The sequence below is a fragment of the Clupea harengus genome, chromosome 12 (genome assembly GCF_900700415.2).
Source record: "Clupea harengus chromosome 12, Ch_v2.0.2, whole genome shotgun sequence".
Lineage (NCBI taxonomy): Eukaryota > Metazoa > Chordata > Actinopteri > Clupeiformes > Clupeidae > Clupea > Clupea harengus.
In genome coordinates this window covers 3620251-3691868 of record NC_045163.1, presented here as the reverse complement: position 1 = coordinate 3691868, position 71618 = coordinate 3620251, and the positions used below count along the sequence as shown (strand labels likewise).

The 71618-nt window shown below is 42.4% G+C and overlaps 4 protein-coding genes and 1 long non-coding RNA gene across 6 annotated transcripts; 3 read left to right on the top strand and 2 right to left on the bottom strand.

The window, feature by feature from the left end:
• Nucleotides 1-3306: 3306 nt before the first annotated feature.
• On the bottom strand, nucleotides 3307-9853 carry gpat3 (glycerol-3-phosphate acyltransferase 3). 2 transcript variants are annotated; one of them, XM_012816417.3, is made up of 13 exons: nucleotides 9712-9853; nucleotides 9065-9262; nucleotides 8673-8739; nucleotides 7650-7944; nucleotides 6787-6861; nucleotides 6494-6583; nucleotides 6230-6323; nucleotides 6006-6121; nucleotides 5666-5721; nucleotides 5502-5587; nucleotides 5188-5316; nucleotides 4550-4629; nucleotides 3307-4183 (listed from the first exon to the last, which is right to left on the bottom strand). In XM_012816417.3, the coding sequence occupies exons 2-13, from the start codon at nucleotides 9206-9208 to the stop codon at nucleotides 4099-4101; spliced, it is 1317 nt and encodes a 438-aa protein (XP_012671871.1). In that variant the 5' UTR covers nucleotides 9209-9262; nucleotides 9712-9853; the 3' UTR covers nucleotides 3307-4098. The 2 variants fall into 2 exon arrangements, with proteins under 2 accessions (XP_012671871.1, XP_012671879.1); XM_012816425.3 differs by having other exon boundaries at nucleotides 9065-9259.
• Nucleotides 9854-14892: 5039 nt separating this feature from the next.
• On the top strand, nucleotides 14893-16653 carry LOC105911974 (pancreatic secretory granule membrane major glycoprotein GP2-like; the record flags this gene model as incomplete). The annotated part of the gene is made up of 4 exons (XM_031577892.2): nucleotides 14893-15146; nucleotides 15392-15554; nucleotides 15797-15899; nucleotides 16017-16653. Coding segments are annotated over 4 exons (573 nt in total), but the record flags the coding sequence as incomplete, so codon positions are not given.
• Nucleotides 16654-16794: 141 nt separating this feature from the next.
• si:dkey-30k6.5 (zinc finger protein 260) lies at nucleotides 16795-24412 on the top strand. The gene is made up of 3 exons (XM_031578242.2): nucleotides 16795-17109; nucleotides 17235-17412; nucleotides 22368-24412. Exons 1-3 carry the CDS (start codon nucleotides 16924-16926, stop codon nucleotides 23816-23818), a joined length of 1815 nt encoding a protein of 604 aa, XP_031434102.1. The 5' UTR covers nucleotides 16795-16923; the 3' UTR covers nucleotides 23819-24412.
• A 1194-nt stretch (nucleotides 24413-25606) lies between these two features.
• Nucleotides 25607-27734, bottom strand: LOC116222897. The gene is made up of 4 exons (XR_004164817.2): nucleotides 26383-27734; nucleotides 26142-26301; nucleotides 26022-26054; nucleotides 25607-25665 (listed from the first exon to the last, which is right to left on the bottom strand). It is a non-coding gene; the product is annotated as an uncharacterized LOC116222897 (long non-coding RNA).
• Nucleotides 27735-44576: 16842 nt separating this feature from the next.
• zgc:103482 (uncharacterized protein LOC450001 homolog) lies at nucleotides 44577-48106 on the top strand. Its single transcript, XM_012817116.3, has 8 exons — nucleotides 44577-45023; nucleotides 45453-45546; nucleotides 45716-45886; nucleotides 46001-46072; nucleotides 47032-47112; nucleotides 47207-47372; nucleotides 47544-47771; nucleotides 47878-48106. The coding sequence occupies exons 1-8, from the start codon at nucleotides 44753-44755 to the stop codon at nucleotides 47920-47922; spliced, it is 1128 nt and encodes a 375-aa protein (XP_012672570.2). The 5' UTR covers nucleotides 44577-44752; the 3' UTR covers nucleotides 47923-48106.
• The last annotated feature ends 23512 nt before the right edge of the window (nucleotides 48107-71618 follow it).

Below are 71618 nucleotides of genomic sequence, written 5' to 3'. Positions count from 1 at the left end.
ACAAATCAATCAGCCCTCCGATCTAAGAAGTTCAGACTCCATTGTGGCTCAATCAAAAAAAGAAGGGAAAAAAATCGATGCAGACCAATTATAGTCGGTTTCATTAGGGTATGTAAATGAGCTGAGAGTTTTTTAAATGAGCTGGTCTTATGTTTCCCTCTCCTGGTCCTTTGTGTAACATCACGGAGAAGGGTCTCCACCTGTGACCACAACAAAACCACCAGACGCCACAACAAACACTCTGCCACTACCACCTCAGCATCTGCAAAAAAGTTTGAGGGTTTTGGCTATACGCTTGTATTGTGGCAAGTCCACGGTCATTCAAATGAATCTTTTGAAATATAACGTGTCCACATCTAAACATGCAACTTGTTGACGAACACTTCCTTTATACAACAATATACACAAGTGACCTCCTCATAGTGAATAAAAACACAGCGACATGCAACAACTCAAACACAATTTCCATGATATAATATGTCAAATTCCATTGGGGGTGCAGTACACAGCAACTCCCTGTGTTTGCCCATGGAGCCACTGAGACTAATAGGCCATATCTGTTGAACTTTCAACAAGACCTATTTTTTGCCAGGCCCAGACCGTAGCATGTCACAGCATGATGCTCAGTCTTTGGTTACAGCTATGGGTCTGGATGGAACGTGTCTGACCGGCCCGGCGGCTCAGTCCTCCCGAGGAAACACTCTTCTGACTTTGTATAATCTATCTCCGTTGGCAGACACCCCTTCATCCCTTTCATTTGTGCTGTGTACGCTCTCTATAATCCATTTCCAGACAGGTGACATGTTGCAGACAGCAGGAGCCCAACTGGCCCCATGCACTTCAACACATTGATTTATCTTTTTCTAGAATATTCTCCCATGCCATGTGACTGTAATACTCAGTGTTCGAGTGCATGCGTCACAGCTGACAATAGAGTCCTGTTGATGTCTGACCTATGATTTCAAGAGGTTAAATACTGAGACTTAAATAGATGTAATAATGATATTGTTGTACTTTGTTTAGGTGTATTGCCGTAGAGCAGTATTTAACAGCCATACATTTCAAAAGAACAAGTGAGCTGCACATAAAACATTTAATCTGTAACTAATATTCATTTTCCTTATTCTATTTTGGCAATAACAACACAGATCAAATTAAACTGATGTATCAGATATCTTACATTGTCATTGTAATAATGGAATCATCACTGTACGGTGCTACAACATGAAACCTTTCACACACAAGATAAAATATGACCTCAATTATTAAATTAATTCTTATCCTTGCTCCCAGCAGGGGGATATCTGAAGGTAACTCTTATCAAGCAGCTATTCCAAAAAAGACCCAAGGACATTGTTGACTAAGGTTTCTTATAAAAGTCTCTCCTTAACTGATCACTCTGATGCAGCCCAGCCGGGAACATGGTGTCAGAAATGGGATTTAACAACTGATGACTGCTGAGAGTGCAGAGGCGAGACAGCAGCAGCTGTCCGCAAACCTCCCCTGTCATCGTCTCCGATGACGGCCACCCCCGTATGCAGAGGCAGCTCGGTGTGCGCCCGCTGGTGATGAATTCGATGCAACACTATTAAGGGGAGAAGAAATACTGAAGTTGTGCCGAGGCGCTGATCCTATGGAGTGCACGGGAACTCTGCAGAGATTCCTATTGATTTCTGTCCCGCTCCGGCCGAGTCCAGCTCTGCCTCAAGGCCACATGTATTATGACGGCAGCCCCGCTCCAGCTCCAGCCAGGGAGAGGATTGGGGTCCGACGTATTTAAAAAATCTTCCCTTCCACCTAATGGCAGCTCCTGGACTGAGCTTCAGTCATTTAGTGGCCTGATTGGACGAGCCTGCTCAGTTCAAGCCAGCGGTGATTTAAAATGATGTCCGACTTGAACTACATTCTCCGGGAAGAAAAAAAAATGATTCAATTTAGCAATTTATTCATATTTACTGAGTGTACCAGCATTACATTTGTATAGATCACATCTGGGTAAAAAAGAACACAGATGGAGGAAATCTAATCAAAATACTAAAGACATGCTGGGCAATCACATGGAGTCCACATTCAGGAGCTCAGGTCCAGGGTCAGTTGCATGCTTTTTTATGATGTCTTTTTGAGATCTATCTGAATCACATTAAATTGGATATAAAGATGTGCAGACACATACATCACAGTAAATGGTACGCTGGTGCATTGCTCTCCCAGAGTCCCACCTTAACAATCTGGTTATAGAATAGGCTTCAGATCCGATTAATAATTTACAATCCTGTTAGGGGAGAACAAACATTTCTGTTCGAGCAATTTAAGTTGCAGGATTGATATTGAAGCCCAGAGCCGGGGAGCTGACGGGGGAGGCAGCCGTGATGTCGGCCGCAGGGAGCCTGTGCAGGTTTTTTAAAGCGGGCTCCGGATCTCTGTGGCGGAGAATCGCTCAAGTCCTATTTCACACTCGCTGCTTGCTTTATTAAAGCGCCCTCACAGTACACATGCATTACCAATGCTTATCTGGTTTAAAAAAAAAAGGTTTTTATTTGGGATCATGATCAACACGTCATCCTCCTCAACCCTCTCTCCCTCTGGCCCACATCTCTTTATTTCCTTATATACACCCAAACACACACACACACACACACAAACACAGAAAGTTTCTTCCTTTTTTATGAGAGTTTTATGCTCTGCGAGGTTCATGGTAATGAGTATATAATTGCTGGCGCTTCAATCGAGCTCTAAGCAAAATGAGCTCGTCATATTGCAATCGAGCAGTCAATGATCCTTCACTATTCACCATCACAAGATGACAGAAAGCCCACACGCTTGACTTTCAAAAAGGTGGAAAAGTACAGTATGTTTCATCATAGTGGTTCAAGACAATGATTTCAAGGCCATTTCTGTTACACGTGTGAGAACACATTTTCTGCCTTTCGATTTGTCAGTTATTTTCTTATTACTATATTATCAAATGTTTCAATATATCTAATCTGTGTTTTTATATTTCTCAGCAATTGTACACGGTTTGTGGTGGCATGTTTGGCAAATCCCTCATTTTCACATACCAACTGTGTGAGGTCACACCTGCCTGATGTATTTACCAAAGCATGCCCCTGTGTTTCCCTTAGTGCTGTGGGAATTTAATGAGCAATGTCCGTAAAGGGGTGTGAAGGAATTTTACGTGGATCAAACCGAGCTCGAAGCCGAGATCAAATTATCTTTACTTGGTGAATACTGCCCCCGTGTGGCTGTTAAGAGAATGTTCATTTGAACATGAGAAGCCATGAAACAGAACACTGTTGAATGCATGTATTTGTGGGTCATAATCCTTAAGAGGTTTATTTTTACAACGATCCACAAGAACCTTTGAGTCACACAGAAATGTTGCATGACTGAGAGCACAGAACAAGGCACTGAAGCATTTACATTCTTAATCATATCACTTGAGAGGAGGGGGAACAATCTTGGTTCTCAGAATCAAATTGATCATTCTAAACATTTTGTCCATACATCTATGGAATACAACATGGAATTAGCCAATAACCGGCTTTATAAACAATCATTTATATTTTAAAATTTAGAATTTAGATATCAGGAAACAAAAACTGTTTTCTATACAAATTTGCTTTTCGTGTTAAATAAACAGTGGCTTACCGTACATGGCGTACAGTAGAGTGATATAAAAACACAAGGTCACATGTATCCAGCTTAGAGCAGACTCCACACTGACAGCATAATGGAAGCACCTGATTCTTTGATTCCAGACATTTTAAAAACATTGACAAGTTTTAGGTTGTCGTTATTTCTTGCGGAAATACTAACAATACTGTACATTTCTATGCATATCTTTGCATATGTTGCAGTCTATTAAAAATAACAATTCTAAGATTCCAGAGTGTCTTCATTAGAGTTTGTGCACCCATTAGGGCAGCCACTGAAAACTGAGATGACCTAAGAAACGGATCCGCCGCATCTGATGACTCAAATGGAGTGGAGAACTGAGAAGGATGTTGCCAAGAATCTGAATCTCTGTGGAAGTTTGGTAGCGGAATTGCCTGATTAAGGCCTGGCTAAGTGGCGACTAGGGATGGTAAGACACACCTCCTACCCCACTATCATGCTGCTGTACATCTTCTGCTGTTCCTCTTTGTACGCTTCTTTAACCTTATCTCTCTTCAGGCCTCCATCCCTGAGAAAAAGCAGAATTGCATTCATTAAGACACAATGTGAAGGTGCAAGCCATTACTGCTCAAATGGCAGATGAGACAACACTGTTGTCATCATTACTTTATAATCAGCCTCATGAAGCCAACAGATCACACTATAGGTCTGGAGACAACGGGGTGGGATTTTGGGCTTATATGTATGAAGAAATATTTAAGGCTTTATTTACTGGCATTTAAACTGCCAAACAAATCCATCAAAAAAAAAAAAAAAAAATCTGCAAAGAGGACACTGTCAAGTAAAGGAACGTCTCCATCCACTACCAACATTTCAGCAGGTTATACCCTCATGCCCATTAAGAGACCAGCGGAGAACAGCACTGGATCCTTACCATGAGAGGTCAACTAGGCCTCCCTGATGTGCGATTGCAGATTTGACTCTGTTGGCAAAAGTAACTGCATCCTCCCCTTCCTACCAGAAAGGAATATATAAAGAGAACAGAAGTGAACAAAGGCCTTCTTTACAACTGGCATGAACAGAGACTTCAACAGGAATTAGTAATCAGAAATCAATAATTAGTAAGTAATTCAAGGACAATATATTAGAAGGAGCCAACCAAGACAGTTAGCAAACAGCAGCAGAGAAGGCTGTATTCTTGCATTAGCCATTTTCGGTCAAACTTTGTATTACATCCTTGTATGCACCGTATGCATTATATGAATGAATGTGAAATGAATTCAATTAAGATGGTCAAAATCTGTCCCTGACGACCTGAACAACAATGTTTCTCTTTGCTGCATTTGGAAAGAGTCTGCTGTAAGTCAGTTATCACTATTCGATACACTACAAAGCAGATTCAATCACTTTCAGTATAATGGTGGTGTACGTCCATTAGTGTCACCCCTAACCCAAACAAATCCCTCAGGAGAGTTTCTTGAACACAGTGGAAAATGTGCAATGCCAAGCTATATGACCATGATCTCATTCCGGTAAAAGCCATCGCAGGCTTCAGATGGGCCCGAGGCGTACCTGTCTGGTCATCGGGGGAAGGTACCACACGTTGCACACTATGGCCCAGCTTGTCATCATTCTGAGGAGGTAGCTCACCATGTTGTACTTGCCACTGTTCCAGAAGGCATCTCCAAACTGTGGGTCATACTAACGAAGACGAGCAAAACCAGTCCATTATCACAGCAGGCTCAACACGCGATACTGACATCCATGTTCAATAATATTTACACAACCATCCCCAAATATTATCAGTCAGTATCAATGTTTTTGTAAAATAATAGAAACAAACTAAAGTTAGATCATGTACATGATAGAGCATTCATGCGAAGTACCTTTATTGCCACTGGGTGTATGGTCCCTCCGATTTCAAAGCTTCCCTTCTTGAACATCATGACGGATGTGTTGTTGATGCATGTTCCTGAAACATAACAGAGTCTGTTCTATGTTCTGAGCAGCTGAGACACACATTAGAGACAGGAGGTTAGAAAAGACTTACCCTCAGGGAAGATGAGAATGGGAAGCTTGGTTTTGTCTGCAACATGTGCTCGAAGCCTGTAACAGAGAAATGGAGTGAACAATAGTGAGCATCTGCGATGGTGACCCACATGCATAATCATTGTGCCAATGATAATCAATGCTGAACAAAAACACAGCAAAGATTTAGGTCAGATAGAAGAATATGGTGATAGGAAAACAGGAAGACAACAGCACATTATCCATGAATGCTAAAAGTAATAAAAATGAATATATAAATGCATATGCACAGGTTTTGTATTATTAGTATAGTATATATTAAAGTATATTCTAGGGATGTTCTTACGCGTGTGATCACTCACCTGTTGGCCACAGCATTGCGATCTTTCATCTCTGATCTCTCAAACCAAATATGAGGGCAGGACCTGAGCATCGACTTTTGCATGACCCCCATCACCCCGCCATGAACTTGCCCCACCTACAAACATTATGAAGAAACGCACACAAGCCGTAAAAAAAAAAAAACTCTTCCTTCTGCCAAACGCACTGGTCGCTGTGTTAACAGTAGTGTTGTTGTTTCACCCACCATGGCATAGCATCCATCATTTGCCAAAATGACAATGTCAATTGGTGAGGTGTGGTTGGCCACACAGATGCCTCCCTTCTTGGGTCGGTTTTCTCTGTGTGGGAGCAGAAACTGGGGTCAGTCACTTAGGGTCAACTAATATACTGTTAACCTACACCGCTCAAAACTGAACTGACGCATGTGACTTTACCAGAAGGGTTACCAGAAGAAGAGACAGAGAGATAATGGTGGGTATAAAGGCTATACCACAGGAGGAGTCCTCACTTGTTGTGGTAGCGGATGGTAGCAGAGAGGCCTCTAGCGCAGATTCTGTAGCATGTCAGATGGACACGATCACTGAGCCAGTCCTTCTCCCTGAAAGAGAGGTAAAAATAGAGCTGAGCTGAAGCCAGCCAACCTACACAAGGTAACAAGTCTAGGCTTGAGTGGAACCAATCTCAGTATTAACAGGTTAGTCATAACTCATACGTCTGTGTTCATTGTTGTAGGGAAAAGGAGTATAAGCGAGACCCGAAGGTCATGACGGACAACAGAGGTCTTAACAGAAGGAAGTTTACCTGCTGCGAGGTAACAGTCCCACCAGAGTAGTCCCAATCGCCAACCAGCCTATCCCAATACTAGCCAGGGTTATTCTGTGAGAAAGATGCACCAATAACACCTCAGTGGGTCTCATCCGTCTAATCATCTGTATCAACATGTATTCTTACAAATGCTTTAATGTTTTCTACTCTCAAGAGCACTATGAGAGGACACTGGGGCAGATACATGTTCTGCCTGAGCTGCTTCTACATTCGTTCTGTAGTTTTCTGTACAGTAAACTGGATTGTTGGCTGGTTATAGGGTAGACATCCATGTTGGGTTCTGTGTACACAAGTGAACAAACACAGGTGGGGACCAAGAAAGATTCTCAGAGGTCATGCAAGAAACTGTCAAATGATTAAATACCTTATCTTTACAATGACATACCTAATCTCACTGCTATCAGCTACACCCTTCTTTAATACCTAAACTCCAGTGCCACTCAGGATTTGAGTTTCAGCCACTTCCTTTACTGGAGATTCTTCACTGATCATCTTTGTGACTAAGCCTGCCCATGCTCCAGCTCATACTGCTTTGTAGTTATGCTTTTTGCAAAGTCTTTGTCACATACTGTGGGCTGTGTTGACTAAAAAGGTCCACTCTAGATGCTCCTCATCACTGTAGTCAGTATGTTCTCCAGCTTCACTGCTTAGGACACATGACCAGAAACAGATGGTGACTGATGTCCACTTCAAGGCCAACTTAATTTAACAGCCTAACGGAGCTGCTCACACGTGGTTTTTCTTTTGTCACCGTTACCCATGCAGATTCTGGGATCAAACTCCTAAATAAAGCTGCTCTGCAACCAATTGGCATGTGTTCTAATTCAGCTCACACATACCTGAGAGGTGCCAGGACGCAGTAGCGAATCATCACCCCGAGGCCCCAGATGATGGTGACGCGAGCGCTGATGTAGTGGAAGTTGTTGTTGGTGCGGGTCAGGAGGTTCCAGGAGGCCAACTCCTCGGAGGTGAAGCGATGCGTCACCTCATCCTCCACTATGCTCTCGATGCCCTTCCTGCAGAAGTAGGAGGCATCGCCCAGGGAAAACTCCCCACCAGCCAGAGACTTGGGCCCACCGCCGCGCAGCTCCTCAATCTCATCCTCCATGGAACCATCTTCCTTCTCGATGATTCCTGAAAGGTCAGAAGCAAATATGGACAGACAAAACTTCAAACGTTATTTGATTTTAAATATAGATTTGGCCAGTAAGTCAGTACATAAAAAAAAGAGTTCAGAGTTCATTACATAGTTCAGATGTCCATGCCCATTATATACTTCATCTCACTGTGCAACAACATTTCCACCAATCCACAACATACATACATTCAAACAACGTAGGAAATTAGTTTGTTATTAGCCTAGGCAATATGACACAAGTGGCAGTGATCCAACCGTAGGGATATCCTTTGATCTGTTAGATTATTCAGAACGAACGCTGTATAGTGGGCTGAATGGTTGATATCTGTCAAACCAGATTTGGAGTAAAGATCAGTGTCTCAGCCAGTAGTTGCTCAATCTATGTTCATTAGTACACTAGGCTATTTGCCCACCAGACGATGCACTAGGGGACAAATTCAACTATAATCACTATGAACTATGCTATGAACTATGCTCACATTCAAATATAAACTATAGTCAATTCTGGATGTTGTTTGTAATATTTGCAACTGTAATTTGCATTACTTACATATCATTGATACCCTGTCACTCATTTGACTTCAAATGTATGTGGTGTTTCTGTTATGTCTACGAATGGCCACATATATCGTAAAACCTGGGCTGAACCATGTCTAAATACCCACCACACCATGAGTTCAGTAGTATGTTCATTCATCTGTTGGCTGGCAGTTAGGCTTCTTACCATTGGAGAGTTGAGTTTGGAGTGTAGGCCGATCCCTCCGTCCCCTCTGGATCCTTAGCGTGGCCCACTGCCGTAACAACAACTTTATTTTGGGGTGACCTTTTACACAGAGGTTTGGCCTTGCACTGCTCACAAGTGTGATACAAAATGTAGGCTAACATGCCCAGCCAGCCACATGCTTTGAGTACTACAGTGAGTAATTTTCAGTGTCTGCAAGGCAAATAATGCAGCTAGGCAAATAATGGGCACAAAATTAGAGTAAAGATGGAAACAACACTGAATTTGGTTCCATACACTGATGGGAAATTAAGTAATATGTGGCAGAGGTGTCTCATTCTTTACAGACTGGGTCTTTCAGCAGCAGGCATGCTGAGCCATAACAACAAAATTACCTCGAGAATCTTCACCAAGACCTTAATGTAAATCTCTGTGACACCCAGTGAGGCTCCACACATGGCTGGTAACATGATCAGGCCGACCACGACGGAGAACCACAGCTGGATGAGCAGGCATGCAATATCCCAAGCATCCTCCATCTCTGATAAATCTGGTCAGCCTGTGCTGTGGTGGGCTGGAAATCAAGTCACCTGCTAAACAACAAAGTTATTTACGTCACATTCATCTCGTGTCATGCAAAAGCTCGACATTCAGAAGTACAACTTAACTAATGACAGCAACTTCCCGTATTACGAAACAGTGTTCCTAACGTGAAACCGAGTGGAAGACCCGCTTTGTAATATTGTGCCATATTGGAAAATGACTGCATATTGCATAATGATTGCATGTTAGCTTGCTAGCAAGCAGTTTGCCGACAACTGTCGCTCAAAATGTGGTTAACTTGACTACTAAAATATCCATTAAAACGACTAACATTACTTTACACACTTTCGCTTAGGCAGCTTGCAGAAAACCGTTAGCTAGCCGTAATAGCAGTTGATAAGCTTAGCCACTACAAAACGGACCATACCGCTATCGCTGGCCACGGTGGTGTTTACATGGAATCATCGCATATTTTTCTCAAAATGAATTTGAACCATACCGGCATATTAGTTATTTTTTTCCTCCGGGCGTTCCTGGCAGTTATCTGAAACTAGGAACACTTATCCAACCTTCCCTGAAAATAACTTTCGTGGTATGACCACCAGTTTCAAAGTTCAACTGCATGCTTCCTGGGAAAGAGAAAGAGCGCCTTGCTGTGGCTATATTTTAAAATACAACATGGCAATGGGTTAAAAAACCAGAGACATCAGGAGGACAGGTACAAAAAAATCACAAGCCTGGAGGCTATTTTACATATTGTTTTGATGATACACAGTGTCATCAGTCAGCAGGGCGGATAGGTAGACAGGAGTATCCATTAGTAGGTCTATCTTTTTGTTTTATGATTGCATTGATGAGTGTAGTCTACTATCAAGCTTCTCAATTTTAATAATAATAATAATAATAATAATAATAATTCATTTTATTTGTAATGCACTCTTCATTCATAAGAATCTCAGAGTGCCAGTGCCATTTTGAAGAAGAATTAAAGATGGTTGGAAGAAACACCAATGTCAAGTCATTGTTATTTATTATCTGTGTTTAATGTTAATTATCAAACTACAGAAAGCTGTTATGTATTACTGTTTTCACATGGGAATGCCTCCCATATGTCAATTCCAGGAACTAAACTGTGAAAACCATCCTTTGATGTGGTTAATTTTTAACGTAACGTAGACCGCATGTGAATGACACACATCTGAAGTATTTGTGTTTCATTTAAGTTCTCTTAAATCATTGAATGTAATATGAGTAAATGATTCACTGGGAAATGACCCACCCAAATTTGCCAGAATAAGTACAAGGTCAAGTCTTGTTGAAGACTACATATCAGAAATCAGGGAACAGATATACAAGACGACATCTTCGAAATCTTTCATTGAAAAAAAAAAAAACCAATATTGTGGGTAAGGTGCGATACTTTTCAACACACGATCTAATCACAAACTTTGCTTAAGTAGAGTATCTAGTTAAATGCCACTATATGTGGAACATTTTATTAAATGTAATTTCAGCAAACCATATGCTTCTCTATATGAAAATGTGTTATACAAGAGTACAATGTTATATATAATAATAAATGACTAAATTGTCATTATGTGTTTATAATTTTCCATGAATTAGGCATTTGATTCTGAAACATGTCATTTGTGCCTAGGAAGTGATTCCCTGCAACACCACACTAGTTTAGGCAAGCTAAGAAAATGTATAGGAACATGTATAGATACACAGAACAGAATAGAACAGTTACCAGTGACCAACATGCCATTACATTTACATATGTAAGACGGCTGATTGAGATCAGGCTGGTACAGAGTGGTGTAGGTGATCCTTAACTGAGGTCTTTCAACTTGCACTCACAATTTAACTTTTCCACGGAACAGTGAGAATGGTGTGTCATCACAGCACATTGTGTCTACTCCCTCTGATGGTGCTGGCAAATGCAAGTAAGACCTTTTCTACTGTACTCTAAAGTAATCATCCAAGGTCCAACAAAGTTTTGTCTTCATATTCAAAATGAAACTGAGAGACAAACGCCTGGAAAGAATTAGGCAATAGCTTGTGGTGAAATCTTAATAACTCTGCCAACTGGCCAATTTGCAACCCAATAGGACCTCTTCCCTCTCCTGTTCTGACTAGACGCTGGGTCGTTGCATCCATTCACAATTAGGAGAGCATACCCTTCTTAATTATTGCATATTTACTTCAATAGAAAGTAGTTTAGGCAGCCAGGTGTAAATGTGGAAAAATGGATAATTTGCCGTTATACTAACCACTAGGCCTCGTGATGGCAGGCCAATGGCAGGCCAATTGAAGGGCACAGGGGATCATGATTGGTCATTAGAGTGATTTGAAATGCTCACACTCACGGGCAGAAGACAGCAAATCAGACAGAAGTAGGGGTGCCATGCTGTTCTTTGTAGGCTATATTCTGAGTCTTGGTGAGTTGGCATTTCTGGCAAGCTGGTGCAATGAAGGCTTTATGACTGTTGATATACCCTGTTCTCCTGGCCATCTGTGTCTTCAGTCAGTTGAGCAATTATATTATGGCCACCCTGTGTCATTGCACAAAGTAAAAACAACCGATCATTTAAGTGAAGACACATGCATTTACATAAAATTAACTTCCAGTGTTCCATTTTGGTGCTCTGAACTATATTTTTTAATTTTCCATAGTGGTGTGTGTGATACTTTTCCAACACTAACGTCTATCTCTATTGGTTTGAATGTCATATCTATTTTAATAGTGACGCCTGTCTTGAACATTCCTGTTGTCGACCCCTGTCACAACTATACTGTGTTGGATGAACCCTGGAGAGCAACTAACTACACTGCTGACAAAACTCATTGTGACAGTCGATCCGCGTGGCATGGCTGGTACCGGCTGTTGTATCATGGACAGACCATACGGATGCCTGAGCAGTGCTTGCCCTCAGGTAGATGCGGCACATCTGGCCCACTATGGATGAATGGTACCCACCCCCGACTACAAGATGGAGTAGTTACACGGAAGATGTGTAAGTCCGTGGGCATGAAATGCTGTTTTGACAGAGCCCCTCCCATTCAAGTCAAAGCTTGCCCTGGAAACTACTACGTGTACCAGTTGGTCGTTCCAAATGGCTGTTATTTTGCTTACTGTGCAGGTAAAGTAAACATAGTCTTTTTTTTTTTTTAACTGGCTAGGCTAACAACTCCCATTCTGGCTATGCTGATTTCAACAATTACAACCATCATTAAGCCTCACATTAGTGACTGCATATGTTCTTTGCCCAACATTATTTGTCTTGAGATCTTTAGCTCTGCACAACATTACAAAGATCATATTGATAGCTGTCCCACACTACAGCAATCTTTCAATATTTCTTTGCCATCATTTCCAGTTTCTGTCATAAAATCTGAGTTCATTAATATTTTTGCCCTTGTGGAAGAATATAGTTTCTGGTCTTTGATTTAAATCCAACATTCATTTTGTAGATGTGAACACCCTATCTGTGACCGCTACCACTACACCTGCAACAGTGCATACACCAACAGGTAATATTTTGTTCACCATGTTTGAAGAGGCTGACTCCAAATTCCCTGTACCATACTCCCCAACCTCTCCTGTTGCAGTAATGCATGGGTTGTTTGTGGGAGATAATTATCAGTTAATACTAAAATCTTAACATATACATACTTGTAAGGAGAGGCTTGTGCAATATTACAACATGACTGTTTTGTCTCGCCTCTCGCTCATTCTCTCTTGCTCCATCTCTGTGTAGCCTCAATTGACCCTTGCTATGAACTGCATTGCACAGAAGATGAGGTATGTGGGGAAGTACATGGAATCTATGGCTGCTTGTGTAACAACAGCCTCCGAGGACCCAATCCAGAGTCATTTGGTAAGACCTAATCAGAGATCTGTCACTGATTAGTGGTATGGATGATATTAAACGGGCCTACAATGTACAATGTCTTTCCCTCTCTCAGGGTTAGTTGCCACTTGCCACAATAGCTCTGGCTGGATTTCACTGTCCCGTTGCCTCCTCTTTGAAGCTGGGTTTCCTGCTCAGGTCTTACACCTCAACGATCCAGACTGCAGAGGTACAGTCCAAGACGGACAGGTGGAGTTCCACTTCAACCATGACAACCAGAAATGTGGAAGTCTTCTTAAGGTGAGGAGAAATAACAGTTAACAACCTCATGTAATCTACACATGCCGAAAACATTACCTTCTGTAAAACAAATGTACACAGGCATATAAGCTAAATAGAACAAAGAGGCCCTAACATATCTTCTTTGTAAAGAGAGAGATATAAGTACCCAAAATAATAGAGCAACGTCAAAATAACAGAAACGTCAAAATGTATTACTGTTCAGGTGATGCTGACTATGAAAATGGTAACCTATTATGATTGGGGTTTTTTTCAGACCAATAAAACTCACTTCATCTATGAGAATTCTATCCAGGGGAAAATCGACTCCGCAGAAGGTCATATCATTAGCAGAGAGAGACTACTGAACCTGCAATTTGTCTGTGAATATCCTCTTAAACAAACCGCTTCCATGGATATGGCAATCCATGCCCTAACAAGGTGAAAAAGTCCAGCCCTGTGATTATGGGCCATTCTACCGAATTGGTGCAAAGTCAGGTTGGAAATATTTTGAAAATTTTTATGTTTTATTCCCAAAACTTTGTCCCTATATATATTGTACCATATCTAAAGTACACATATCTAGTAAATGAACCGTCAATTTTTATATTGTATTTTCAGAATGTGTTGGAATGTTTTTCCTCTCCCAAAAATTGTCACTACCGAAACATAGTAATAAACTATAGTAAAAACGTATTAATATTAACCTGTTCAGATTGTGTTTCCTTCCCTTCTCTGAAGAGTATTTTTACAAATATTTCTTGAAGGTTTTCACAATGAAATCAATAAAAATGTTTACCAATTGAACATACATTAAACCAATCAGTATCATAACATTTTAGTTGATAACTCAATATACTTTATTTTTTACAAAACATCCAGTGTTTCGGTAGTGACTGTTTCGGTAGTGACAGCACTGTTTCGGTAGTGACCACAGTATTTTGTTTGCAAGGTTGTATCATATTTCCTCAACCTTATTGCTTAATCTTAACTCATACCATGCTTTAGGTTGGGAATATTAAAAACACAAATGTTTTGTGCTTTTGCTGTCTTTTCCTCCATGATTTTCTGACCTTCTTTTGCTCCCTGTTGGATAAATCACTGATACATTTCAACTTTCCTTCTTCCTTTCGTTTCTTATTTCTTTCTCTTTCCTTCCTTAAATATTCTTGGTGTTTCACTGGGTCATCCCTCACTCTTTGTCGGTATTCTCTCAGCCTCTCTGCTCCACTTTTTCCTTTTGGCATTTTGGTGTCTTATGATTATTTCTCTCCTGAACAATTTCAGATAGAAATCACACATTTATATCAAAAGTATGGGATCTAGCTACCATTCAGCCATGAGGGACAGGGATGCAGTATCACTGCCTGGTTATAAATGCAGGGGTGTGGCTAAAAAACAGGCTCAGCCAATGGACTAAAACTCCTGTGGTTCGGTAGTGACATGAAAACTATGGACATGATTTTTTGAGTATAGTTTTTTTTTTTTTTTAAATTAAACCCACAATAAATCGAAATCTTCCAAGTTCTCTCTAATGCACCTAAAATACCTGCAGTGTTATACGCCTGAAGCTGCCAGCAGGTCATGGGACATACCAAGTCCGGATGACTGTGTATCAGGATCCCGACTTCACCCAGCTGTTCAGTGGCACCGTGGCAAGTCCATCTGATGAGAAGATCTACGTAGCCGTGGATGTGGATGGAGTGGACAGCCGCCAGTTCTCCAGTGTGTTGGACTTCTGTTGGGCCACACCCATCAATGATTCAGCCTTCGCCATCAACTGGGACCTCATCACTAACCAGTTTGTTGATACGAAATAACCCTTTATGTCATTTCCGCTGATGTGTTCATTCCCACACCATTGTTCTAATTCAGCAGGCAAGCATCTAATATAAACCAAATGTACTTGACTAGTTCCCTAAGTAATATACTTCACTAATCCATAAAACAGGAAATGTGGATTAGAAACTTTTTTGCTAATTTTTTGTCACACTCCTCCTTCTCTGCATGCCATCTTTTATTGTGTCTCATGCCCACCTCTCGCAGGTGTCCGAACCCAGAGGACGGCACAGTGGAGGTGGTGAGAAATGGGCTGTCCATAAGCAGCATTTTCTCCTTCAGGATGTTCACTTTTGATGGGTACCCCTCTCAGGTGTACCTTTACTGCAGCCTACACCTCTGCCCTCTGCAGGACAACAGCTGCACACCGGTGAGCTTAAATGCCCCATCTCCACTTCTGACTGAGTCTGTTAAGAATAAATTAATTAAGTTTATGAAATATGCTGGTGTTGGCTCGAATGCAGAACACTGGCAGTAGTAAGTGTAGTACCTCCCCAGGGTAGAAAGTGTGTTTATATATTAGACAAACAAACATACTTGTGTGTTATTTTGGACACAACTACTCAGTCCTTCAATGGCAGAAATGTATTGGGTTTCCTCCCTCCATGTCAGAACTGCAATCCTGGCTCTCAGCATAGAGGACGCAGATCTGCAGACAACAGAGACAACATCACTGTTTCTTTTGGGCCACTGAGTTTCCCTGCTAAGAATACAGGTAAGTGGTTACTCCACATGTAGAGGTGGTTTTCTATGCTCACAACATAATAATAATTAGTTTCAGCTATCTGTGGTATGTGTGTTTCAGTGAATCTTTCTCTCCCTGTTTGTCTAGATGTGCTGGATATTCTGGCTCCAATGCCAAAGAGACACTCTCCCAAGCTGTAAAGATCTTTCATCTCCACTCCTCTTAATTCTCTTTTTGGCCTTTGATATAAAATCATACCTTTTACCTACAGGCCGAACTTCATGATTGTTGACTTAATGAGTATTACAATTCCACCTGCTTTGATTTTAATAGTCCATGCTCATGTGTGTGGTCTCGACTGTTGTGAGCAAAATAACTGATTTAATTGAAATATGCACATATTAATAAAATTACTTTGATCAGAAAAGTAATGTCACATTTTATATGATTAAAACAATAAACACATAGTTTTGACAAAAATAATTGTACTGGTCTACTTGTCGGTTGCTGCTAACGTTATGCAATGAAATGTGTGCAAAGAATATTGGGCCTTCTTCTAAGGGCAAATAGAGCCCTCAGAGTTTTGAGACATGACTGATAATATGTCATCTCAGACATGAGTTACAAGGTATTCCAGTCACATTCAACGTGTTTGGATCAATGCTTATTATGCCTCTCTAGGTCAAATGGAATGCAGTGGAATGTTTACGACAATGAAACCAATGAGTGGGTAATGAATTGAAAAAGCTAAACTAATATTACATGAAGAAGTACTAAATCAGTTTAATTTTCCCATGTAGACTGTATTTTGCTTATTTTGTTTCTTTCGTTTTCTATTTTTGCAGGATCAAACTGCACTAAATCGTGAAATTATCCAACTCCAACCCAGTAGGTGGCGGTACGCGCCCTTAAATCGTTTAACCACACTGATTTCATTAGGCCAAATGGAGGAAAGTGAAATGCCATCCATACATATGTTTTGGGTGCATTAGATCAACTGTTAGCTAGATTGATCATTCATGATGAATCTTTTTGGAAAAGCAAATACTGCATAATGAGTTGCACTACCTTTCAGACACAACTTGTGTGTATAATGAAGGTTTTAGCTGAAGCTGCCGTAGAAGAACTGGGCAGACTGCTCGATGAAAGCTCTGCTGCTGTGCTGCCTTTGGAGACAGCCCACTTGACTACAAACAGTAACCTCAAAAGAAAACTCCAGAGAGAGCATATAGCCAAAACAGTAAGCTTAATTAATTACCTAGCAGTAGCCGACGTTTCTCAGTCATAATTTTGGTCTTATTGTTACAAGCCGTGTTGCCCGAACACAGTCTTAACATTCTCTCAAATTATACGTTTCCTTCTCAGAAAGAGTTTGCGTTCTTTATGGAGGTCCTGAGTAAATCAGCTGTGGACAAAGTGATGTTATTGGTCAACAAGATAAAGTTCCAGTGGCAAGAATGTGACATGAATTGTGCCAAACACCAGACAGAGAGGAGTGATGCACTGGCGAAAGTCTCCAGCGAAGTAACTAACACTGCACATGGTTAGTAACCTATTAAGCCACTTTATTAATCATGCTTATGGTAGCCTCAATATTAAGTTAAGTGTCTGAGTTTTTTTATTTTTTTTTACGTAAATATAAGGTTCGTTTTTGGTTGCATGTTTTGGTTTATGAAACGTTCCTCTACCGTTATACCAACGTTTTTATGGTAGGAACTTGGTTGTATTAACGTTCACCTAACCATTGCATCTAAGAAACCTTTGGAGTAGATTTAATTTGGTTCTCTAAGAGTTACAGCAACGGTTCATGAAACTATTACAGTGCGCATATTTCAGTTTTTGGATTTATGAATGAACAGGTACACTCAGAAATTAGATCAATTATTTATTTATTGGGTAAACTGACGAATTAAATAGTTATGTGTTTATTTATACATGTAAATGTGTGTTGGCTGATCTGCAAAACTGAAAAAGAGTGACGATTAATGATGCTCGGTAGAGTTACAAAGAACATTGTAATTTTTTCTTGGTGGCTGTAAGGTTAATCCTCTGCACAACGTGAATACAATTACTTCACTGTCTGCCTCTGGTGGCTCATACCATATTTGCTCACCCACTTTTCAGGCTTCATCTTGTGTAATAAAGTATTGTTATGAAGTAGAATGTGTTATCCAGGGTCCACAACAAAAATACTATGTCAAATGATCTGTCTGTCCATTGACGTTTATAATTAATTGTGCTGAGTATGTGTTGGCAAACCAGCATTTAAACACTTATGCTAGGGCTTATAAAAAAATAATGAACAACATACTAAATGGCAGAGATGAAGAAAAATATCTGGTTTCTTTAGAACCTCAGTTCTCCGAGGGAACAGAGTGAGACACAGTTCACATATGGGGAACTAGATGCATGCATCTAAGTTGCTGAAACACCTACAGTCAAACCTTTAGGCAGGCAACGATTATGCAGGGGAATATCCTAACTCCGCCCTGGTCATGAGCTATATAACCCACTGCCCATCGTTGCCGCACTCATAGCAAGTTGCTTTCAGCTCGAGCCCGCAGTCTGTGTCTCACTCCGTTCTCTCTCTCTGAGAACCGAGGTTTCAAAGAAAGCGGACCTTCTCTTTCGATCACTTTGTAAGACACAGCTCACATATGAGGATATAGAATAGGTCATAGAACCCTGAAGGCAAACACCAAGCCTACTTGCCACTAGAAAAACACACTGTGCCAACGATGGTGTGTGACATTTAAACAATAAAAGTGCATGAATGTATGAGAACTGGCCCAATCAGCAGCTAAACTGATCTACTTTATGCCTAAGTCATGAAATAATGCCCAAGAAGTCGCAACACTGTATGTAGAGTGGGCATGCACCTGTGGCAAGCTTACACCTTTATCTGCTTCATGGTAAAGGCCCTCAGATTCAACAGTTCCAGTTTGGAATGAAAACAAATATCTCGCAGGTGAGACAGGGTTTATTCCTGGACAGGGTGCTTGGAATAAACTCTACTGGGGGAAACGCTTTGAGAAGGATACTTGGTCAGTACTTTGGCAATCGCGTTTGTCCGTAGTCTGAATCGCTATCGAGAAACACAGGCTAATAGATCAACGTGGGCTTCCCTGTACCGATCCCAAATCATTTTGACTCGTGGTGGAGAGACCATTCTGATGAGTGATGTTCTGATGGTGACACCCAGGCACATATGTCTCTCTCAGGGACAGAATGTGTTCACTGCTCCACAACAGCAAAGACTTTGCCAGGTTGTGAAGTCTCCGTGTGCAGGTGTATGCAGCCACTGTGGTGTTATCTGAAGAGAGTCGTGGAAACTTTGTGTTCCTTTTGAAAAAGAGATAGATAGGAAATGAAGGTCTGGACTCTCTTCTTCTGGACCATCAGGGAAGCTCCATAGGACAGGGAGTTGAACGTCAGCCCCAGGAACGCAATGCGTTGTGTAGGAGCAAACACACTCTTTTGGATATGTTTTGGGCACCAGAGACTAAGCTGTTGGCCTGATTCGTTTGTGATGCAATGGCGTTCTCTAGTGGCCGTAGGAAGGAAGAACTAGCCACTGTGTCCAGAGAAAGGATTTATATGTGTATACACCGGACCTGGAGACGAAGGGGGTGGCTTTTGCATTGGCTGTGTTAGCTGAGGGCTTATGTACCTGATGTAGAAGGACAGTGAAGGGGCCTTTATACTCGGTTTTAACGTAGAAACGTATGCACGTAAGATACATAAGCGCTGTTTTAAGTCCCTTGCGCAGTTACATAACACGTAAGTGCGTCCGCCAAAATTTGTAACTATGCAACAAGATCCTCCCAGGGCTCACGCACCCCGCAAGACTGTGATTGGTCTGCTAACTGCATCCTTTCAGGAGTCTCACATTTCCGGTTTTCATAGCATAGTATCGCCATTTTTAAAGGCCAAGGCAAGACTACAATATTTTTGAATCATGAATAACCTGCAGACCGTCTCACAAGCCTCTTCTTGTTGATTATGAACATACACAACAGAAGAGGTCCGAAGATATGAGCATCTTTACAAACCCTCTTTAAACACTTATAAGGACCTCAAATGACCGCGAATTCATGGATAGAATACTATCCCATTCTACGCCCACTACACTTTCATGCTCCGGTAAAAGTTTTTTCCCTTTGTCCCGCTGCAATAAATACGCTTACTTCACTCACAATTTTTGCACTATGATTCCAGGCAGTGTTGTGCAAGCTCACACCTCTCATGAACTAGTTCAAACCAAATGCTTTGGCAATACTGACGAACGTTATGGTCATGCCAATAAAGCTTATTTTGAATTTGAATTTGATAGAGTGAGCGAGCAAGAGAGAGAGAACGATAGATCAGATGTAGCGACCTGAGCAAAGTTATGTTACTGTAACATTGAACTCTGTGGAGAAAGGTTAACAACAGGCTAATTAATAAAATACAATACTTAATAGACTAACAATACAATATTTATTTGTTTGAGTGTTGTTGTTTAGTGCAATGGGGGTGTATGATCGTTATTGTCTATAAAGGATGGCATTGCAACGGAAAAAATCTCCAGTTCATCGTGTCCATTCGTGCCCCAGGTGAATAAATAAACTAACGACTTCCACACACAAAGACGTCATGGGGTAGGCAAAAAAACGTTACTCCACCTATTGTTCTGGCGTTGAATCGCTTTGCAACAAGCACAACCCTTGGGGAACCTTAACGAACCACAAACCAAAACGAGTCCGTCGATGCAACTGCGCGGTCAGCCGCACCCGTAGTTACAGAGGTCTAAATCGCCCTTAAGTGGTTGACTTTAACATTGACGAGTGTTCTTTTTTTTTGGGGGGGGGGGGGGGGGACCTATGTACTCGCAAACTAGCTGGTGTGTGGCTCTGTATGGTAGAGGAGCAAAGTAATGTCCTAGAGTACGTTTGAGTTTTCTGTAATCAGATTACAGTTACTGACCTAATAAAAAAGTTGTTACTTCAAATACTTTTACATGCCTGTCTGCTCCCTTTTATTCGGTTGATATGCGCATGCTACGCATCTGCAGTAGTGGGAACTGAGGCGAGTGTGGGGTCTAGCGAGCAGCAGGCAAATAATCATCATGGCAGGCGACGAGAGCAACCACGGATGTTTCGATAGATGGAAATACTCCCATTATTTTCTATTTGTATCCCTGAAAGAGAAGAATATAACAGTGACGTGCAAGCTGTGCCCTGGGGACAAGCGCCTCTCAACTGCACTTGACTCCACAAGCAATCTCCACAAACATTTGTTACGCCAACATGGCCAGGAAAAATTTGTAGCGAGAGATTGTAATGCCTCGACCTCGACTGAAGGAGAGACTGTGCCAACTCCTCCGAAACAGGCTACGGTCATGTTCCCAGAGGTGCCCAAGGTAACCGAAAGCGAACTTAGGAAACTTGTTGGTTGGTATATTGTAGAAGAAATGCTAACTCTTTCTACTGTCGAATCACCGTCTTTTCGACGCATACTGGTTAATAAACATAAATACATGTGGGGCTCACCAACAGAAAAACTAAGTAAGCCTTAGCTTAATGTTGTTAACTTTGCAACAGGCTATTATGTCCTGAACAGGGACAACCTTCAGTTTAGTTATTCATTAGTTCAACCTTAGTTCTTGGAGAAAGTTGCTTTTTCAATTCGATAGAGCATTGGTTCCCAAACGGTGTGCCGTGAGTCAAGTCCAGATGTGCCGTGGGATTTTGTGACAGCCATACATTATTATTGCAATATACAACTATACAATAGTTATGAATTATTTCTTTATTTACTATATCAGTAGGCTACTTTGTAAGCACTCATTTCCCAGTAGGCTACTGAGGCAAATTATATAGGTAGGCTACCCTCAAGGTCCGAAATTAACACCTGCCAAGCGCCAAATGCGGGTAGATTTTTCATTTAGTGTGTAAGATTCGGAAGCCACCCAGCACTTTGGCGGGTGACTTTTTTGCAGCATCAGCATTGATGGCTTAGCACCAGTAGGACTTGTAACAAAGTATCAGCCTTGGTGGCACATACAGCACACAGAACAAGTGAATGAACTTGGTGGCGCGTTTGAACAGCTTGCGCGAAAAGAGCGGGAGCCGCAACACACAGACGCTTAAAGAATATTACATTAGCTCTAGTCCTGTCAGACAACGATATCGGCTTGCGTAGCCTACTAGCTAATTTTGGAACTGATATGCCGCCAAACGACATTAAGAAAGACCGTGATGGGGGGAAATGGATCGCTTTATTGTGAGGAGCAAACCACAACTAATCAGTGCAGACGAACCACCTAAAGAAAAGAGAAAAAAAAAACTGTCAGACAGTATCATGAAAGCTACCTGTTTTATGGCTTCAGCTAGACCGGGGATGTCAACTTCCCTCTGCCCGAGTGCGTCTAACATAGTGCCAAGTAAGTTGAAGGGAAGTTCTGATAGGCTCCAAAATCAAAAAAGCATCACTGACTGTAATCTTTTGTTCTTACAGGACCACCTGCAAGAGGGAGTTTTTCTGAAGAGTCCTCTGAGTGTGATGCACAAGACGAGGAGGAAGGGGGCTCAGAAGAACATGGCCTGCAGGGAGGAACAAGCACTGACCTGATTGGAGGGGAAAGGGATGGACAAAGTGGTCTTACTTCACCTCTAATTGACGTGTCTGCTCTGCTGCGATTCACTTGTGAGACATGTGGGAAGAGTTTCACTGAGAGTTTGCCCTTTAAACGTCATATCCAGGTGCATACTCAAGCATTCAGCTGCCCAGTATGTGCCAAGTGCTTCACCTGGCAGAGTTTGCTGGATGCTCATGTACACCTGCACTCTGGTGAGAAACCCTTTAGTTGTGACGGCTGCTCCAAGACTTTCTCACTAAAAAGCAGTCTGGATTCACACAGGTGCCACCATATTGCAGATCAGCAGATTAACTGTGTGCACTGCCACAAGACCTTCCCTAGCCAGTGTCGTCTAGACCGCCACAAATGCAGTGCAGTAAAGACATCCTTTGACTGCCCCACCTGTGGAAAGACCTTCGTCTCCAAGAGCCGCATGCTGGACCACCAGACACTGCATTCAGGTGAGAGGCCCTTCTGTTGCGAGATATGCGGCTTCTTCTTCAGCTGTGAGCGCTACCTGAAGAATCATCAGAAGAGTCACCAGAGGAACAGCTGCCATGTGTGTGACACCTGTGGCAAACGTTTCAGCCATGCTAATGGCCTGAACAAGCACCGTTTGGTCCATACAGGCCAACAGCCCTTTGCCTGTGATCTTTGTGGCCAGCGGTTCAGCCTCGCCGGTAACCTGAAGCGTCACCAGATCAGCCATACTGGACAGAAGCTGTACGGCTGCACCGTTTGCCCCAAAAGATTCACTGCATCCCACTCACTCAAATCCCACCTGCTGAGCCATACTGGGGCCAAGCCCTTCAGCTGCGATATGTGTGGCAAAGGTTTTGTTAACCCAGCCTATCTGAAGAGGCACACTCACATCCACATGCCCAGGCGGCCCTTCGCCTGTGAGATCTGTGCCAAGAGTTTCAGCTTTCCCAGTCTTCTCAGCAAGCACAGGATTCTGCACATTGGTAAGCAAGGCCCCCCACAGGTTTGCAAGTACCCGTGCAGCCGCTGTGACAAGACCTTCTCACTCAAGAGCTCACTCACCATCCACCAGCGCGTGCACACGCAGGAGAAGCCCTACGGCTGCCGCATCTGTGGAAAGCAGCTGGCCTACGCAGGAGGCCTCAGCTTGCACATGCGCATCCACACAGGGGAGCGGCCGTATGGCTGTGATGCCTGTGGCAAGCGCTTCAGCCAGGCCGTACACCTCAAGAACCACCAGCGTGTGCACACGGGCCTCAGAGTCTTAAAGTGTGCCAACTGTGGGAAGAAATTTGGAGACAGGAAGGACCTTAGACTTCACAAGTGTGAAGTTAAGACATTACTATGAGGGAGGGATGTGGTGTTCACGCAACCAGGGGACCTAGCATAAAGATGTAGTGTTTCCAGTGGTTTCATTTTGTTGCGGAATACGGCTGCTAAATATGTCGCATTTCAGAGGTGTAAGTGAAGATATGGTTTATGTAGGTCCTAATTTAAATGTAAAATTCTCAGGCTCTAGTTCATGACTATCATTTTTACACAAAACTTTAAAATTAATGAAGTTTATAGTAAATGTTAAAAACTACTTATCTTATGAAAATATAGACACTGACCAATGAAAATCTATTCCATCCTGGTGAATTAAGTTGTGTTTGTAAGAAATAATGGATCATCCGGTATATGAAAATGGGCAAGGCAAAGTCAGAAGTACATATGAAGGATGTACAAATGTGGATTCTAAATCCTAATTTCCATGCATGTTTGAATTATCATCAAATATGGCAACTTTAACAAAACATAGATGATTGTGTTTCCTGCAACAGGATCGTGTTTTAAAAAAAACAATACATGTATACTGTTGGATTTCTGTGTTTTTATAACCAATTGAGTTGTTTTTTCTAAACTGAGCTAAACTGAAAATAAAGATGACTGTTTCCCTGAACAAAAGACTTGACTTGAAGCTGACCATGTTAGGGAAGGGGAAAACAACTGCCCAGAAGATATCATAAAGGCCAACGCCAGCTGCAGACCAATGTGTTTGCAAGAGATGTTTTTCAACTTTGATATAAAGTAGGCCTACCTCGATTCAGAGTTTGTTTAAATAATTTAAGCTCCTTCTTGCTGGTGTACAGTCATGGCTTTCTTTTGCACTACATTAACGTTGTATAACTTTATATAATAACACACTCAGCATATAACTATCACAGTTAACATTTGGCATAATAGACAATAATAATGATGAATAATGAAATTAAATGTAGGCCTGTGTCAGTTCAGGTACAAATCATTGCAACAACCAAATTACATACAGTAGAATTAATGTTTTGATTGATGAGTCCTTAATATCTTATATGCTGAGGGGTCAACCAATCAGTGACAATGGCAGTACATGGCAGTAGTGTAAAAAGAAGCGACACAAACGCTAGTAGCAACACTAGCAAGAACATGTAAAACTGTTCATTGTGAGCAAAGACAGTTTTAAGACAACATTTATCGACCAACATTATACTTTGACAATGGCAAGCGATGACGAGTCCTACACTGTAAGTTGGTCATCTAATGTATTTGTTTGCACATTATAAACCATATCATGTAGATTTATTTTATAACTCCCTCAATGTTAGCTAGATGCATGGCTGGCTACGGTAGCCAAAGCTAAGCCCGTTATCCTGAAAACAAAAGCCCACTGTTCCAAAAAATACACACTCAGGAGTTTGAGTTACTGCTTTCCAGACCCTAATGGGTTTCTACCCATCATAGCCTTTTAACTTTCTTAGCTTTTTTAAAGCTTTCCCCAGCAAACAAAATAACGTCCTCTTGACGTCCTCTAATGGTGCACTCTAAACGTTCCCTAAACGACATTGTGTAGGGTTCCCTTTCCGTCCTGGGGACGTTATTCAAGGACGTTCAAAAGACTGTTTTAACAATGCTAGATGTGATTTTGACAACCTTTCTGTCGCTGTGACTTAATTCTACTAGACTAATACCATTTTTATTTTCTCCGAGCTAAAAGAAACACACATTCAGGATAAAATGTGGTCATATTTATAGTTTAATATAGTTTAATATTAATAATAAAAAATTAAATTAAATTAAATTAAATTAAATTAAATTAAATGTTCAATGTTGGAATTCCGCTTCCACTTCCTCCTCTTCTTCCTCCTCCTCCTCGTCCACGGGCGGACGTGTCAGCATCTACATAAAGAAGACGACGACATCAATCCTTCAGACCTTCAATCAGAATCCACTTAAAAAGGTAAGAATTATAGACTCGTAGAGAGAAGACTGTGTAGTGTATTAACTTGTATCATCAGCAAATACTTAAGCATAGTAGGCTACGTCCATAGGCTATATGCCAGCAACTAGCGAGCAAACTTCAGTTAGCTAGAGAAGCTAAGTTGGAAATTTCATCAGTCCAACAAGTAATTTCCATTAGGTCTACGTTACACTCAATTATTGCGTGTTTTTGATATATTTATTTATTGTTGAATGTGTTGAGAAGCCCACGTGCTGGCCCAGGGTGTGTGCGATGCAGTCCGCCATGCACCCACCTTTTATTTTTGGATAGGCCTTCAGACATGCCCCTATAAGAATGGCAACAGTGGTAAGGATTAATTAGGCTGAGTGAAAACACTGATGGGTTTCTGTAAATATCACTTACGCATACTTACTTATCAATGCCTGGTTTATGGGCAGCGCCTAAAATGTCAGTTTCCCCTTCCTCCCCTTGTTGCTGTAGTGGCCCCACAGTTCATTGCTGCTGTTCTTTCTCAGCATTCTCCTCACTCTGTCTCCGAGGCTCACCCCAGCCTGCCGACTCAAGTACTGAATCTGTAAAAATCAAAAGATCTGTCAGGAGAATGCCAAATCACAAAATATCAGGAAAGAAAATGTTGAATGAATCGCTCTCACAATCTTTTTCTTAAATGTGGCATCTGTCTGGAGTCTGTGGCACGACTGTCCCAACACCTCCAGGGTCTCCAGTGGCCGCTCCAATAGGTCTTCCACCTCATCTGCCACTGGCCTGTTGCCCCCGGTAGCCTTCCAGCTGTCAAGGTCATCCAGTCCCCTTGGCTTGTGGCCAAAAAAATTGCGCTTCTCAGGGCCCCCAGACGTGTGTTAACCAGTGCAATTTGTGCTCTAGACATTCTGACCTCAGTCTTTCCCCTTTTCCACAGGAGCAGCAGCTTCCCCATGACGCCTAGGCAGCACTGGTGCATATAATCAGCTGGGGATGATGGACCATATCGATCAGCAGGCTGCAGAATGAAGATATGCGCTCCGCATGGTGGTGTTCGGGCTGCCAACACTCCCTGAATGACTGATTGGTCCTCAAGGTGAGACTGTCCATCTCTGGGAAGAGCATTCTTCCATCCCAGGCCCCCTTCTGATTACATTTGTCGCAACCGTAATACCCTGAAAACAGCTTCACGCATCTCACCATGGCCTTAGCAGGGGCATCACAGGTTAAACAAAGTTCTACCTTTAGGGATCTGCCCATCCATTCCAGACCATCCTGCATTAGTTCAGATAGTTGTGTTGTTATTCCACTTATAAAGGTGAAGTCCTTGGGTTTTAGATGAGGCAATGGAGAGGGAGCGGGGGAAATAGATTTGGGTGTCAAAATGATGGAGCAAAGAATTGGCCAGAGGGATTTGTTTGAATATTTGAAAAGGGGCAAGCCGTCAAGCTGTGTTGAGGGAGATGTTTACTGATCGAAGATCTTTTGTTGTGTCCGGGACATATTAATTAAGATGACGTTTGAGCTGGTCCGCAACATCGTATTGTATGGTCTCAACACCTCCTATCATTTCCATTTTAAATGTTCTTTTTGTTTCCAGTAGTGTTCTGGCAGTAGAGGGGAGCTCCTTGTGGCCCTGCCGTCTCAGCACTTTTAGTAGAGCGTCCAGTGCATTGTGAGTGACACCAAAGTTACAGGCCCACTCTTGACAATTCTTCTTTTAGTGTAGGTTCAACCAGCTCAACTTCTGATTCTGTTGCTACTGGACCACGCTCATAAACGGAGGTGTTTGGTTCATTTGATTCATTTTTCTCTGATGTGGTGGGTTACTGCTGGTTGACCCCCTTTTCTTTTCTGTGCTCTTGACACCCTTGCCCACATTTTGTTGAAATGCCTCTTTCTTTCACGGTTTGAAATGTATTGTATTCAGTGCCGCCGCTCCCATAACGCGCACTACGCGCTGTGCGTAGGGCACCAACTCCTGTGGGGGCACCAAAAAATAGGCAATAATAGTTATAATAATTATAATGCCGATATTATTTCATATAGAAATATTAGGCACCGTTTAGGCATGTATATCACAAAACAGGCTGAACAAGAGATATATTTAATTGCTCAAAAAAAGTTACGCTGGTGCCCCCCCCCCCCAAAAAAAAAAAACACTCAACTTCCCAAGCTGTGGGTGCCATAGACATGGTGCCCTTTCCTATCTCAGTGGCCTGACGAACTTTGACAGTAGGATAGGTCAACTTTTCGAAAATGGCCTCAAAAAGACAACAGGAGTCAGGGGCAGACAAAAGAAAGAAACTGCGAGATGATGCCCGTGCATCACTTCCAGGTAAGTCCATGTGTAATTATTGTTAAATACGGGAAATGTGGTGCTAATTTAATGGTTAGCCTATGCATACACCTCGAACTATCTGACGTTATTGCTAATGTTAGCACACTCAAATATGGTATAACTTAGGTGCAAGTAGGGTTGCCAACCGTCCCGAATTGTCCGGGACATCCCGAAATATTATGGGTGATTTTGATTTGTCCCGTTAGGGACAGCTCCAGTCCCGTATTCCAATCACAGCCTTTTTATTTGTATCCGTGAAAAGAGAAAAATATAACAGTTAAGTGTAATCTGTGCCCTGGAGACAAGCGCCTCTCAACTGCACTTGACTCCACAAGCATTTGTTACGCCAACACGAACAGGTGAAAGTTGTAGCGAGAGATCATCATGCCTCGACTGAAGGACAGACTTCCCCAACTCAAATAGAGTATCTTAAATCACGATTAAATAGGAAGCTTGCACATTGACTACTAGTTGTTTTCATATTTCATATCAGCATTCTTTACACATAATGAACTGGTGTTAATATGTGTGAATATGAACTCATGAATATGAACTCGTTCATACGAAGTGTCAAAGGCACCAATTATAATTGTAGAAGTTAAATCGAGGAGACTATAACATTAGCTAGATAACTAGCTATTGTCGTGTCTAAAATATACACACACGCGGTCCCATTTAAGCAGGAGTCGAACAGCAGATGGTGAATTCTTCAAGCAGGGTTTAATGCAGATCTTAAACCACAATAAGAGAAAGTCCTAGGAATATTTCTGTCTGCCTAAAGTCTCGCGCTGCCATTTAAACCTCTTCTGACACTCCCACTTCAGCCTTGACTGGCCGAACCTATGTCCAATCACATCCTTAACCCCTAACCTGACTCCATCCAATCAGAAAGCTTAAAATGTGTATCATGACCCATCCTCTACCCGGTGGGCCAAACCCCTTTTCTAACATCGTGTTTTAGAGTGTATCTGATCATCAAACTAATTAAATGAATTATCTGACCTTCCTTCTGAATCATATTAAAATATCCCACACTATCATTTCATGCAAACGGAAATCTTCCATTTAAATCGTTTGTTATTAAAAGTTGCCTTAGCTAACCATAGCCTTAGCTAGATAACCATAGCAATCAGGAATCACAACTTTAGCTGCAAAGTTATGGATCTGACAAGAGGTAAATAGCGCCCCCCCTTGACCCATCTAAAACAATGTTAAAACTGTGGCCAGGCAGTGAACTGCAACCAGTCTGAGTTACATAGGAAGTTGAGGCCCTGTTCGAAATGGGTTAAAATGCTACGAATGATGTTTTGACTCTGATTCTGATCGGAGCGCGGGCCAAAGAAAAATCGAGCGTGGGCCCCAAATTGGGCAGCCTTGGTCTAATGCTATTTCAAGAAAACAACATGAAATTTGAGAGAAACTTGTAATAATTGCCATGACTATTACTATGAACAATACATCCAAGCAAGTACAGTAGTGGTTTGCCAAAATTACACTGAAATTAATAGGTTTATGGTATGGCTAATGAAACCTTGCGATTTCCATTATTGCTGGTCAGCTGTTGGTGTGCACGCACACCTGGAAGAATTTTTAGACACTTTGATATGAACAAGAGAAGGAGAGAGGTGAGAACTCATTCACACCTTTCTCAGGTAATTTCACTTAACAGTATATTCAACCAAAAACTCTTAAGATGAGATTCATTGGATTATGGATTATTGTCAATCATTATTAACTCTGATCCTTAATTCAGATTTTTCAAGTTCCAACATGATTTGTTTAGAACATCCAATGGTATGTAGGCTTCTGTTACCTTGTTTTTGTGCCGTGGGTGCTTCTCGGTCCCCCCTGGCACTTCTCTTCGTCTTCTGAGCTGTAAGAAATGGTCTTTAGAAGCTGGGCCATCATAATTTATGATAGAATTGACGCTGAAAAAATACGCCTTTAACTTAAATGAATTCAAAAGTAACCTGTCTTCGGTGCCGGAGCTTACCTCTTCTGACCTGCAGATAAGTAACAGATATTTACATGAATTGCACATGTATGGTTCAGTAAAACAATAATGCTGTTTTAAAATCTCTATTTCCTAACAACATTTATTTTATATTCACTTGCCTGTTGTTGTGGTGGTAGAGGAGGATGATGATGGGGTGGCTGCAGGGGGTGAGGAGGAGGAGGAGGCACTGGCTGGGACGGTGGAGAGTGGAGCTGTGGTGATGGGTGGAGCAGGTGCGGTGGCAGGGGGGTGCTCCCTCTTTGCTGCTGCTATATCCTCTTTGATGAGGTGGCTCTTGTGGCCGTTTAATGTAAGGAGCAGAGGGCGCTCCTTGTTGGCATGTGCAATAAAATAGCCAAAACACTTGAGGAACAGCTCCCCGTCAATGTACCCTGCAGGCGACTTGCCATACAGGGCACCTGGAGGTCCTCCTTGGGTTAAGGGGCCTCCGGGGAATGTTTCTTATAGATTATGAAAGAAGGAACATCCTACCCAACCGCATTTAGGCAGGCCAGTACTGACAGGTGGTCTCTTGTCCCCTGGGCCTGCTGGTACACCTGAGCAGCGCCCAGGGGTGCCAGTACTTTGCACCTGCCCTGCTCAATGCTGAATCCTGTTTCATCACAGTTGTAAATTTGATGAGGTTTGTCCTTCAGCCCAAGTTCCTCCAAAGTGGTGGTGAGAAGCCAAAAGTACCTCTCCACCATCCATTTCCACCCAAAGATGGCCCTCTGGCGGTCCATGCTGTCTGGCGTCCTCATGGACAGTTCAGCCAAGTTTTCTGTTGGAGAATTGGAGAACCTAAACATTTATTCAGGCTCACAGAATTGAAAAGTGAAGATTGAATTGTTGAAAAAGTTAATAATTTCCAGATTACTATTATTTATATATTTGTATATTTGTATATTTTGCCAAAACAACAGGGAGCCACTGGAGATAGGAGATTGAGGAGGAGATTGAGCTAATTGAATTTCAGAACTTTTCAGTACTTTTGCTAATTGAATTTCAGATCTTCCGGTTCATCTCCCGTCGAGGCAGGGCGTAGAGTACACCAACCCCCAGGGAGATTTTGCCCTTACGCTCCATCTGCATGGTCCAAAGGCATATGAGATACTCTGCATATTCACCTGCCACATCCTAGTTCATTACAAAGGTATTCTTCATGATGTTTACACTGAATTACATTAAGCACTACAGACAATATAGGGATGCTTGGGTTAGTGGTTAAATGGCTACGTGGTTAAATGTCTACTTTTTAATTATACAAGGTGGCTGAGCTCTCTTGATGCCAGACCTGGTCTCAATAAAATGATGTTGGACATGCTGAAAAGACGGCGTCAGGAAGATGAGGTCAAATACGGATGTGTCACTCTGATGCTGGATGCCATGTCCATCAAAAAACACGTTCAACATGATCCTCAGACACAAACAATGTTTGGATATGTGGACATGGGGGATCGATTGAATGAGACTGACTAGCTTCTGAGGTTCTTGTGTTTATGGTGGTTGGGCTTCAAGGTTATTGGAAAGCTCCAATTGCATATTATTTGACCAAGTCCCTCACACCAGAATCACAGAAAGTGTTAGTAGAACATGCATTAGAAGAGCTGCATCATCATCAGATAAGGGTGGTGTGCATGACGATGGATGTGCTCCCAACTTGGGTGCGATCTAAAAGCAGACCCCTGTGAGCCCTTGAAGACCCATTTCCCACATCCAGTAACCCATGACAATGTTTTTGTTATGATGGACGCTTGCCACATGCTGAAGCTGACACGCAATATGTTGCAGGTACATGCTCATTTTTGGCTGTTCTGCTTTTTATACATTTTTATTGTATTTACATAATTGTGCAGACTATGGTGCTTTACAGTTGACGTGTGCAGTGGAAAAAAAGTATCTGATTCTGCAGGCATACGGCCCAATTAGAAGCATAACTGGCAGTATCAATTGGAAGTACATAGTTCAGCTGAACAATCAATGTCCAAAAGAAAAGTGGACTACATGCTGCCAACCGAGTCACAGATAAGCATGTGAACTTTGCTAATCAGAAGATGAAGGTATGTTTGCATGATGATTTATGTATAGAGGGCCGCAATAGCAATGGGCTCTAGGGCTTTATTGTGTTTTTATACTTTTTGATGATGTTTGTATCTTGTAGAGCTAATGTGCTCTTCATGTCTCCTTCTAAGCTCATTCAAGGTCTCCCTGGCTGCTCAGACTTTGAGTAACTCTGTGGCAGTGGCACTCCGCACCTTGCAGGACGTGGGCTATGCAGAGTTCAAAGATTGTGAGGCTACTTCAGAATGAATTAAGGTAATGCACCTAGAGATTTGCATCATTGACCAAAAGCATTTCCCAACATTCTACTGTTCTTACCAACATTTGAGTGATTCATTGCTTTAACACATTTAACCCTTTAACACCCACCCTCCCTTTGTAGTTGATCTGTTGGTCAGCTACCCCAAAACGAGGGTGGTTGTTAAATGTGAATGCCACCAAGATTAACCCGTTAGGAGGAGGAGGAGATCTTCCATCCCCGTTTGCTGACATTCCTGCCCTAGTACATGACCACAGCTACCTTCCCGTCCGCTTCGATGGTCTTGTGGACAACGCTCTCGTGTACATTTCAGGTAAAGGCTGACTGAAAGTCGATTTTGACTATAACTGATAGAGCCAATAGTCAGATCTGTGGGAAAACAATCTGACGATAGTCCAAAAAAAGAAATGTCCCCTTAATTTCCCCATGCTTATTAATTATTATTATTATAAGTTATGATATTACTATACTAACTCAAATTTCAGGATTTGTTGTGCGACGGGCTCTGAAGAAGCGGTCCTGTGATGTCTGCCGTGCCAGCCTGGTGACAGACGCTGCATCTGCCATCAAGGACCAGAGCTACCACCTGCTGTCTCTAAAAAACAATGGAGACCTGGTGATTCCATCAGAGGGCACAGTGAGGGTCATCAGGGCAGCAGAGTGGGTCATTCGCCAGGCATCATCAGGTTTCAGACGATCACAGCCCATCAAACTGCTAGAGGTCATGTACATTGTACGGAAGAGGATCGGGTCAGAGGATGTGTTTGTGCTCGGGGAGCACATCGGCGACACGCAGTATGGCATAGACAGCCACCACCATACGCTGCTAACATTAGTTGTGTCCCTGTTTTTTAAGCTAAGGCTACACCACATCGCTAAAATGACTACACTTAGCTTACAGAGCAACAACATGCAACAGAAGCTGAATAAAACAGTCCTTTTCAAAGGGCATTAGCCCAATGTTACGACCCTGTTGGGTCTCTCTGTGGGCCTGCCCATTTTTGCTGCGTCTCTCTCTCTCTCTCTCTCTCTCTGCAGGGCGGGAGTTCTCAGGTGCGCGCAATTGGAGGTTGATTGACGGGCCTAGAAAAGGCCTGCCTAGTCTGTGCTCGAGGCTGCTTCTCTCCCCCAAGCGTTTTGACTTTTGGTTTGGTTTTACAGGACTGATCTTTGCTCCACACTTTTGGTGCTTATTTTATTATATTAGTAATATTCCTATTATAAAAGTATACATATATCTCATGTTGCCATTCTGTATGCTGAGTTTTAGTAGCCCTTATATTGATTTAACATAAATACCTTGTGCATGTGTGTTGTTATTGCACCTATCTGTTCTGTATGAAATGCAAACCCATGGTTATAATTATAATTATTCATAAGTATGCAGTGTCATAAATACATCTCTGTACAGGGTGGGGATTTCAACATGCAGCATTTCTTGATGTATATTTGTAAAGGGAAATCTTGTACCTATTTTAGAACATTATTCTATTGTTTTAACATAACATAAATATTCATAACTACATCTCTGACAAACCAAACCATTTAAAAATCGGTTGAAAATTGAGCAAGTTATGGTTATTTAAAAAGTACATGTACCACTACCAACACAATGTTATGGGTGAGCGAGCTGACTGTGGCAAGATGACCACCATGTGCGGACGTTCAACTCCGTTGGCCGGCAACACGGATGAGACATCTAGCCTTTATATATATCTATGACGTCAACCACCTTCTCAGTGACGTGAATCTTACCGTATGGACGCATTAGATCCACTTGTAGTGGAAACGCTGCATATCCCAAAAACAAGTAAGGGATGGGATGCTTCCAGGTAGATCCGCAGGTGGAGGAAGATCAAGGGTTCCCTGGAGAAGTCCCTGCCCAAACTGACTGGCCTGAAACCCCCCCCCCGTCGCTCTGCCTCCCATAGGCACCAACGTCCAGCATTGTGAAGCGGTATTGGGCATTGCACACTCCCATCAACACTACGGAGTGCGTTCCTCTATAATTAAAGTATTCGCTGCCAGAGGATGGAGGTGCTATGATTAGGACGTGTTTCCCGTCAATGCAGCCGACACAGTTGGGGAAGTTACAGTTCTTCTGATGTGGTCAAGCTGCCAGGGTATCTGACCCTGTATTGATGAAAAAAAATTCTTGAGGTCATCCCTGGTGGCAACGGCAGCTTGGGATGCACTCGCGTTCGACAGACGCCCAATACCCATGAGGTTATTGTCCCCACAACCACCCGTCTCTACTCCCCTGGCTGGATCTCCTGAGAGACTGACACTGTGTCAATGAAGTTAGAAGGAATATATCTGTCAGATGAGAGAGCACAAGTCAGAAATTGATACAAAGTTTCAAAAGCTAGACAACTCCAAAAAAAGTAAAGGTTTTAGAGCTTAGAAACCTTCATAGTGTATATATAAACTTGCGTATTCCGGTCATTTTGAGACCAAATTCAAGTGTCTACGACCTTCAGAAGCTGAAATACAGATGGGCTGGACGCGCGCTAAAACGGCGTGGCAAAATCTCGATGTTCGCTCAGGTTACAGTACACGACAGCACCCTAGTTTTGTTCCTCATGGTAAAATTAGCCAGAATCTGTTGAGAAAAGTCATGCCGCTCATACTTCATACTCAACCTATGGCCTGCTACTGGAGTATTTCTGAAAACTCATTTACAGGGCTACACATTCGTGTTCACAAAATGGCGATACCTCCGTGTGGCCAGGCTAACGTGCGCGGGTTTCACTCAAACGCAACAAGCCATCAGAAAACGTATCATACAGTAAGCTACATAGTTGTTTACAACCCAAACTCATTCCTAACATCTAATACAGACACTTGAAAGCTGAAACTATCGAAAATATTTCACAATTACCTGAAATGGGGATAAATAATCACAAAGTGATTCAGTGGTGTTTCCTCATCATTGGATTTTACTGGAATGAAGAAAATACCGAGATCTCCCCTTAACTAGTGGGCAGAGACTAAAGCAATCGATCCTCAGATCACGGATCAAGGGTGATCAAGGCAGAAAAGCTAGATAAATGATGACATTATCAGAAATAGAATATGAGCTGAATGAATTAAATCTCTAAGGCACGTTAAGACCATTTGAACATTAATGCTTTTGTAAACCTTCTTAACACATCTTCCTATGGATTCTCAAAAAGCCAACTGCATTTTTAACATGTAACACTTGCAAGGTCAATCTTGTCGCGAGTCCAGCGTTATATTGGCCCAGGCTGGTAAAACAGTCCAATTCAAAGTGGTTTGCGCACTCAAAAGGGTGTAGGGATTTGTGCTGATCTGTGCAGCTGGCAACAGAGCATCTTGTGTACTGAATTAGCTTCATGCTGCTAGCTAGCTTATCCAAGCATATCAGAGGCTTGCAAGAACAAAATGGCATGCGTTCGCAAATGCAGTATCTATAATGTGGGTGGGGGGCGGTCCAAGGCCATGTAGTGAGATGTCCTCCATTCTAGTGACAAGATAGTACCTAGGAAGATCATTAGCGCTTACTCAAGCATATCCTTTTAGACATAGAGAAATCATCAACTTAAAGTAGCAGTTAAGTAGTTCACTCATCAGGATTCTTGAATTAGGATCAGATGCGGATCAGATATGGCCCAGATGTAGCTCAGATATGGCCCAGATGTAGCTCAGATGTGGCCCAGATGTAGCTCCGATATGGCCCAGATGTAGCTCAGATATGGCCCAGATCCTTAAGTACCGCAATGCATTTATTGCAGAGTAAACGCATCGGTTTAATACTTGTTACGGATGGTAACGTAAACAAATACTTGGCAGTCCATTCATGTTTAAATTGTCGAGTTTTGTCATCGATTCGACATCTTTTCGTCTTTGACAGAGACATTTTCACGCTCTAAAACGCGCAAATACCAAAGTGTAGTCCAGCTTGACACCAAGGATTCTACACTGATAATGAAAGATTCTGAAGCGCTACGTGCTAGTAATCGTAGCAGTAAATCGCCGCTGCAGATTTTATTTATCATAGCGTACACATGGCAACAAAACTTGGCTGCTGGTGAGCCACATACTTTTTTTAATAGTTCCATAGTTCCCTACACCACTCTAGGCTGTGGTCGATAGTTCCCTACACCACTCTAGGCTGTGGCATATAGTTCCCTGCACCACTCTAAGCTGTGGTCGATAGTTCCCTGCACCACTCTAGGCTGTGGCATATAGTTCCCTGCACCACTCGTAGCTGTGGCATATAGTTCCCTGCACCATTTCAGCATGCAAAGGCAGTGGTAGTATCACCTTTCTCTCCTGATCTTTAGAGGACAAGGAGTGGTCTTGCATTTCAGTCTTGTCCTAATTCCAACTATGACTTGGAACATCTTTTATGCTTAAATCTTGAAGAAGGCTCTCACAAACCTCAAACCACTACATCACTGTTATTGAGTTCACTCAGGCTGCCCTTGCAGCTGGCAGGACCTCTGGCTTCCTCAAGCCAATATCTGTTGTAAAACAGGCTTCCTCCCTGGTGCGTGTTTAAAACTCTTTGACCTTGCCCGTGACCCTGCACTGTGAGGTGCTCTTTGGCACAATGCAAGCCCTGGATATCAGCCTTAAAGGGAAACTTCATGATATTTCAACACAGACCCTAATTTTAGATATTTTTGGGTCCAAACTTTTACTAAGGACAATTAATAATCAAAATCGTTTTAGTATTGAGTTGAATGCTATAACTGGCAATAGCAAAATGGCTATACAATGTATACTGACAGGCTCATAATGTAATTGGAAGTGCCTGACTACAGTGTCTGGACAGAGATAGACCTCAGAGATATTGTGTGTTTACCTCAATAACTGGATGACCTCATAACTGTAATGACCATTTCTACAGTTGAGCTACCTGCACTGAGCACAATGTTGTATTTCCACCAACAACATTACAATACAATACAGTTATAATAAACGTAAGATACACAATCGGAAAAACACTATGTAGACCTTATTTAAGTATATATATTTTTTCAGAACCTTTCACAACCGGAGACCCCAGCACCACATCCTCTCCAGTGGGTACCTCCGCCAACACTCCACCTCCTGCGCCAATTCATCCCCTGGTGGCAGGAGGGTTGATACAGCCAGACCTGGCGGAGGTCCTGACCCGGGTCCAAACTAAAAGGAAGACCTTCTGACGATTCTGCAGGAGAGGGAGGACTGTACCAGGGTGGCAGCGGAACAGAGGGACCAGAGGGCCACTACCAAGAGGACAAAGACCCTCGTCAGAGCCTCCAGGAGCAGCACCAGCCACCGCAGGCCACGCACTGGCTCTAGGCCCTCAGCCCCACCCATCAGCACAGCTCCACTCTCCATAGTCCCAGTCAGTGCTTCCTCCTCCTCTTCACCCCCTGCAGCCTCCTCATCACCTCCCTCCTCCACCACAACAAAAGGCAAATGAATATAAAATAAATTCAATTACAATTTTTTTGTCATTGCTGTTTTACTGATCCATAAATGTGGAATTAATGAAAATGAACGTTACTTATCTGCAGGTCAGAAGAGGATTGCACCGAAGACAGATTACTTTTTAATTAATTTCAGTTAAAGTCTTATCTTTTCAGCGTCAATTATTTCCATACATTATAGTGGTCTTGCTTTTAAAGACCATCTCCTGCGAGCAGTGGGACCCATATTTGCAGGAGGAGTTTGAGTGTATTCGTTGCCGGAAGGATAAGGGCTTGCATCATGTCCTCGGTGGAGCCTTGATTTTTTTTTATTTTCTTATTTCCTCCCAGAGAGGAAGAGGAGGACCTGGTGCTTTGAGTTTTCTGTCCCCTCTGTGAAGATCCTGCAGTGTGTTGGTCATTGTTTACTGGGAAGAAACAGATATTAGAACATTCACTTGTCCATAAAAAGTTGTTTATGTTCATGTTCATTGTTCATGTGTTCAAACCTGCTGCTGAAAAACCATGTCAAGAAGACCCATCCAGGAATGAATGCTATACTTTAGCAGACACAGTATTGCACTCAGTAATAAAAAAATAAATAAAGAGCATACATTTTGTGTGAGTAAGTGTGTGCGCCCATGTGTATGTGTAATGGAGACAGAGAAGATCAAGGCCTTATCCTAAGTGAACATATTGAGTTTCCTTACTCATGACAGGTTTACCACTGAGTAAATCAGTTGGTGTACTGCTACAAACTGAGGGTGAACTTCAAAACCAGACAAAGCCTCCAGTACCTTCCAAGGCCTTAAAGGCCAATAACACAGATGCAAGCGAAAGCCTATGGCCATGTCTTGTTTGCTGGTCAACGTTTACTGAGGTGGAACAGCTGAGAGAGCATCAACGTATTCACAAGAGTGATCATTCCAGTGTCGTTGGTATGGGCGTTTTTGAATCTAAGCAGCTGCTGAAAGACTATACAGATGAAAAACGATCCTAGCCCAGTTCACAGCATCTAAAGGCATCCTCTATATGCAACAGCTTGGGTAGACCTGAGCAATTACAGGCTAACTGATCTGAATTCCCTGTGTGATAGGTGGGAAATGCCTTAGGTGCTAAGATCACAGTATGCAAGAATTTGCCAATTTTGAGGTATGTTTTATAGGCAACTAGTTTTGGGGTAATTTTCAAATTCATTGTTAAGGACAGATAAACGTAAAATCAGAGGTGTAAAAAGTACTGAAATGTTGTACTCAAGTAAAAGTACAATTACTTTGATGAAATTTTACTTAAGTACAAGTAAAATTACCCATCTAAAAATCTACTCAAGTAAAAGTAAAAAGTAGTTCATTTAAAATGTACTTTAAGTAAAAGTTACTTAGTTACTTTCAACAACTTGATGGGGGCCGCTCCTATATAGTGCAAAAAAGGACAAGGGGTCATAAATCCAATACAAAAACTAGTTATTTTTTATTAAAGGAGAATCTTTAGAAATATAAGTGCAATGACATTAAACATGTCAAACATTAAACATGTCAACACAACATTTAAGAACTTTTGGGAGGACATGTCAAGACATGACAGCTAAAATAAAAAGTTAAAATACCGCTGCCCCACTTAAACTTTGGTTACTTTACTTGTGTCCACCTTTAGAGCATTAGTCTACAAACTTCTTGTTGAGTTTGAGCAGCAGCTGATTTTCAAGATGAGCTTTGCATTGAACAGCAATCCAGCACAGCTGAAGAGTCGCTCGCAGGCGGCCGAGGCAGGTAGGACAGTATTGAGTTTCAGGGACAGTTTTTTGATATTCTGAAAGGCGTTCAGCAGATCCATATTGACTGAGACACAGGCTAGGTACCCTTCTAACTCCCCTGTACCCTCTGACCTTCTGGACTTCATTGAGGAAAATAAATCATCTTCATCTGATGAATGTTGTCCAACTTGCTCCAGCCTCCAACATCCGGTCAAGGTGTTGTCTGACATAGACTAGACCTGTAGAATGACAAACAACATTTCTGACAATTAAGTATTGAGCTGCCATCAAGATTCAAGAGTGCATCATAACACAGAAATAGCTATAAATAGCTACTTGAGATGACAGACCTACAGTATACAGAATTATAGCATTATTTTCTATTTCTACATGCATCACAATTCATAATCCTCAATTCTTGCTAACCGGGACCCCTTAGCATGAACATGAAAGACGTGCACGTTGCAAAGCCACCACTTATCGTTATCAATATCTGACTAAACATCGTGATAAATTGCAGATAAAGACATACACATTGACTTGTCCAACTGTCTGAAAACGATGGTGTGCGCATTCACATTGTTCTGTTCCAAGGCATGGGAGGCAGCCAAATGATTAGCCTTATATCAGTTTATGTGGTGTATTTCATTGCTGATGACTGATCTGCAGTTTTGAACACAATATGAGAGACTGAACATAATAATTCTATGACCTGAAACGAATGGAAGACAGGAATGGTATTATTAGTCTATTGGATGACCGCTGTCGACGTTAGCATACTCAGGTCGGTTGCAAGTGCTAGCCAAAATTAGGCTACTACCTACTAGTGCCATGAAACGCATATTTTGCTTAATGGAGCAAAGCTAACTAAATGACAAAAACGCTGTCTGAACTACTAATGGAAAGGGACAAATACTGTACTTACCAACACATGCTTGCGCAGATTTGAAGATGAATTTGTATAAGCAGAAAGTTCTGACTGACGGATTAGGCACAGTTTACACAGCATATAGCTGTTGCCTCTTTTACGTTGGATGGCAAACTGCTTGCTGAGATGTGGCCACGGGTTTTCTTCATCTTCTTTAATTTCAACTGGCGGAAAGTTCGGTGCTTCAGCTTGTTGGTGGTCCGCAGCTTGTTGGTAGTCCGCACTAACATCTTCCTCCATATCTATCTCTCGTGACTCGGCACCGTACTGGCGCCTTGCATCGACTCCATCATCCACTCTATGCAGCATCCACCACTGCAGTGAGCATTGTGGTGCGCGATTCCTGCCTTGAACTATGTTTTTTTTTTTTACTCAGTAACGGATGTAATTTCCAATGTAGCGAAGTACAATACTTCAGTCAAAATCTACTTAAGTAAAAGTAAAATTACCGATTTAAAAAACTACTTAAAAATTACAAAGTACACAAAAAAACTACTCAATTACAGTAACGTGAGTAAAAGTAATTCGTTACTTTACACCTCTGCGTAAAATGACACCTGTAATTCCCACTAGCCGCACAAGTTATGTACTGTACAGTTCTGTGGTCTCTGCATCCTAGCCAACTGTCCAGTCCAGTCTCTTTTTCTGCTGCAATTCCTTCCTGAAGAAACATCATAGGTAAGTCCGTAACAAGGGCAGCCAGGTGCGGAAAACATTTTCACCAACCAAAAAACCTTAAGAAGCACTGTTTGGCCCATGAGGGGAAATCGTTCTTTCACTTTGTGCTGTGTAGATGCAGCTTCAGTCTGGCCTGTAAACTAACGCCATGGCATCACCCATAGGGGTCAGAAGGTCTGGCAAGCTCTTTCAGCTGTGATGTGGGTGGCAAGGGCTTTGTCAGCTTAGTCTACCTGAAACGGCACTGGTACAGACACATGCCCAGACGGCCATTTTTTTTGTGAGGTCTGCGACACCAGTCTGCCAAAGCATATGAGTTTGCACACTGGAAAGCCTTGCTCTACTGAGACCTGCAAGTTCACTTGCCGCGACTGTAACAGGAGGTACCTGCTCAAAGCCTCACTGCATCCACCAGCTTGTTTAAACAAATGAAAGGCTCTACAGTTGCTGTATCTGTGGGAAATGGCTGGCCTATGCTGGTGCAATGAGTACACACATGCGCAGCCACAAAGGAAAAAGGCCATACAGTTGCAAAGCCTATGGCAAGCGCTTCAGCCAGGCTGCACACCTAAAGAACCACCAGGGCGTGCACAAGGTCCTTCAGGTCTTATAGTGTGCCAGCTATGTAGAGAGAAATGTAGAGTGCATTAGTCCCTTAGACTTTACAAGTGTGAACATAAAGCCCTGATTGTGGCATTGTGCTGCTTCTCAAATGGTTTCTTTTACATAATATATTCTATTCATTAAATCTCAGAATTGGTTAGTTGCGTTTGTTTCTTTTGTTGCTGTTTCCATATAGCTACTGAGTTTTCAGGACAATACAGTGAAGATGTGGCATTTGTCAAACTAAAACTATTTATTTGCTTGCAAAAGTACAGTTATGCTATCAACCATTGTGCCCATGGTTGCACTGGCGTGTTCAGGGGGTGGCCTAGGGTGGCACGGGCCACCCCTGAAATCTGATTGGCCACCCCAAGTGCCACCCCAATATCTTAAAATATGATTGGCTATATGCCCAGTCATTTACGGTAACGTGTGACGTTGGTACGCTGCAAGAACTTTATACTATCTAACGTAGGCTAACGTGCTAATGTCAGACAGTTGGCTGACAGACGCCTCGCAAATCACATCAACTATTTTTGCTGGTTACAATAACGGTGTTATCGGATAGTACAGTGTCTTTTTCTCGGTAACTTTTGAAAAATCTAAGCGTGAAAACGCCGAAAAATTTAAATTGACTTAAAAGACATAGCCGTCAGGCGAGTTTGGTCCGGAGTTTAGCTGCTAAAGTTATCTTCTGTCCTGTCGTTTGAAGCAAACCTTTTAGCTCTGGCATTGGTCTCCCATTATGTATTTATCTATCACTTCACTGGATTGGAAGTCCATTTTCCAGGCTATCGCACGCCCCCTTCATTGAGGCAGAGGTTAGGTTTGCCTCCCCTATGTGCTTTTTCACTGTGGTTTTTATGACAGATCAGACAGACTAAATAGCTTCTTCACATACGTGAAATACATTACATTACATTACCTATTATATGGATACAAACGACATATAATAAAAGTGTCTACAAATATTTCAGTGATGACAAACAATGAGAAAGCAAAAGTCATGCGCTCAACCCAGTGTGTGAGGGATTGCACAATCTGAGATGAGGCGCAGCTCGTCGCTGCCTCACCTCGCGAGTCGCCTCTCTGTTTGAAAAGCACATGGTCAAATCCAGCGATTTTGATTATAAAAATGATCGGAATCATACAAAAAAATTAATTTAAGTAAAGATCAGTAGATACATATTAATATTGATTTTATCATTATTTGTTTTTTACTTTTCATGAGGTATGTGTATGACCCGTTTTCTACTGCCGGGCGCTTCACTGCAACTGAACAAACTTACCACTCTCCTATTTCAGTTTGGTTTTTAGAATGAGAGAATTTTAGGAGGATGCCATTACTGTGGCTCAACTAGGAGTCAGGTGCAAATGGGCCTTGTCCTGACAAGCTAGACTCAAAGAGTAATGTAAAGGGAAAAGAATATGTGTTCCCACTGTCACAGTTTTTCAAGAACACGGAGAAGCTAGGCCATGCCTGATGCAGCCTCTGTTGATTTTCTGTTCCTATAGTTGGCCCTTTTTTTTGGCTTAATACCTGATGGAGATCTGTGACGTAATGTGCTTTGGTGAAGTGGACTGGAGTGGGTGGTCGGGAGGGTATTGGGGTGGGTGGTTGGGTTGGCCTGTGCCTGTGCAACATTCAACACAGGAATGTTTATGATGAAACTGTTACCAGAGCACAAAATTGTTTACAACAAAGTTATTCATAGATCTAGCCTCATCATTTTGTTGTCAGTGCACCAGATTGATGCACTGCACTTTAAAATGTGCAAAATGTTCTTATATATAAAATATATTCCCCCGGGGAGCATGCCCCGGACCCTCCTAGGGGGTTCGCATCGTTGTCACCTTTTTCATCCCTGATGAGTTTGCACCCCTGGGCATACGATATGTCTGCGCAGGCGCTCCTGCTCACACTTCATGCCACCCCTGGTGCCACCCCTATCAAAAATGTCTGGACACGCCCCTGCATGGTTGCACTGAAGACACAACACAAAACAGACAAAACATTACCTTAAAGTGCTAGTAACACGCACACATTGTTGACTATGCATCCTCTTTTGAACTATCCCAACGTTTATCATTATCAAAATTGAGGAAGATAATTTTTGGACTGTTTGCTGCAAGAAAAGCCTGGCACAGACTGCTACTAGTAAGTAAGGATGAGATTAACATCTAAATGCATACTAGACCTTACCAGTGGTGTCCCAACAACATATTGGCCAGTTTATATTGAGGAGGACCTGCATATGTATATGAAAGTGATTAAAGCTGGATTCATTTGGCAGAACATAATAAGGGCCATGGCATGCATCATCACGTTTACACTCAATTGGCCAGTTTTAACATCAAAACAAAGCAATATCCACTCTTGGGGAATGTTATGTAGTCTGATTGAAACGTTGCTTTATGCAACAAAGTCCCATGAACCAAATTTAACGCTGGTAATTATTCGTGGCAATTATTAACTGCAAACGTAGGCTATACTGTTGTACAACTAAAATAAACAGCAGATTCAGTTCTCCCTGGTCGGTGCAGATCGCACAATGTGGTTGACGTTTTTATATTGAATGGCCTAGCATACATAATTTAAATGTAGTGATCTAATAAAACCTACGGTCATTTTATAAAAATGAAATATCCATTCAACCATTTTGTGGTATTTCTTAACACAACTACACCTTCATATCCACACTGGTTTTCCATAAAACATCCACACTTGATTGGATACGCTTAATCAGTTTTTCAACACCTCATAGAAGTTAAGTGGAATGATCAGGGCGGGGACTTCTGAAACAGATAAATTAAGCGCCATTTTGGAAGTAGGCACGTTTCGAATCAGTAACGTTAGTTTTACATCAGAAATCCTTGGCACGTCTGAACAGATATGCTTGCTCTTGTACCTTTCTGTTGTTGAAACTGGGCAGTTCGTGGTATCTTCAGCTGGTGATAGTGGTGCTCGCTACTGGTTGTTTAAAGTCTCAATACTTGCTATGAAGGAACTAGTTCAGGAGGAAGCACCCGACAGTGGGTATGGATGCTGTGTTGCGAATCGTTTTGGTCAACTTTTCGATGACGAATCAGACCCGTATGACATCCTTCACCAAGTGCAGGTGGAGAAGCCAAAGCCCAGGAAGAAAGATGATTCTAAGAAAGGGGTTGGGAAAGCGGTTAAGAAGGGGTCTCAAAGAGATCGTATGGTCGTTCTCCCAGTCGCCGGTGATGGAGAACAGGGCTCTAACGTTAGTGTGAAAACTTTACCAGGTAAGTTAACGTTAACGATGTGAGGATTTCTAGCTAACGCTAGCTAGACATGCTACCAGTTAACACATCTCAATTGCTAACTAACTGTTTTCTACGTCATTTTAAGTGTAACGTTATCGTTGCTATACTACTTCGGTTAGTTTTAGAAAACGTGCCACGTTATTGCTACACTATCTTTAACCTAATGACTCTAGGGTTCGAATCAGAATATGTCATTGATAGCGGGATAACTGTTCTACTAGCATGCCTCTCACAATTGAGCTTAAACGTTGCGCTGTACCTGCAAGCGAAAGCTGACGTTACTAACGTGGCTTATGGAATCATGTTTTACACAAAACCGACTGTGTACTCAACCTGTATTAATTACATAATGGAGTTATGTATGTTAATTTGTCCCTGGGATTGCCACACTTTGTGTGCTTTTTGCAGCCCAGAGACGCCCGGAGAAGGGCGAGAGACGAATCAACTTCGCAGACAGGAGGTTGAATGAAAACGAGTCTGATCTTGGCTTCTCTGTGGAGAGGTAAGTATGCGTCACAGGTTTTTTTTTTTTTTTGCGAATGCTGTTAAAACATGGATGGTTTTTGGCATCTCACTTTTGTTTAAACCCTTTGATGGTAGGCCTCATTTCAGTTAAAAATCAACACTACTAGAGAAGGTTGGTTGTGGCTGAATGACTATTTATTTTGCAGACCTGTTGAACTGGGAGAGAGGAGTGCAAGAGGACGCGGAGGAGGAGGAGGAGGAGGAGGAGGAAGGGGCCGTGGGGGAAGAGGAGCAGGTGCTGGTTATCCCCGGTCCACTGATGGCTTTGACCCTAGGGGCAAGAGGGAGTTTGAACGCCACAGTGGCAGTGATCGAACGTAAGGCTTCCCCCAGAATTTGCGTTGTCCATTTCAATTTTCTTTTTGCCCAAGGCCCTTCTGGTCTCTGAAGGCTGTTCTTCTCCATATTGAGGTACATTGGCCTTGTTTCAGGAGTGTCAGACCAGAGGAGAAAAGGGGAGGCAGCGGCCCTCGTAACTGGGGGTCCATGAGGGATCAGATGAGGTGAGTACTCAATACTGTCACAGTGGTTACCATTCATGCCTGAAATGGGGAAAGTACCGGAGGCATTGTAGTGCACATCTCTAGTTAGAACCTGTGTCATTTAGCTCTGTTCATCAAAAGGGGTGAAAATGGCTCACTCAATCTCCAAACGGCTCTTGTCTTCCTGTATAATGCTGTTCATTAGGCAAAAAGGAACTGCAGCTTAATGAGTATTGATTTTTAGACCAGTGTCTGATGCTTTGAATCTAAAATGCTGTTCTGATGAGGCTTTTGGATGGTAGCACTGGAGAGCAAAACAAAGAATGCACTAAACCAAGTACTTGGAATACCCACCAGGGCTGCATTTTGTACTCCAGTGCCACCATATTTTTTCCTTGGTCTATTTTGTCTTTTGAATTTAACCTTTATGGAGGTTTTGTGTATGTGTTTGTGTTTGTTTTTAAAGCAACAATTACCCTCTTTTTGAGGCCCATTTTACAGGCATCTAGTTTTGGCATCAAATCCATTGAAATTGTAAATAGTTGTGAAGGACACATGTGGTGATCCGACAAGCCATCCAGGGTATGCACTGAGCAGTTCTGAGTTGTAGCACATCCTGCAAAAAATGTAAAGCTTTCACAACACGACATTGCCAACTATATTGCTGGTAGACACCAGTTAGCAGGTTGGCAAGCTTTATATATGTGCCAGCTGGGCTCTTGGTGGTGTTTGTAAGGATTTTGAATGCCTTTTGAGTAGTTTGCTAGTTTCAAACCAAAGCCCTTTTTTTTTTTTTGGTATTGGGACCCTCTTGCAGTGAGTCAACTGTATCTGGTAGGCTGACTGTTCAGGCCAATGCCCATTGGCACCATCTGGGACGTGTCCGAACATGCGTCCAGTTTTTCCCAATAATGGTCATTACACACTAGATTTAGCTGAAGTCATGTTAACTGATCTTAAGTGTTTGATTTGTGATGTAGTGCCGTGGATGAACCACCCATTGAGGACATGGGACGTGGAGAGGAGGTTCCGGAGGCAGTTGAGGGCAATGCAGGAAACTGGTGAGTCCAGTAACATTTAATAACTAGCATTCAACATGGACATTGTAATAGTTTTGTTAATTAGTCCTCCATATGAACTGTTAATGTGCTGTAGCCCACCAGAGGGTGAGGAGGTGGTTGAGGTAGCTGTTGAGATGTCCTTGGATGAGTGGAAGAACCTGCAGAAACAAAGTCGCCCCAAGAACGAGTTCAACATTCGCAAAGCTGAGACTGCTGTACCCACCAAGGCAACCGTCATCCATAAGTCCAAATTGCTGGAGGTAATGGTTTTGTATACGCTGTTGAATGGGTAAATCTGTCATGAAATCAGGATGCTGAAAGTTCTATGTTGGATTCATGAGTCCTTGAAAGGTTTAAGCATGCATGCAGCGTGTGTATTGTAGTTGCATGTTCTCAGCGCTCCGACTGTTGTGTTAATCTGCTCTCGACAGGAGAACAGTGAGATAACTGAGCAGCTGGTGGACGAGGAGGGCTGTGTCATCCGTCGTCCTGCCAACGACATCACCTTTAAGATGGAGATCAACTTTGGCAGCCTGGCTCGACCCTCACGTGGGGGGCGAGGTGGACGTGGAGGGCGCGGTGGCCGTGGGGGCTCCGGGGCTTCCGGGGGCTCCAATGAAGGACATCCCCAAACCTCCCCCAACAAGTCCATGGAGGCGGTAGGTTGGCCATACTTTAAGTGCAGGTTGGCGGACAAGACATCTTGCTTCCACAAAGCTAATGACTACTTTTTTGTTTTTTTTCCCCTTCCAATCCCTCTTTCAGGTACCAAACCCAGATGACCCTGAAGATTTCCCTGCTCTAGGCTGAGGACCAGGAAATGTAGCCTCCTGTCTTGGCGCTGTGCCTTTTCTTTGGTGTGAACTCACAGGTTTTTGTTCTTATTGAGCTCACTGAGCTATGTGTTTTTCCAGATATGTGTTTGGATAAATAAGCTTGTGTTGATTAGCCTGAGAAGTTCACCTGTTTACAAATAAATAATGCATCGATGAAATTGTTTTTTTTGTGTTGTTTATTCAGCAGTGGAATCAAAACTGAAGGCAAAGGGTGGGTGGCATAACAATTAGAAGCTTTTCTGATTCGATATTGGCTTAACAATTGGTCAATTATCTTGACAGATTGCAGATTAATGCAATTTCTTCAGCTTTTGTCAGGGGATGTCTTTTACAAAACCAGCTGTCAGTGTCTGTTTGTGCCCACACACGTTTGTTCCTGGACTTAACATTGTTTTGCTCAAGCTACACAACTGGGGTCATCCTTTTAAATTTGGTTTATTCTAGCTAGTTCTGTTTGTAGCTCAATATTTTAAGAGTTGACTCCAAAACAGTTGCCATTGAAATGAATACGGTGTAAAGGGAGGTGAAACAAGTTCTCTTATGGACACAAGGGGGCACTCTAAGACTGGTAGGATTGCTACTCCCTTGCTATGTGTTCCTACTTTGGCTCCCCACTGATCGGAAAATGAAATTGATCTTTGTTTGCTAATGACTGCAGTGAAAGAGAAATTAAATCGACAGTAGGACCCGTGATCCCTGCAGCTTCCAGACAATTTGTAATCAAGCAAGGGGAAGCCATGGCCAAACTAGAATCGAGATTTTGTGAACGCTCTTTATAGCAGTTGGGGTGTGATTGCATTGCCTAGATATTTAAACTATAACGCTTTTTAACTCTCAGTGCAATTCACTTTCACAACGCCGTACCAGTGAACCATGTCCACTCCATGGCATTTATCTGGCAGCCTAACTATAAGCAATAAAATGCACATGGTTATGAAGTGGTCACAGTCATGGGAAATTAAGCATTTCTTAAATAGTCCTGTGTATTCGGTGCAAACTGAATTGCAAATTTCCTTAAATGGAGAACAAAGATAAAGAGTTATCTTTTTACTGTTGGGAAATCTTACACAATACTGCCAAGAGGCACGTGTATCAGTTAAACAGGTTTGCATTTTGAAGACTTATCTACAGTCAGTTGTGGTTCTATTGAAGTATTGGGCTCGGTAACATCAGTGGTCTATGAGCTCTCTTGGCAATCAAATCAAACCTTTCTGCATAGCCTACCATTTTTAACAGCAGGGGTTTTCCAACCCAGCCTTCCGATGGTAAAATCCTGTTGGCTGTGTGGATGGGTTGTGAACTTATATAATTATATGCTTGACCACTGAGAATTGGGTTTGATGACCAAGAGCCCCATCAGAGTATTAGGGCAGGAAGTAGCCATTCAGGTCTGAGACACATGGTGTTTGTTGCTATTAACCCTTAAACCTCTGACCTGATGGTTATCTTACTGAACATTCAGTTTGTTTACGTTCTGGGCTCTGGGTCAATATCATTCAGTTAGGCCACAAACAGCCAATCACCAAAGGCTGCATTGGGTGCTGATGCAACAAATAGCCAACTATATGGCAAGTAAGCTTACATTTACCTTACATGGGGCTTTTTGATTGAAAAATGAGAGCGTATGGTTGGGCTGCACACAAAGCAGGGGGTTTATCAATGAACTTTGACAGTATGTATAATCAGATCCATGGCTGGTTCTTTTTCATATTGGAACAGGCTTTTTTTTTTTTTCTCTCCCGTATATGAATGGAATGTGTTAGATTTCGAAAGGTCAACACGGGACTGCTGTTAATAGGCAGTTCATTGTATGACATTTCACCAGGGGCAAAATCATGACCTTTAAAACTAAATCCTTTGGAATCTATGGTTTGTGTTGACACAGATCAAAAGCTACTCTTGCTAACGGAGAGCACGTCTTGCATAGTGCAAGGGATTCTGTTGCTACACATCAGATGATGCATGACATGACATTGTCAAAATGTCTAGTTTTGGTCATTCGACCCCAACAGTGTGTAGACCATAAACACATGCTCCAGCTGCTATGGTTTTCCTCCATATTAATATACAATCATGGGTTGTAAAGATGTTGTGTTTTACAGGGTTATTTTATGGGGTAAAATTCTGGCAGAGAATATAAAAGTTTTATCGTTCAAAGGCAATAAAGAGTACTTATTTCTCAGCGCCTATATTTAAATTTTAAACTCACAGATTTTTTTGGTATTCATCATTTTTTAAGTAGGGATATTGCCTTTCCACTTTTAAGTAAATTCAGTGACCTCGTCATTTTTGAGGAAAAAAAAGAAGTTCTCAGTGCAAGACTGCTGAATAAAACATGTCTGGTTTGGGGTGCTGTGACTAAAAGCCTACGCCATGCCTTTCCTGGATCATCCCAAAGACGTGGTACATTGTCGGCCAACTCCGGCCTGAGAAGCCCAACCAGACTTTGGGCCAAGCCATGTGCCAATTGGCATTGTTTTATCACAAGTCTCTGAGCAGTACTTGTGTATCGCCATCTAAACATGTCTTTAGCAAGTCTTTGAAGACAGCTCTGCGCATGTTTTCGCAGTCTCAGAGGAAATCCTTGCGGCTGGTTCAACACCGAGGTGATTGTGAATGTTTGGGCTTAAGTGTTCTGGTTGCCCTCTCGGCTTGCCTGTGTGCAGATAGATGCTGTTGACCTTGTGTAATCCATATACACCCGTCAACCCATTCCAGGGCTGACAGATTGAAGCCAGATGTTGAAACAACTTGTGGTGTGGGTGCAACCTTTCTAGCCACCTGGAGACCTAATGTAGCGTTATTCTGTTAGACCGCTGCTGTTCCCACACCACCTCCAGAGGCACTTTGATTTGCATGTTTGGTGAAGGTATTTCACAAGGTATTTGTTCTCCTTCCCAATATATTCCCAGACCTGTAAACAAACTGGATTGCAAACGAAACCGATTTTTTTTTCTTGCTGTTGCCTAAAAGGTGTCGGTAGTTGAAAAGCAATAGGCAGGCAACCAATGACTGTTCCCACCCACTAGAGTAGACTGCTTCATATTCTGCTGGTTCATGCAGATGTCATTCAAACAATCTATCTTTTCCGTCAACCTGACGGTTCATTATTAGGCCCGTCTGCACACTACTGTGCATTACCAGATAGTACTTACAGAACTGATTGGAAACATAATTTGCCATGCTTCTTCCACATAGCTCCAGCTGCTCTCTCAGGTTGCCCACCTCATTCAAGTACTTACGCATCCTCTCTTCCTTGCCCAAAGGCAATTTAGATTTCCTTTTGATAATAGACTGCAGATGTGAACAGTTACTTGACTACAGCTTAAATTAAAATGGAACGTACAGTACTCTCTGCCATAATGGTCCAGCAGAAAAGCGGCATACCTGTATTTTAATCTCTGTCTGTGTCACCCCTCTCTGGCCCCGGGGCAAATAATCCCAATTTGGTAAACTGTGCTGAGAGCGAGGCTCTGCTTTGGCCTCGGATCCGCTCCGCCAGGACCGCATGTCCAGTTCCCCTTTTTGCGGGGGTGCAATGAGTTCAGCGTGGAGACGGGGAGGGCTGCATTGATCTGTGTCAGTCTTACCGTCTCTCTCCCGGTCTCCCCAGTGTGAGTGAGAGATGAGTGACACGGCAATCAGAATGTGCTAATGATGCTCCTCCTCTCCCATCATAGGCTATCTCATCCTCCCTCCTCCATAAACTCAGGTTTACCCGCTGAAAGGCAAAAAATAAAACAAGAAAAAGAAAAAAAGTTCAGTGAATAATGTGAAACCTCATTCATGGAGCTTTTTTTTAATATTGCGATTTCTTGCCTGTCGTCTCCAGGGAGACAATTAGGTCTCACTTGGTTCAGAGTGACGCCGTGTAAGCCCTGTCTGTGGCCAAGAGTGTCATCCACATAGTCGCTGTGTGTGTATATCCTGCGCGGGGCTGTGTGGGAGAGTGTGTTTGTGATGACCAGGGGAACAACTCCTTTGTTTTCTGGTGCACAAAACAGACTGGAGCTCCCCATGGCGTGTGTTTTCCTGCACAGCCATGTGGGTGTCACCTCTCAAAGTTCATTAAAATCTGGGGTTGCTCAGGAGTCAAACATCGCAGGCTGTTTTCACAGAGGGCTTTTGTGACCTGAAAAAAATACCCATGCTGCTCTCTGTCTGTCTTTCTCTCTTGCGCTCTCAATCTTACTGTCTCTCTACCTCTCTTTCCCTCCGATCTTTCACTCGCTGTCTCTCATGCTTTCTGTGGTCTGATGTGTCTCAAGGTTACCCTCTATATCAGAAAGGTATGAGGCTCACAGAGTGGAATTTGCTATATTGATTGAATGCAGTTAGCAACCTTGAATCCTGAGATGCATGCGCCTCAGAGGCCCACAAGCAAATGGAATAAATTCTGTTATTCAGGATGTGTATGTGTATGTTTCTCTCAGGTATTCTTCTGCTCCTGCATTGCTTGAAGCGGAGAAAATTACATTATCTATCTTCCAATACACGCAGCTAGTAATTTCACATGTTTTACATCCAACTCCATGCAGATATGCACTGATAACAGAACAAAATTTACCAAAGGACAAATAAGAGAAATCTGTTATATCTTTGTTATTTTGCTTTGTTTATGAGTGTGTGTGTGCCCATAATAGCTTTCTTCTCTTTCCACATACCTCATCCAAACCACACCAATTATATTTCTCTCACTGCCTGTGAAGTTTCAGCCCCAGGTTTATCTAACAATGGTATATATGTAATAGCTTGCCATACTGCCATTCAATACTGGCATTCTGTAATTTAGAGACAGATTATAACAGGCCTACAGTTATGAATTATTCTTACTGTACTCCTTGCGTATTCCATTCAAACATTTGGTCCATTATAAGATTTTAACCTAAGGTGTGTGCTTCCATGTACTTGTTTTATGTCTATAGTGTGTCTGCTATTCTCTTTCTCATATGATATGTGTGTGTGTGTGTGTGTGTGTGTAGAGAGAGAGAGTGTGTCCATATGAAAGTCTTAACCCTTATCCATTAATAATGTGAGGTAATCAATCAGGACATTAAAGGCTCCTTACACACAGCCCTCTTCCTCTCTCCATGGTGATGGACATCCAATCAGCACATCCGAGGCTCATAAATGATGCATCTCCTGAGGGCCTTAGTGTATCACCTCACCACCTCAACACATACGCAAGAAACACACACCATTCTGACATATTTACCTTCATCATGGTTGCCCCCAACATTCCCCCATCTTGTTATCTACACTTACACTGGCCTGAAGTTTGAGCTAGAATACAATAGAAGGGTAAAGTTTGTGCCTCTACTCGTGTCAGTTATTGAGACACATATTTAAAGGCACAGTGTGTAGGATTTAGAGGGATCTATTAGCAGAAATGGAATATAGTATTCATAATTGTGTTTTTATTACTGTATAATCACCTGTAATTGCGAATCATTGTATTTGTCGTTAGCTTAGAATGAGCCCTTCATATCTACATGGGAGCAAGTCCACTTCTACAGTAGCCCAGAACAGACCATTCTGGTTCTAGAGCGGGCCTTTCACATTTTGACATTGAAGTGGCGCTGGCTGGAAGACCACTCAGTGGTAGCTGGTGCTGGCTAGCCATTTGTGTTGTGAGAAGTTTGAGAACCCAAATTTTGACAAACGGAGGTTCATACTTATTATTTAGCACAAGATGCAAGGGGGTGTGAATAAACACATTGGTGTGGTCTTAACCAGATGGAAATCACAAATGTTTTGAGTGACGCCAAAGTTGCCTGTTTTCTGGTGGACAGGTAATCTAGCCTCCCAATCTAAATGCAAATGGCCACGGGCATAGTTACCAAGTAACCCTTTCCCCTGTGTCTATGTAGGATTATAATTTTACATTTAAGTGCCAAAAATTAATCTTTGTTATTTGGATCCAAAAGACCCGGTGACGTTACTGAAATCAGCCCCCAGCTGCTCAAAATTATTGGGAATAAAAGTGCTCTGACAAAACAGCTTTGGAGCTTGTGTCAGCCAACAACTAACATAGACAAATGGCACCATTTACAGTGCATGGAAGCTATGATCAAGTTTTACAGACTAAATCACTAAATACAATTTCTAAATATCTATCTAAAGTAACCTCATCACTTGACATAATGGCTACTTGATGGCGGTTGTAGATAATGACATCATATTTGAAGTAGCTACTGGCACCTGATGGGCACTGTACATTCTCCTACACGCTTGGAAAGAAAGGGGTGAGGGAGGGGTATTCAGCTGGTTGCAGTCTGCAACCTCACCACTAGATGCCACTAAATCCTTCACACTGCACCTTTAAGCAGTGTTTATGGCATTATGCTGGGCGCAGTCCCTCATCAGTGAAAGCCAGCTGGCTCCGTGTTGCATGTCTGAGAAGTGAGTCCAGGGGAAGTAGGTGCTGTGGATCTCCAAGCTCCCCTGTCTAAAGCATAACTTTATTAGTTTGAATTTAATTAGTTTGTGCACAAGTTGCCACTCTGCTAGAATACATATTCACAGGTTTGTGAGTGGCTTGCTTTTGCACAGGATCTGCAAGTTTAGTTTAGTTTAATCTGGTTTATCCCTAAGGTGTGTGTGTGTGTGTGTGTGTGTGTGTGTGTATGAAAGACAGCCTCCTCTATTATGTGTCTCAGTGGGGGTGAGTCCGTGTGCACACATGCATTTATGTTCACTTTACGCCCCCTCCTCTTGTTTCCATGACTGCATTTGAATACCGCTCCCCATTAGAAGTTGTGCAGAACATGACTGCCACTCAATTTACAAAAAACGTTCCAAAGCATTTACATTCCAATATCCCAGGGCCCGCAGCAATGACCTTCTGCTCAGATGCTTCATGGAACACTTCAAGCCACTATTGTCACGGCCACTAATATCAGTTGGTGCTGACCCATGGGGTTGGCTTGCCTGCTGGTTGTGTGTTTGTGTACTCGGCTGATTCAGCATGCCAGTGACCCCCAGTGCCACCCCGCTGGTATGTTCTAGCACTAACGCGCCAAGCTATGGCAGCACTGCCCAAACACAGAGCTGTGAAGGGCCTTAATTAGTTCACACTGTCTACACAGCCAAGGCCCCGGAGGGCTCTAAAGCTAACAGTTGCTTTGTCTTAATGTGTTTACGTTCTGATTTAGCCATGTCACATTCATCACCGACAGTGCACCTCCATAGTGCCCGTGGGGAGGTGGAAGCGGAGGCGATGTTGATGTGTCGAGCCTAGGAGCTCGCCCGGTGTGCTTTGCTCCACGCAGCGTACCACTCTCCTCTCTTGTGCATTCAAGGCTGCCATGCATTCCTTTGACATACAAGTTATGCATGTTCTTTTTCTTCTCACTAGCGAAGCCACTGATGCAGAACCTTGCATATGCCATTTCGATTCCCCATGTTGCCTTGTGGTTGATTGATTTTTTTTTATCTGTCTCTGTGGTATCAGTGATTCGCACCAGCCAGGCACAATTAGGTTGTTATGTGAATCAGAGACTGGAGCATTCCAGTGTTTGTGCTCTGCAGGGACTGGTTGGGAGTGAAGTGTTTGTTTACTTACATCCACAGGCAGGAGAATTTTTCTCAAATTACCTTCATACAACCTTATGGCAAGTTAAGTCAAACAACCCTCCCTCTGCGTAGGTATAAATGAAGTCTGCTTGTGTGGGACTAGGGGAGGAGGGGGTCAAAGGTCAAAGGTTGTAATGCTTACTGTTGGGGGCCATCAATGTGACTGACAGCCTCTCACCTCTGCCTGCACCTCTGGAGCCCATTAGTGTGTTCGTTTTGGTGGGGAAATGCAAAAAAGATGAAGCTCTCACATATGTGGTCTGAGTCTACACACTCTCGTCTATGTTGAATAAAAGGTCTAACACTGCACCGAGGGATTATTTCTACAGTCTCACTTCGAGAGAAAATATATATTAATTGACCTTATTAGCATTGAAGAGATAAAGCCAGTGCATACTCAGGATAGTTTCTTGCAGCCGATTACCATCCATGTAGTGTAGAGGATTAGCCTGACACTCTCCCCCTTTGTAGAAGAGAAAGTCATTTGAGCTCTCCTTTCCTCTTGCATTGTGGCCAAAGCTTCTTGAACACACACAGATATATCACTGCACATGTTCTCATTTACAAGCGCGCTGTTACCTGAGGATGCGAGGTGACTGAGGAGATACGGATAATCCTGCATAATTGGAATGGTAATAAGACTTCAGCGGTGGCTGGGAGACAGGCTGGTAGTCGGCCGTGGGTGAGTACGGGCGCTTGCCCCCTGAGGAGTGTCATACCGCATGAAGGTGCTTTAGCGTGGATTATGCCGGTTAGAGCCTGTAATGTTTTCAAAATCCAATTACACATGATACAGCTATAATCCCTGGGTTTACACAATATCAAAGCATCTTTGTTAGGCCTCTAATAAGTAACAACTGCATCACCCTATATGATGATGTCTTTTAAGGCACCTTAAATCTGCTCCCTAAGCTGCAATATCTGTTCTCCTATTTATAATTCGCCCCAAGCCCGTCAGGGGACATCGATACCTTAAAAAAAATATATATATATATCTGTTTCAAAGTTACAGTAAAATGCGAAACACAACATAAGTGATTTCTCAGTGAACGGAGTGCGATGAGGAGGCGTTGTAGACTGATGTGGATTTCTGCTGGCTCTCACCATTTGTAATGCAGAGCATCAAGGTCAGTCACGCTGATCTCCCCATCACAGTCGGACACAATGAGCCGATGCTCCAGGAGGTTTGTGTTGGGCGCCTCCCTGGTGTTTTTGAAATGAGAGATGCAAAGTGTTTTTGCCGCGCAATGCAATAAGAATGTGCAGCCCATTGGCGAGGCTAGATAAGCTTGTTGACCTGAAAAAGGGGAATGTGATGAGAATCACAGAGCAGAGCCAAAAAAAAAGGGAGAAGAAAAGAAATATCAAAATTCAGTTGCACGCAAGCTTATTGGAAGGAGAAATTAGATTTTTAATGACATGGAAATGTATACTGTTGACTTGCAATCAATAGAAAGAAGAGTTATTCTAACTGGAGGGGGTGAGTGTGTGTATGTGTAGGAGGTGTTGTCATGTTATCTACATATGTAGGTATGTTCAGGCTGTCTAATTGTATAAATGTACACACATTAGAATGTATATGAATTGTTTTTGTGCAAATTATATACAGGTTTGCGTGTGTGTGTGTGTGTTTGTGTTTGTGTGTTTGCATGGATTATAATCCGTTTTCTCCTTTAACATTAAAAGGCATTTTAAAGCAAGTCAATGACATGCACCTAGTGTTGGGTAGGCCTATTACAAAATGGAATGAATGAATGATTGATCAAATATGTATGATATGCCAGAGGAAGTGTGATTTCAGATAATTATTATGACGACAACAGCTTAATGCTTTATGAGTGCTGCTATCATGAGCGCTGCTTAATGAGCAAACTTTCTAAATGGAAAAGGGTTTGATGTAAACACACTGGAGCAGGAACTATTTCACACAAAAAACAACGCTCCTGGAAGTGCCTATGATTGTTTTGGCTCTTGCATTAATTGATGTTATGTTACTTTATTATTACTTCCCACAAAGCAGCTTAAGTTGAATCTAAAGTGTCCTGCTCATCTTCTTTCTGTCAACAGCCATCACTTCCTCAAAGAAAGTGTTAATGTATTTGATTGGTCTAATTAGGATGTACAAGTCTTGTAGTGTGGAGAGAAAATCTCTTTCTGTGGACTTATTTTTGGAACTTAATTAAAGGGTATTCTAGCTTCAAACTGCTGTGGGTTGTTGCCACTCCAGGGTGTTGACAGGGTTCATGACCGTGAATTAATTAATTAAAAAAGACATTTTTTAAAGGCAGCATACAAACTAACAGCAAGCACGTATATTTGTCATATGCACATATTTGAAAATGCAGTCTGTTAAGTCTATTACAGTCGACCCTATGTTTCCTTCCCCACAGGCCTGCCTTTAAGCCAGCCAAGGCACAAGGGAATATCAGCAATGCGCGCCATTGGGCAGTTTTAAGAGCACATAGCTCTTTTCTATACCACCTGTTGTGAACTTTAGCTATGGTAGGATTAGTCACCATGTGCGAGGTTGTGTCATGTGTTACGTACACATACACATAATAATAATAATAATAATAATAATAATAATAATAATACACACAAGTACACGTACTTGAATTATGTTTTTGTTTATTTAAGTTTAAGTACTGGCGCCTGCTGCATCCTTACATGTGCAGATGACGGCCCCTCAGTAAGGGTGGGGTTTAAGGTAAAAAAAACTGTATTGCAATGGTGAGGAACTGGTGCTGGAGGAGAAATGGCGATGGTGTAGAGACTGTGTGAGGTATCAACAGAGTTGCAGCAACAGAGGTTCCTTTGTATGGACGGATAAATATGGTTTTGGGGGTACTCCGGAAGGAAAGGTTTTCTCAGGCCTGATCAGCCCAGAGGGAGGTGAGTTAGCTTGGCTCCACAACCATGGCAAGTGTGTTTTTGTGCTTGTGTTTTCTTTCGTATTAAGCCAGCTCATCACCTGTGGCCAAACCTGGAGAAGTGACCATAATGACTTACGCGGGATCACATACAGACAGGGATATCGGGAGAAGGAAGCACCCGACAGTTTTTATGGAAAAATGCAGAAAAAAACGTTCCATGCGTGGCAAGACTGACAGGGATACTGGAGAAGGCTATCCTTCGGTGCGAGAAAAGGTAAGCCTCACCTCTCTGAGTGGTCCGTCAGGTGCCAGACCGCCTTAGTTATGTTTGTTTTGTTACACACACTCACACACACCTTAGTCACTGCCCTACTTTACGTAATTTGTGCATGTCTTAAATTTAACAAGCTGGGAGAGTAGCTTCGTACATAATACATGGTTATAACTTCTAAAGAGTAGCCTACATCTTTAGGCTAATGGCTGCACAGAATATTACGCTTTCACATGTGGGTATGCTAATAACACCATTTGTGTGTGTGTGTGTGTACGGGTGTGTGTGTGTGTGTGTGTGTGTGTGTGTGTGTGTGTGTGTGTGTGTGTGTGTGTATGTGTGTGTGTGTATGTGTGTATTTTCTCTTTTTCTTGGAATGATGAAGCACCTTGGGGATTAACAGCACTGTATGCTTCACTGCCGTCTGCTTCTTCCCCTCTTCCAGCAGTGTGGGCTTGTTCATTTCTCCTTGTCTTAATGTAGCCTCTTACCAGAGCAGGTGGGAAACACCACACAGTCTCTGCCACTATTTTGGCCATCATTACATGTAGGTTGCCTTGCCTAGTAGTTTGGCACCAGGAAAGAAAAACAGTTGTTGAATGATCTAGAAAACTAAATACATGGAATAGGTAACTTTAAATAGGTTTCCTCAACGTCAGCCAAGCATTCTCTATTAAAAATGTGGACAATTAAATTATAGCCACTTAGAACAAATTGAACAGATTGAGCATTCCATCAAGTATAAGGAAAAGCCCTAGGCCTGCCAGCACTAGATGTACAGTACCCTTTGCCAATTCTGCTTATTTGCCTTTTCATAATGGTAGTTATTTGTCTTCATTTTACAAATGTCCTTGTCAGTGGCACACATAATAACTTATACACACTTCATAGTATTTGTACCTCTATTTTTAAGATGAGAGATTTTTCTGCTATATGTGTGGGCTGCTATTAAAATAAATTGTGGTCAGAAGTAGTCTTAACACTGAATTAATGTAGCAGTATTTGTTACTTGTGCATAGCCAAATGAAATGTGTCAGAACAAAGGGCAGGTGATAGGTAGGCTACTGTGCTCTGTCCAACTGAGATCTCAACAGCCGAATCAGCCGGTTAGCTACTGAGTTAGTTAATTAACACTCAATTTGTAGAGAGAAGAGAACTCCCCATGGCACAATTACCAGAGATGCTCTCCAGTCTTCTGGCTTTACTTAGACAAGCAGAGAAGACATGCAGGATTATTTGTAAGCTGTATGGAAGTTATGTTGTACCCTTTATAATCATAGCATATGCTGTGTGTGTGTGTATTTGTTGTGTATCTCTCTCTTTCTCTGTGTAAAGGCAGAATATGTTATGGACAGACAGAATCGTCTGATTTAGTCTGACACCGGATGTTGGTCTAAGCTGTAAATAGTATCTCTGTCCTAAATGCATCTACCCCTGTCACTGCCCTAGTGGGATTTATGAGTTTGGGAACTTTAAACTTTAAAGACGTCAAACTCTGCGTCTATGCTGCTAGAAACCTGCAACAAGAAGGAGTAATGGCAGGGGGGAAAGTTGGCAAGTCTGGAAATCAGGTTTGGTGGCAAGTTCAGATACCGTGTCATTCCTGAAAGTAACTTATATTTATCTTAAGTTATCTAGCATGCAGAGGCTAACTGGGTACTTGATTTGTAGTAGGCCCTACGGCGCATAGACTGACTGCAGATTAGACTAGTTCAACCGAGTGCAATGCTGCAAAACTGCAATAAACAAGCATCATTACAGAAAAGTTGAAAAGAAAAGAAAAGAAACGAAAAGAAAAGAAAAGAAAAGAAAAGAAAAAAAACAGCATCATGAAAGTGGTGGTATTCAGTGTCACGGATCTAGCTACTGGGGTTCATTCACTCCACCAAGGAGTTTATGTTTTCTCCCGTGTCCGTTTGTTTGTTAGTTAGTTGGTTGGTTGGTTTGTTTGTTAACAGGAGAATGCAGTAACTACTGGCCTGATTTACATGAAACTGGTGGAAAGGTGTAGCATGGGTTGAGGAAGAACCCAGTGCATTTTGGAGCGGATCTCACTCACAGGTGCCTGCACAAATTGAATGCTAACGTTGCAAGATACGGGGAACCTGCACGAATTTAGGTAATTTATTCAGAAAGTACTAGAAGGTTTTTGTTTTATTTTGAATTGTTTATCAGTCAGGTTTTTATATTTGTTTTCCAAGTAACATCCTTTTAAGAAAAGAAGCATTGTAATTTATTTTACCATGTTCAAATGTTATTAGGCAGATATACACTGTGAAACTTGTTGCTGAAAACCTGTGTAGGCCTACTTTTAAAAAAAAAAAATTGAAAAAAAAAATTGATCAGGAATTAATAAGGGAATCGTTTAATCGATAATGGCATCAGTGTTACTAAAATTTCCATTCCTACACCTTGGTACTTTGGTAAAAACCTTCAGGCAACACAGGTTTGAAAGTGAAGCTTTATTAATGGCGCCAGGGAAAGCACAAGCACCACAAGGGTCAAGCAACAAATCCAAAGTTCTGTGGGGCAAAACCCCTTCTTATTACAAACTCAACTCATATCACACATAGAGTCCTATTATTTCTGTGAAAAACACGTGGATACATACATATGACCAGACTAGTTTTGGCTGGTTTCTATCGAGACTAGGACAAAGTCATGACTTGAGGGAGGTTTCACAATACACTACTGTATATGCATCCTTCTGTCTTCATATTGTTGTCATCACATGCTCCATCCCATGGTGTCAATTATGTATGTCAGCTTCCTTTCCTGCTACTGTTCCGGCCAGATATGTTACATTGTGGCTTATGTCTGCCTAAGGGAGGTCTCCATGGTCCTGCTAATATGTCTCCCATGTTACTCATTAGAACAAGGAATTTGTGTATGCGCCAAAATATATATTGCAGTCATAAGACCTCAGGGACCAAAAGGAAGAGCATATCTTTCAAACTCACACACAGTAAAAGAAACCTTCTCTCACCTAACCACCTTAAGGTGTAAAACACAAATATTAACCTACAGTACCATGTAGGTAATTGACTCGCTGAAAAAGGGCCGCATTTCATAATTTTGGGACACATTTTTTTGAGGGCATTAAGGCCACATGTGAGGGCATCAAGGTGGTCAGGTTAAAAAACCTGATTTTTATTTCACTGAATTGGACTAATTTTACTGAATGGCTCAACACATTAATGCCTATCCCTCTTACTCTTCCATGGCAACAAGCCTATTTTTATATGAAGTGGGCAAAAGCTCACCATTCCACATTAAATGTTATGAATGGTAACCATAACAACAAGCATAAACAATCTCCATTGTGTGTTCATTTGACCTGTATTTGAGAGTTTACTGTGTAGCCTATAGACCAAAATGAGCAGCCTGCATGGCTGCGTGTGTGAAAAGGTGCTGTCGGTGCGAGATTGATATAAAACGTTTCGTACGCACTGAGGTAGTATTCGTTAATTATTGATAAACAATTCTGTTGGTCTGTTGTCGCCAATTTAGCATCTTTGTCACTAAATTTAGCAACATTTTGGACCTGCCTAGTGACTACAAATCGTGGCTAGCAACTAGAGACAAATCTGGCGACTTCTCAAAACTTTGGCAACCCCTGGTTTTCTTGCTGAGCAACAGAAAAAACACCTTTCACCAACTTGTAAATAACGCATGTTTGCCTTTGTTTTGCCTCTAATGTTGTCCATGTTTATAAAGTAACGATTGACCTTTGTAGCATCAGCACCCTTAATTACATGGAGGCGTATGTTCTACAGGTCTAATAGGTATTACGCAGCTTAGTCAACACTGTTAGAGGATTGCTGTGGTCTCAAATCATGAACACTTCATATGCATTACCAGAAAAAGGGGAATATTTGAAAGCTATGCACACACTGTTCCACAATGTACCAGCAAGAAGAGAAGACTACAGTGCTGTCACCAAATCCACCATCTTCCCTTTGTCGTTCTGTGGCAGTGGCTCAAGAACCTGCCCGTGGTACAGAGGGCTCTTGCAGACTGGCCATCACTTTACCACTATAGAAGAAAACACTCCCAAACCCTGGGACAGAATCCTTCGACACAATAGGCACAGCTCTGAAAGATCCACTCATCTTGGCCAAGCTACAGTTCTGCATGACTGTCGCCAGGACCTTCAACCCTTTTTTAAAGAAGTATAGAAGTATAACAGACGAGCCAGTGATTTGGCTGAGTTGATTAAGGTAATGATTTATATGGGTAGCACTACACAATATCACAAAGCTCATGTCACTACTACTGATTAGGCCTAATTGATATGTACACAGTGTTAATGAAGAATAGGTAAATTCTTCAACCTTTGTTCATGCATTAGTATTATGATAATGCCGCTTTAGAACAAATGTGGATACAGGGCACTTGCATTTACTTCTGAGATTATCTTTTGACGGAGTCTGTTTGGTTTCTTTATCAAGAGAGAGGTCCTCCAGGACATCACTATACACTGCAGCTAACCAAACTGGATGTAGCTGACAAGAAGAACTGGCTCCAATCACAGGTTATCAAGGTTCCAAGAGCTCCTGACTTCTGTGGCATCAGCCAGGTCCAGGTACCGCGTCCACTTCGATCAAGAGAAAATGAAGCTTGAATCTGATGCACAGGCCAAAAGAGAGATTGCAGAGGATTACTCGGAGGAACTCAAAAAGTCAAATGCCCTGAGGAGGGGCAGCAAGAAGAAGTTAGTTGAGCTCATAAACATTGAGGAGGAGATTGCGGCCAAGAGAGAAGAGCTCAGATTGAGTTTAATTATTGTTTCTTACACACACACACACACACACACACACACAAGGGCTGCGACTAACAACTATTTTAATAGTTGAATAATCTATCAGTTATTGAGACAAATAATCAGCTATTTGGATTATGAATCACAAAATTGTTCCAGCCCTAAATGTAGTCATGACAACAATTCAGAATTTAGGCAGCGAATTTCTAAATAGCAGATGGGCTCTGGTTTAACCTTTTAAATGTAGGGCACATTTGGAATGTGAACAGGATCGTTGTGAATAATAGGTTATTACGTATGTTCAATATCATTAACAATTCCTTGATCAAGAGAAAATGTTTTTCAAAATAAAACGTTTGTGAAGTACCATGGCTTTTAACTTTGACATTGGCTATGCTAGAAATTATTGTCAAAAGTAACGCTATATAGAAAATTGTGCACTTCTGAAGACCACTTGCATTAACACGGCGCACATATTATCTGCTTCCAGTACTTCACTGGATTAGTGCATATCTCTGCGGTGAGACCATATGCATCATGAGCTAGGAAGTTAATGGCATTGAAAAAAATAATTAGCTAACAGGCTATTTCCTTCGATTCAGTTGCTTGACTATGTTCATAGTTAAATTGTGTAATTCAAAATAAACTAGTTTAGCTAGTTTAACACATTTGGTGAATCTGAGTATCTGTTATCCAGCTAACAAATATGGTTAGCCTATAGGCTACACCACCTAGATCGAAGATAAATATACCAGGCTTAGCAGGCCCTGACTGTCCGCCACTGCTACATTTTTGCCTGGAGATGAAGCACACGTGTAGAGATGTGTGAGCCATAGCTCCGTCCTTCTTGAGGTGTTAAACACACCCGCACTCTGGTAACAGCAGGGTGGATCTTTATGAAAACAAACAGAGGGGAAAGTAATGCATAAACCTTTCAGTGTTGAAGGTATGGCTGTTGAGCCCTTTAACCCTCTCTCTCTCTCTTTCGCTCTTTCTCTCTCCCTTATTAATCCCGCTGTCCTAAACACAGCTGTGGTGGAGTTTTTGCCGGCATGCATCACTTTCCAGCCATGTAGCCAAAACCAACCGATTCTGCACACAGACAAGGGAGAGCAGGGTCCCAGTTTGAAGCCTGGCATGTGGAGGAATATATTGGATTTGTGATTAAATTAGGGCCCATCAAAAAAAAGTTTCAGGAGTATGTTTCATTGAAATATAGGTTTTATGTGAAAGAAACAGAGAATTTATGTCCAGATTCAGAGAATAATAACTTGGACTGTTCTGCCTTGTCAGTACAGGGCCATGCTCTATGGTATTGTATTAACTATGGCTAATGTTGAATTTTTCAGTCAGTAGAGGAAAAAATGCTTTTATGCACTGTGAGATTAAAGGCACAGTGTGTAGTTTTTAATGCCATCTATTAGTAGAAATGGAATATGTTATGCTATGTTTCTACAGTAGCCCAGAACGGACAAACCAAAACACTTTTTTGAGATAGGGCTTTTTGCGTTGTTATGGCATTTGACAGCTACCGTAGGTACTCGCACACGCTTGTAAAGGTAAGGTTGTTCAGCGAGTTATAATTCAGCAACCTCACTACTAGATGCCACCAAAAACTACACACTGGACCGTTAAGTAATTTAGTCTTTAGTAAACCAATAGAAGTTGGTCCCTTCAAGTAAACCACCACAGACCGCAAAAGTGGCACATTCGTGTGATACGTGGTGATGACACAGTTGTAACTTTTCCAAATATTACTTTTTTCCCCTTGAAATTGATTTCTGAGATGATCAAAAAAAGTCCATAAACGTCCAGGGACTTGGCAAAATACCAGTCTTGCGTGACTGGAGGCAGTCTGAATGAGCTCCATTTATTTGTATGCGCGCTGATAGTTTCATTTTCTTAACCTGTCTCAGTTTTGTGAACTACACCGCTCACATTATAATTTCCCCCTTGCTTGCTCTACGTAATTTGATCTAGTAATTCATACCATTTCTGAGGATGTCGCTCCCTAGACTTACCATGACATTGTCATTTGCTGAGGATAAATGCATTAAGCAGATAGCCCAGCTGCTAGGAAATTGAGCGTTAATATTTTGCATTTGGGCCTGGTGTATAAACAAACAGGGTTTGTTGGCTCTCTGCTAATCTGTATCCCACTCAGCTGTCCCCTCACAGGGCTGTGGGACGCGTAGAGAGATCAGGGACACTAACTGGGACGAGGACAGGGCCAGGCGTAATTGAATGTGATGTATTTATCTGCTGGGAGGAAAAACGCCTTGAAGCCCCTTGTGCGGTGCTGCGTGCGAGAGGTGAGCTTAGATGGTGGCTGCCAGCAGGAACACAGCGACTCAAGCCTGTCACACGTCGACTTCATTTCACTTCCAAAAAATCCACGAAAATTCATCCAAAGCGGAAATCCAGAGCAAAGTCAAATGAAAGAACAGCACTCGATCGGTCCACGGCAGGCCGCAGCTGCATCCCCAGAAATGGAACTGAAGACCTTGATTTATAGAGTCTCCAATGGGGGGAAATCAAGCCTTTTGTGTGTGTGAAACAAGTACCCATTCAGGACCCCCTCTCAACCCTAACCCACCAATGAATCTTCAGGTCACAGCGAGGGGGTTAGCACTGCAGCCCGTCCCCTTCTATTTCCATGGCTTGCTGTGGTTTGGACAAAGCTCCTCCGGTACCACATTAGTTCTGGGTCCGTGAATAACATGCAGTGCGAATGTTATTCTATGTCATGTGCTGCAAAACCAAAATTAAAAAACGGACTCCTGGTTTAATATCTCAGGCTGGAGTTATCTGCACATGTGCTCAGCTCCATCGCGAGCGCTGAGTGATGAAAGTGGGAGAAACACAGGCTTCATAAAACATGGCTCTGGACCCTGCTGCCTCTGTTAGCGCTCGCTGCCCCGGCTGTGGCCACTGACGGACACAGGAAATCTCATTTCCTTTCCCCAGGTCTCCCTGCTGCCTGTTTTTATAAAGTAATGAGTCATAAGGTTCCAAAGCTGGCCCAGCCGGGTGCCGGTTCCTGGTCCTCAGGGACTCTAGGTCCATCTGAGCCACTCGATTTTCTTTTTTTTTTCTAAAGAGAAGAGTTCCAGTCACTCTGGCCTTATGAGTAATGTTTCCACCGAGGTCATTATTGCCTCCATACCTCCGCTGCCTAGTGCTTCACTCAGCACAGACACAGACACACCTGCGATGGGGAGGTGGACGGAGGGATGGATGCCCAGAGAACAGATTAGAGGACGGCCTGAAAAGATGGTGTAGGCTGGGAAGAAGAAGAAGAAGAAGTGGAAGTGGGAGAAGGAGATGATTAGTGGTGATTCATCAACTCTCCCAGTGGAGTAGTTGCATTGATGGCGCTTTAATAAATGCACGATAGGCAGGCCACGGGACAGCAGTGAAGCCTCTAATGCAGCAATCTGCAGACTCCTGCTTTTTGGGGTGGAGGAGTGGCGATAAAGCGTGCTGATGGTAGAAATGACTCAATTACCAAAGCACTCCTGACACCTAATTGCATCTGATCACATCTTATGCCCCGGCTTGATGAACCCCAGTGAACTCCCAAGTGCTAATGAAGTGCTGTTGAGGGAAGCCCCATTATCCATGGTCACCCTCAAACTCTGTCTTCCTAGTCCTCCCCCTTTCGCTGCCTCTATGTTTTCACTGTATGGATAGCAGTATAGTATAGAAGGCTGATTAAACTGCACTGTATAGACAGCAGTATAGTATAGAAGGCTGAGTAAACTGCACTGTATAGACAGCAGTATAGAAGGCTGAGTAAACTGTCCTCTCCTCGTTCATTCTGCCTCATGGTCTTTGTGCATCTTGACATTTTGTCCACCCATCATAATCTGAGCCAGTGATTTTTATTGTGTTTTTTCAATACATAACTTTATTGTACAGGTAATAAATACGGTCAGCCCTGACCAGGTCTTACTTACCGTCCTTCTCTTTGTTTTTATTTAATTATTTGGCTCTACAATTTACTATTTGCGTAGGTGGATTTGGAAGAGAGAGGAGTGAAATATTGTACACCAATGAGTAAGCCTGGAATCAGGGATGCTGCCTCTGGTGGATACCAGTAATTATTCTGCAGAATTAATAATAATGGATTTAGGTTATTTTCCAGGTTGCTTGGCTTGTCTTTAATTTACACTGTAATTACTTGTATAACTATAGGCCTATAATTCTGGTGGCGAAGTCAAAACATGATCTTGTTTCTAACTCTTAGGCTCCCATCTTAGTCGTTAGTGCAGAAAAATGGCCTGTCATCTGATGGATGACCCATTAAAAGAAGTCCAGTGTTGTTGTTTGCCCCATCAGAATGAATGCTATTATTTGGGCATTGTGTTGAAGGATTTCAGCATTAAAACAACATCAGTTTGGATCAGAGACATTCTTTATCCTCATTATGTTCCGCTTTTTGGCTGTTAAGAAGTTAATGAGCTGCAAGGGAGCCGTTTAGCCCGGCGCTCAGGCCCAGCTCCCGCTCTGAAGGGGTATTTATGGCTTTTACACGCTCCTGGTCGCTTCAATTAAGGAAAATGAGGCTGCCCCAGGAGAACGCCGAGCAAAGAGGAGATGACTTATTGCCGAAGTTATTAGAGTGTACCTTCTATTCTTCGGGTCAGTACGGCAGACGGATGATGGCCACGCTTGGACCAGTTGTGATGTCCGGCGATGAGTCACTGTTGTGCACCTGTCTGGTGGTCATTAGGAAATCTCTCGCCCGCCCTCCTCCTGGTGCGGCGTCTGTCAAGTGTCGGCTTTTGTTTGGAGATGAATGTGAGCCTTGATGCACAATGCGAATGAAACAGGACTGAGAGCTGGAAGGGACAGAAAAATACATCAGTAGGCTGACCCATGTGTTGTATTTGATGTATTTATTACTGGGGAAAGTTGTTTTCATTTTACCTTGGGATGGCACTGTTTGAACTCTTAATAAATGCCAGTCTAGTGAAGAATGAGGAAGACACTCAGTTACTCATACCATTCTGCGGTTTCTTTCTTTGGATGTATTACCATCAGTGTATTTATGCTCATGTTAAAAACCTTAGTCTGGATGCCTTCCAGGCATCAGTATATCCATATAAGATGAGCTGAGAACAGCTTTTAAAACCTCTTTCCATCCTGTAAGACGAGAAACTGTCCTCTATGTGCTGTTGAGAGTTTGGGTAATGCGCTGCTCTGTTGAAGTGGACCACCTGCTGTCATCTGGTCTTTGAAGATTTCAAACACCCAGGTTTTCGCTAGCAGTATATTATTGAGCAGTCACTCACTGGGCCTCTGTCTCACATGACCAGCCTGACAACACTGGTTGCATTTAACCAGATGTTCCACGAGAGCTGGCAACTCAACCAGATGTTGACTTTTGCTTAGATTTCACGCTCGCATGGATAGACGTCGTTTTAAATCACGAGCGTCAGGCCTCGTTACCAGGTCTTAGCAGTCTTCTGGAGAAGTCTCTTTTTATTCCTTTCTTAAGTCCTGTGTACACTGAGTGTTTAAGGGGGATGTGAGGGGCGGGGTGCAGCGCCCGGAAATGAAATCAAATGTGAAATAACACTCGGGAGAGAGTCCAGCGGAGAGGCGCGCAAGCTCAGATCTTCACTTCCAGAGGCGCGCAGGCTGCCCTTCTCTCCTGCCGTAACCTTTGTGTGATCACAGCCGAGGAAGGAGAGAAACAAAAGACAAGCGCAGACATTTCATAAGAGCAACGGAAGAGGAGAGATTTTTGGCAGAGACAAACACAAATCAAACAATCAGCTAAAACAAAACCTCAAAACATCTCAGTCCCTCACATCCTCACAGAGAGCGAGCGCCACCTGATTAGATCACTCAGTTAATAGGAACTGTCATGACACTCTCCCTTCATGAACCGAGAGGACGCTGGGATCGTTGAATCATGGTGCAGGCCGTGTTTTGAGTGGATATTTATGGTACAGTGAATGTGAGTAATGTGATGTTTGGCCTGTTCGCTGGCTGACTCCAGGACTCCTGTCGTGAAGGGCCGCTCAAGATTTGTTGACACTAGGGGAGCGAGGACCCGTAAATTTCTCTGGAAGTTTCTGAGATGGAGCAATGCTGAAACCCAAAACCTAGTCCAATTTCAGCTATATGAAAACACATCACAAGGCGTGTGTTCTAAAAAGGTAATAATTGGATTTGACAGACTCTTCATGCTCTCTAAATTAATCACCACTGTGTTTTTCGATCACTTATTGATTTGAGCCAAATAGGAGGGAAATTGAATTCACTTCAAGGGAGGGTCTGGAATGTTAACAATTTATGATGCTGAACCCTGAAGGATAATGTATCCCTGTGTGGTGTGAGAGGTCTTTAATCTAGTGCTAAGGTTTTCATGGTTTTCCCCCCAAATCCTAAATATTTTTAAGAGGAGCCTTCAATTCCACAGAACAGTATTATGATTTTGAGTTTGTTCTGGCAATGAGAGTGGTGAGTGTATTTCATTAAACAACACTGAGTTTGCTTTGGTTTTTCTTCTGTCGTGTGTTAATTGTTACGGTCTTTGTGGTAACTATCAAACAGTATCAAATGTGTCATTGGAGACATATGAGCTCTCGGTGTCACAGGCTGACGGCAGCACCAGAAGGTGCCTTCTGAGCTACAGTAGGGTTGGATTCTCTGTGACACGGGTAATTCTGGAGTTACCGTAACATTTCGGTGGAAACTGTCCTGCTGAAGGAGTCCATGACTCCGATTCCAGCCTCTGTAAAGGAACATTAAGAATCTTTGGCACAATAAGCATTTCACTCTTGATTAAAAGCAAACACATTGTTAAACTTTAAAATAAACTGTAATAAGAAACCAAATAGACACTAAAGCCAACCTTTGTTCTTGCATCATTAACCCCTGATGAGATAAGCTATCATGTTTCCCACACATTGCAGCTGGAGATGTTGAAGCTGTGGGGAAAGTGACACGCCACATGAAGCTCGAGCCTAATTATTCTGTCTTTGTGTGACGAGCGGCAGCACTCACTGAAGCTCCATATTGCGCATATTTGTGGAACACACAGACCGTAATGAGAGGGAGGTCAAAGCAATTAAAGCGAAGGTAGAGAAAACTGCAAGCGTAGCCGCAGTCAACGAGCCGCTACATTAGTTTAATTCTGCTTATCACCCCTGTTTTTTTCTCTCCCTCCTGCCCATAGTCAGGTGCAAACTCAATCAGCTGCTTAATGTCTGGAGAGAGACTGCTCCCGTCATACGGCTGCAGCAACTTGGGAACGATAACCCAAAGCGACTTCTATTAATTTTTCATTATTTCATTAAATTGCCATTTATTCTGCCAGTGGGTCTGTGTGCAAACAGTGCAAATGGCAGAAGCTTACTGGCTGGCTGTCCTCTGTTACACCACTTCTCAGCAAAGCACGACCGACATTTTAGTGTGGAATTGAAGGCCTGCACAATCTTCTTTGAATGAATCATGGAGTAACACTGCTGTTTTGTGTAGGCTATGTATTTAATGTGGCCTTTTTCACCTGCACCTAATGTGTCTGTGTATTTTAGCTATTTCTCATTCCTGCTTCGCCCTCACTGAAAGGAGTGCAGGTGTGCCATTAAAGTCTCAGGTTATTTTCAGCTATAGCCAAAATGGCAGGAAACCAATTAGTGAATTTGCTGTAAAAATAAAAGTGTGTATCGCCTATTCTTAGTGATTAATGACGCCAGTGTTCCCAAAGGAAGCTGGATTTACCTGACTAATTGTTCACCACAATGACGATGGTTTTCTGAGGGTCGTGGTTGAACAGACCCAGTCAGCCTGTGCTGGCTTTCAATGAAAATGTCTCTGCATCCTAAGATTGTATCTCCTCACATCCGTATTTCTGTTCCAATTCCGCAGGGAACTATTCGGTACTTTCTGTGATTACAGTTCACAAGGGAAAGGACACAACCCAGAAACAGACAGCCGCAGTGCTGATGGTCTATCTAGGATTTAGTAGGGCTTAGCTGTCTTTATGTTACTGTGGAGGTAAAATCAGACTGTTGATTTGAGGCGAAACATCACTGCCGGGAGCAGTTAAACACAGCCCTCTATCACTCTCCATAGAAAGAGAGAAAGAGAGAGAGAGAGAGAGAGAAAGATGTTCGGTCTGGCTGAAAATGAGCTACTGGACACTTTAATTGTCTTTAGGTCACCTGGAGGTG

Bases quoted from the DNA above. Each gene is read 5' to 3' on its own strand.
- gpat3 (XM_012816417.3), bottom strand. From the start codon at position 9,208: ATGGAGGATGCTTGGGATATTGCATGCCTGCTCATCCAGCTGTGGTTC. The intron at 6,584-6,786 runs GTAAACTTCCTT...CCTCTCTTTCAG, and splicing joins GGACTGTTACCTCGCAGCAG to GGAGAAGGACTGGCTCAGTG. The intron at 6,324-6,493 runs GTGAGGACTCCT...GCTCCCACACAG, and splicing joins ACCATCCGCTACCACAACAA to AGAAAACCGACCCAAGAAGG.
- si:dkey-30k6.5 (XM_031578242.2), top strand. From the start codon at position 16,924: ATGAGTTGCACTACCTTTCAGACACAACTTGTGTGTATAATGAAGGTT. The intron at 17,110-17,234 runs GTAAGCTTAATT...TTTCCTTCTCAG, and splicing joins GAGAGCATATAGCCAAAACA to AAAGAGTTTGCGTTCTTTAT. The intron at 17,413-22,367 runs GTTAGTAACCTA...TTGTTCTTACAG, and splicing joins AGTAACTAACACTGCACATG to GACCACCTGCAAGAGGGAGT.
- zgc:103482 (XM_012817116.3), top strand. From the start codon at position 44,753: ATGAAGGAACTAGTTCAGGAGGAAGCACCCGACAGTGGGTATGGATGC. The intron at 45,547-45,715 runs GTAAGTATGCGT...TTTATTTTGCAG, and splicing joins CTTGGCTTCTCTGTGGAGAG to ACCTGTTGAACTGGGAGAGA. The intron at 47,772-47,877 runs GTAGGTTGGCCA...TCCCTCTTTCAG, and splicing joins CCAACAAGTCCATGGAGGCG to GTACCAAACCCAGATGACCC.